The 61,365-nt window shown below is 42.2% G+C and overlaps 3 protein-coding genes across 5 annotated transcripts in view; 1 reads left to right on the top strand and 2 right to left on the bottom strand.

Annotated features, from left to right (window-relative positions):
• Nucleotides 1-2,689: 2,689 nt before the first annotated feature.
• Nucleotides 2,690-8,167, top strand: LOC121541770 (S-adenosylmethionine synthase). Its single transcript, XM_041851058.2, has 9 exons — nucleotides 2,690-2,989; nucleotides 5,733-5,810; nucleotides 6,024-6,146; nucleotides 6,279-6,391; nucleotides 6,509-6,652; nucleotides 6,863-7,081; nucleotides 7,276-7,458; nucleotides 7,679-7,812; nucleotides 7,993-8,167. Exons 1-9 carry the CDS (start codon nucleotides 2,899-2,901, stop codon nucleotides 8,093-8,095), a joined length of 1,188 nt encoding a protein of 395 aa, XP_041706992.1. The 5' UTR covers nucleotides 2,690-2,898; the 3' UTR covers nucleotides 8,096-8,167.
• Nucleotides 8,168-9,685: 1,518 nt separating this feature from the next.
• On the bottom strand, nucleotides 9,686-29,962 carry sftpba (surfactant protein Ba). 2 transcript variants are annotated; one of them, XM_041851059.1, is made up of 12 exons: nucleotides 29,852-29,962; nucleotides 29,570-29,625; nucleotides 20,084-20,158; nucleotides 19,334-19,459; nucleotides 19,116-19,235; nucleotides 18,908-18,988; nucleotides 17,506-17,689; nucleotides 17,226-17,368; nucleotides 17,065-17,145; nucleotides 16,820-16,930; nucleotides 16,548-16,618; nucleotides 9,686-10,150 (listed from the first exon to the last, which is right to left on the bottom strand). In XM_041851059.1, exons 1-11 carry the CDS (start codon nucleotides 29,904-29,906, stop codon nucleotides 16,583-16,585), a joined length of 1,068 nt encoding a protein of 355 aa, XP_041706993.1. In that variant the 5' UTR covers nucleotides 29,907-29,962; the 3' UTR covers nucleotides 9,686-10,150; nucleotides 16,548-16,582. The 2 variants fall into 2 exon arrangements, with proteins under 2 accessions (XP_041706993.1, XP_041706994.1); XM_041851060.1 differs by lacking the exon at nucleotides 20,084-20,158.
• A 30,102-nt stretch (nucleotides 29,963-60,064) lies between these two features.
• LOC121541769 overlaps nucleotides 60,065-61,365 on the bottom strand; it is a 3,206-nt gene continuing 1,905 nt past the window's right edge. Inside the window, exons 1-2 of one of the 2 annotated variants that reach the window (XM_045207966.1) lie at nucleotides 60,245-61,365; nucleotides 60,065-60,138 (exon numbers count right to left, since the gene is read on the bottom strand). The exon at nucleotides 60,245-61,365 is cut by the window's right edge and continues 1,905 nt beyond it. In XM_045207966.1, the coding sequence (XP_045063901.1) occupies nucleotides 60,619-61,365 (747 nt within the window). In that variant the 3' untranslated portion in view covers nucleotides 60,065-60,138; nucleotides 60,245-60,618. The remainder of the gene's footprint in view (nucleotides 60,139-60,244) is intronic. The other variant, XM_045207967.1, reaches the window with a different exon arrangement.

Raw genomic sequence — 61,365 nt, 5'->3', positions numbered from 1 at the left:
CAATTCAATAAGACTTCTTTAGACTTCATCATCTTAAGGGACAATTATACATTGTCACACACACTATTTTGGTTTTAATAGAAGACTTCACTCACTGGCAAAGAAGTAAGCTCAGTTTCAGGATCAACCAATGATTTATATATACACTAGATGACATATGCAATAATATATATCTGTGGACTGCAGTAACTACACGCCGCGCCCACTACATGCTGTGCCCACTTCACACCATGCCTACTGCCATTGAGGGTACTTGTAACAGTAAGGCCATTAGCATTACGTCACTACATGCTGCGCCCACTAGCATTATGTCACAACAAGCATTACGTCACTACATGCACGCTAGCTAGTACAACATAAGCTACAACACTAGTAACTAGCTAGCTAGTACACACTAGCAAGCTAGCTTGTACAACACTAGCTACAACACTAACTAGTTAGCTAGTACACACTAGCTAGCTAGTACACGCCAGAGCCACATATATAGAGAGTTAGACCAGGTTTTAGAACGGCCGCCATGTTGGCACCCACATAGAACTTTATTCTTGAAATGTTGGTGATGTAAAAATACGTGAGCGCCTCCGACAGTTCCCTATGAAATGACCTGCTGTAAACGAGCAAATCCGAGCAATGAATTTAACAGACATTATTTTTGGTTAGCATTCTAGATAATGGGTTTTCAAGTCTTTGCTGTGTTGTAGTGTCAACAAATTGCATATCTGTTTTCGCTGGACATCTTCATATGTTTTGAAAACTATCAGAAACAAACAGCACAATGCGGAATTGTTAATTATCACTTAGCAACGGCTATGGAGGAGAAAGTGGCGCTCTAAGATCGTTCAACCACAGATAGAAGGACGAGCCAGATATTTCACCGGATGTAGAAATGTGAAGCATCCTTTTGGCTTATTCACTCACCACCAAATATGGTGATGAGAGAAAGCCCAGTGGCCAGAAGTGGGAGAAGATGGATTTTAATAATAATAATAATAATAATATGCCATTTAGCAGACGCTTTTATCCAAAGCGACTTACAGTCATGCGTGCATACATTTTTGTGTATGGGTGGTCCCGGGGATCGAACCCACTACCTTGGCGTTACAAGCGCCGTGCTCTACCAGCTGAGCTACAGAGGACCACATTTTGGTTGAGATTCTGCTAATTTTCTCATCGATGAAACATTATTGTATATTTTTTTAGTCTACCCCCTTTTTCTCCCCAATTTCGATCTTGTCTCATCGCTGCAACTCCCCAACAGGCTCGGGAGAGGCGAAGATCAAGTCATGTGACGGCAGGTAGCGGCAGGTAGCTTAGTGGTTAAGAGCGTTGTGCCAGTAACCGAAAGGTCGCTGGTTCTAATCCCTGAGCCGACTAGGTGAAAAATCTGTCGATGTGCCCTTGAGCAAGGCACTTAACCCTAATTGCTCCTGTAAGTCGCTCTGGATAACAGTGTCTGCTAAATGACCAATTTATTTATTATGTGTCCTCCGAAACATGACCCTCCAAATCGCACTTCTGCCTGCTGCACCAATGTGTCGGACGAAACACTGTTTAACTGACGACCGAAGTCAGCCTGCAGGCGCCCAGCCCACCACAAGGAGTCGCTAGAGCGAGTGCAAGGGCGAATTGAGTTATTGCACATGCGCACTTCACAGAGTAGGCGTTCCCTAACGGAAATATGCAAATAAATGCTAGAACACACCAATAGGATCTCACTAGCTCGTGCTTAGCTCTGCCCACCTCTCCCATTGGAAACGACAGGCTCTGGTCTATCTTGGGTTACTTATGAAAATTGTTGGTTCAACCGCATTGGCCTAACTCTCTATATTTATGGTACACACTAGCTAGCGAGTACACAGTAGCTAGCGAGTACACACTACATATCTGCTTGTGCCAGACCAGAGCCAGATCATAATGAACCCTACTACTACTCCTACATTTACGTCATTTAGCAGACGTTGTTATCCAGAGCGACTTACAGTTATTGAGTGCCTACATTTTTTTAAAATATATACTGGCCCCCTGTGGGAATCGAACCCCCAACCCTGGCGTTGCAAACACCATGCTCTACCAACTGAGCTACATCACTACTACTACTACTACTACTACTACTACTACTACTACTACTACTACTACTACTACTACTCACTACTACTACTACTACTACTACTACTACTACTACTACTACTACTACTACTACTACTACTACTACTACTACTACTACTACTACTACTACTACTACTACTACTACTACTACTACTACTACTACTACTACTACTTCCTCTTCTTCTTCTTCTATAATATAATGTTGGTCCGCAAAACAAAAGTTATAGGTGCACGACGCCACCTACTGTTCTGGAGTGTGTATTCAATCACAGTTTACAGACTAAATGAATTTAGAACAAAACATGAAGAGAAACTAACCCTCTCTAATCCTGTACTACTAAGAAAATTAAAAAAAGAGATATACTAACTTCTATCAAACCCTCCCCCATCCCCTAAATCCCCCCCATTCCCTTCCAACCTCAATAACTATCAATCTTTCCCTCTCTTCCACATACCGGTACTTACAACAATACATCAACTCAATGTACGCTGCACTAAAGCAAAAAAAGACTACCTGGAACGTGTCCTTAGTCAATGGCCCCTCCTAGACCTGGTAATTGGCTAAACAGACAGGACACGGGGGCGCGCCTCACTGACGCAAATGAAGGATAAATATCAACGCCACCAGATTGTTTCAAGAACACCGGCGAAATAGCTAAGTCTACAGAGGATCTCATTTTCAAATTGGGCAATAGAGTTAGTGTCAGATACATCATATTTTGTAAACTACAGTTGAATGAGTTTAGCTAGGTAGCCAGCTAGATATACTCTACAAATAACAATTCCTTTAAAATGAACGGGCAATTGAAAGGTTTCCATAACTCAATCATTGATGAAGACTGCTTTTTGTTCACCTCTGAATCTGTTGGAGAAGGACACCCAGGTGAGTTTGCGTCTGTGTTATTTTAGCTAGCTAGTTCCATTATTTTTGTGTTTCTATATTTTCTAACATAAGGACAGGTTATGTGGTAACGTTAGATTCAGCGAACTAGCAGCAAAGTGCTACCAAATGCTTGCCAGTCATTTTTACGAACAATCATACACGTTAGCTAATATATTGTTTGTATGGCTCAGCTAGCTATTTGTCTATTTTTCACATTTGCTGATCTTTGAGCCGGCGGATATTATGAATGGGGTGGGGAACACGAGCCAGAGTCAGGCCACGCGGGGTGTCTTCGCCATAGGATCGGGTGCTAGCTAGCTAGAAGCTAATACTAATCGAGAAAAGTGTGACACTAAAATACTTGTCTGGATGGTCAAGTCGATACCTGTGGTACGTTTATTGAAAAACTGAACATATGACATATTATTTTACGTCATTTTCGTTAAGTCAATTTATTTGTACATTTTAGGCGAGTCGATCAACGGTGTTACATCAGTAGACTGAGCTCGTGCACGTGACATGCGCCCCAGACATAGTGCAACTTCGAGCGCGGGCGAAGTAGGTTTTGTTGTTATCTGGACACTCGGTTAGCGGCGTTCTCCGGCCGTGGTGTATTTTAGTTAATTGCAATGCGTTTATAGCTACAATTGTGTAGGTGATTTATTTTGATTGATGGAAGCATGGGGCCACGGTGTACTCCTTTCACCTCAAATCACGTGGGATGTATATATATCTCTATAGCTAGCTAACTCTAGTTAGATGCACGAGTACTCTCAAACAAACTGCCCTGCTCTGCTCTTCCGGTGTCTACATTCTCAGTTTATCTTTGCTAATGTTAACTACACTGAACGAAAATATAAATGCAACATCTAAAGTGTTGGTTTCATGAGCTGAAATAAAATATCCCAGAAATTGTCCATATGCACGAAAAGCTTATCTTAAATGTGCACACATTTGTTTACAACACAGTTAGTGAGCATTTATCCTTTGCCAAGATAATCCATCCAACTGACAGGTGTGGCATATCAAGACGCTGATTAAACAGCATGATCATTACAGGGGACAATAAAAGGCCACTCAAAAATGTGCAGTTTTGTCACTCAACACAATGCCACAGATGTCTCAAGTTTTGAGGGAGCGTGCAATTGGCATGCTGACTGCATGAATATCTACCAGAGTTGTTGCCAGAGAATTTAATGGTCATTTCTCTACCATATGCCACCTCCAACATCTTTTTAGAGAATTTGGCAGTATGTCCAACCGGCCTCACAACCGCAGACCACTTGTATGGCGTTGTGTGTGCGAGTGGTTTGCTGATGTCAATGTTGGTGACCCATGGTGGGGTTATGGTATGGGCAGGCATAAGCTACGGACAACAAACACAATTGCATTTTAGCAATGGCAATTTGAATGCACAGAGATAACGTGACGAGATCCTGAGGCCCATTGTCGTGCCATTCATCCACCGCCATCACCTCATGTTTCAGCATGATAATGCACAGCCCAATGTCGCAAGGATGTGTACACGATTCCTGGAAGCTGAAAATGGCCCGCATACTCCCCAGACATGTCACGCATTGAGCATGTTTGGGATGCTCTGGATCAACGTGTGTTCTAGTTCCCGCCAATATGCAGCTTCTTCGCACAGCCATTGAAGAGGAGTGGGACAACATTCCACAGGTCACGATCAACAGCACTGCATGAGGCAGATGGTGGTCACACCAGATACTGACTGGTTTTCTGATCCACGCCCCTACCTTTTTAAAAAGGTATCTGTGACCAACAGATGCATGTCTGTATTCCCAGTCATGTGAACCATAGATTAGGGCCTAATTAATTAATTTCCTTATGAAATAAAATCTTTGAAATAGTTTGTGTTTTTATATTTGTTTGCATTACAGTAGCTAGCCAGGTTTTCTGGCTACAACCCTCAAGTACAGGTTTAAGTGCAATGCTCACTCGACATATGGGTGAGGGAGACAGCTCCATTGCAGCTGATTATCTAGGCTTACCTCATCCTAAATATAGGCCTAGGCCTCTTCACCAGGGACTGCAGTGCAACTGTGGGCAGCCTTTCGCATGATGTACCTTTTGGCACAAGAAACTGCTTTGAGCAAGCAGTCACTGTTGTAACAATTCAGTGCATATGATAATCCATTGAATTAAAAGCCAACATGGTGCTAGTGGTGAGACAGTCTTGTAAAGGCTGGTTCCTAAGACCGCCCACCTCTCCTTGCAGGGCTGATGGGTGCAAGCCAGGGTGTGAATGGATTGCTGTTAGGAATGTGGCTACTGTACTACAGTCGCTCTGGATAAGAGCGTCTGCTAAATGACTAATTATAATTATTATAAAAGCTGCAAAGCACTACAGTAACTGTAGTGCTTTGCAGCTTTTATAATAATTATAATTAGTCATTTAGCAGACGCTCTTATCCAGAGCGACTTACAGGAGCAATTAGGGTTAAGTGCCTTGCTCAAGGGCACATCGACAGATTTTTCACCTAGTCGGCTCGGGGATTAGAACCAGCGACCTTTCGGTTACTGGCACAACGCTCTTAACCACTAAGCTACCTGCCGCCCTGATGTACATGGCAATGGCTGCTGAGTGGTTTGTTGCAAGTTTGGTCCATTTAAAGGTTATTGGTTTTGCATTTGCAGGGATAACCTGCCTGGGGGAAGTGTTCAGCGGGGTCTTTTTTTGTAGCAGGATACACCCCCAAAACCCCCATTTCTTGTTTGACAGATAAGATTTGTGACCAGATCAGCGATGCTGTGCTCGATGCCCATCTCAAGCAGGACCCTGACGCCAAAGTGGCATGTGGTAATGATCAATCACCTATTACGTTTCTATAGATTTGCCCATGTTGCACTGTCTGATACTGTAACATGCCCTTGCTTCTGTCCTGCCTTCGTCATCCTGAATAGCTAATGCTCATGTTTACCTCACTCCCACTCACTTTCCTTCACTTGATTTTCTTCCATTTGTCCTGTTCTTTCCCTCACGTGCTTTCTCTTTCTGTCTGTGTCTCTTCAGAGACTGTAGCTAAGACTGGGATGATCCTGCTGGCAGGGGAGGTCACCTCCAGGGCCAACGTCGATTACCAGAAGGTCGTCAGGGACACCATCAAGTACATTGGCTATGACGACTCCTCCAAGGGTATAATGGCGTATTTGCTCTGATTAAATTCAATTGCTCACTTCCATTGAAAACATGGTTTTAAGAGATCAGAGGGTTAGCTTTAGTAGGTACAGAAAGTAACACCAAGGTTTGACTATTCCCTTCCCACAGGCTTTGACTATAAGACCTGCAACGTCCTGGTGGCTCTAGAGCAGCAGTCCCCTGACATCGCTCAGGGTGTTCACCTGGACCGCAAAGAGGAGGATGTGGGGGCTGGAGACCAGGTTAGAAGGCTCCTGTCTTTTGAGTGTTTGTGTGTGAGTAAGTGACTGGGCCTTGACCGTATTATAGTGTTTGTTTTTGTCCCCGCTCAAAGTGTTTGACTGTGTTTTGTGTTACAGGGTCTGATGTTTGGTTATGCCACCGATGAGACTGAGGAGTGTATGCCCCTCACCATCGTCCTCGCCCACAAGCTCAATGCCAAGATGGCTGAACTGCGCCGCAACGGAACCCTGCCCTGGCTGAGGCCAGACTCCAAAACTCAGGTTAGATTCAGCACTGCAGCCTATGATCACCCATGCTCCAAATATGGCTATCGAGTCATGTAAATCCCTTGTTCAGATCTTTGTAATGAAGCTGGCTTTTCAGACACACTCGCACAGCGATCTCCAATCACGTGCAGGTATCCTAGTACCTTGCCTTGTCAGACGTGTGTACTCTTTGAATGACATTTCATACCTCGTCTCCCTCTCTAGGTGACTGTTCAGTACAGGCAGGACCGTGGGGCCATGCTCCCAGTGCGTGTGCACACTGTCGTGGTGTCTGTGCAGCATGATGAAGTCATTTGCCTGGATGAGATGCGTGATGCGCTGAAGGAGCAGGTTGTGAAGGCTGTGGTGCCCACTGTGTACCTGGACGATGACACCATCTACCACCTGCAGCCTAGCGGCCGCTTCGTCATCGGAGGTCCTCAGGTGAGACAGATGTATTGTACACCACTGTCCTGAATAGACTCTATAAACCGTAGAAAACAATCATCCAGAGAGATGTGATTTAAGTAGCTACATAGTCCGTCAGATATTTAGAAAGCAGGCTCTTGTCAACACGAGAGACACATTTCCAAGGCTGTCCTGGGCTCCTTGGCTGACTCTTCCTCTCCCCTTCACAGGGTGATGCTGGCCTGACAGGGCGTAAGATCATTGTGGACACCTACGGAGGCTGGGGGGCCCACGGTGGAGGGGCCTTCTCAGGGAAAGACTACACTAAGGTGGACCGCTCTGCTGCCTACGCTGCCCGCTGGGTGGCCAAGTCCCTGGTGAAGGCTGAGCTCTGCAAGCGTGTACTGGTCCAGGTGAGGAATGAGCTAATGGCTGCAACCTAACAATTTTATGTATGTCTTGTTTTGTGGTCATTTTCAGCTTGTGTATTCAGGTTTTGATTTGCTGTAAGAGTCATTCACATAGAACTGTTTTGCATCACCATGAGATGAAAAGTAAAGATAGCATATTTTACAATAACCTGTCACGTGAATCTTGATCATGTTTGTTAAAAAGAAGTCGCTGTGTTGTCAGGTAGCCTATGCCATTGGAGTGGCCCATCCCCTATCAATCTCCATCTTCCACTATGGGACTTCTCAGAAGAGCGAGAGGGAGCTGCTGGACATTGTCAAGAGGAACTTTGACCTCCGCCCTGGTGTCATTGTCAGGTAGTGTGGAACAATGGTGGCTGCCGGTAACCTATTTTGTCATCAGGGGTCCCATAGGGTCGGAGCTGGTCCTCATTGGTCTAGGGGTTCTACATTTGAATGGTGATTGCTTGGTTTGCCCTCTGGTAATCTGTGCATTTATTTACCCAGTTCAGCACTATTGTGTTTTCTGTGTTCCAGGGAGCTCGACTTGAAAAAGCCTATCTACCAGCGGACCGCTGCCTATGGCCACTTTGGGCGGGAGGCCTTCCCCTGGGAGGTCCCCAAAAAGCTCAAATACTGAACCCCTCACCCTGAGCTATGGGTGTACTACAGAAAAACCTACAAGCTCTGGGAGGGAAGAATGTCCATAATCCCCCCAAACTCTCATCCCTAAAGGAAACATTTTACACTCCTGTCCCCTCTACCCATCTGCAATTGTTTGCGCACTCCCTGAAGTCCATTTCCTGTCTTTCCCTCTGACAGTTCTGTAGTTGTGTTTTGTCTTCACATAAATCTATTTTCTCTCTTCTCCCCCCTGTTTCTCTACCTAACCCCCACCCAATGTTTCTCTGGTTGGAGAAATAAGTGATGGCACATTTTAGGGCTGAAGAGTGCTAGGAGTTGCAATTGGTAATTAGGATGTAAATCTTGTCCCCTTAACTATTTTTGAAATGTTTGCCATTTGTCAGACGTAACCAAAAAGCCATTTGGTAAAGTGGAACTGCAGAACTTGAGTTCTTAAACTATAGTACCTTGTTTGGAACAGTCATCCCTTCAGACCATGTTTTCTGATGTGTTACAGAGAAGTCAGAAGCTGCTAATGACCTCTGGTTCTGTTGGGATGTACTTTCTATATCTCTATTCCTTCGTCAAATGAAGATTACATGTGAAAGTTCTAGAATGTTGTTCGGTTTGTCCTGTTCTGATAGACTGAGGTAAAGGCAAGGCACTTCCCCTCTTTAGACAGTGACCACTGGGTGTTGCGAGAGAAACCGCTTCAGTCTGCTCCTGAGGGGCTGTCTTTACCATTTTGATAACTCAATACTTGAAAACAAATGGAAGTGCTTAATTTTTGGGCTGCCTTTAGGGACCTTTAACATAGATGCTGACAAGTGAGGAAGGGTAACAAAAAATATTTAAAATAATAGGACAAAATAAAAACATCGTTAGCATTGTTTTACCCTGTGGTTCCTAAAGCGACCTACATAAAAACATTGGGTTGCAGCCACAGGGTGGTGTTGTAAGCATTTGCCAGTGTTATTTATATTTTAGCGACTAGGGTTTGTGAGATGACTGACTTCCCAGACGTATTTAAAAAAAAGTTTTTCTTCCCACTTGCCCACTGATAGAAGCAAAAGTCTGGCGGGTGTTGTACAGAGAAGCCGGCCTCATTTACAATGCTCTCTGTTGGGTCTGTGCAGACTGCATCATTTGCTTTCTCTACATTTTTTTGGGGTTTTGTTTTAATCGGTGGTGAGGCTGTCAATCTGGTTACTGAAGGTGTAAAAGTGCCTTTTAAAATGTTTTTACCTCCCTCCCCACCCACACCCTGCCTACACCTGCTACAATCTCCAACCCCTCACCTGTGATGCTCTCTTGATGCTTACATACCCCTCCCCTTGGCTCAAATGTTCAATTTCCGAAAGACTTGAAATGCTCCATGTGAAATCTTTGAATAAAAGTCTACCCTGATGTTCTGTACGCAATTTATTTTATTATCCTCTATGCAACTCTTGCAGCACTAACCTCCAATGGTACTGAAACAGAAATGCATTAATTGGGAGGGGTAGACTATCATGTCCCTAATGAGGACACAATGTAATGTACAATGTTTGGAATTTCACTACACCATTGCTCCCCTATGTAGAAATGATTTACATTAAAGGGTCAGTCACTGGAAAATAACTTATTTTATTTTGATAATGGCAGTGTCAGTAACCAAATGAGCGTGAAGAACACAACTAATATTCATATGAGAAGGAATATGAGACCACATGTAAAGCTACAATCGCAAGCAAGCTAATCTGATCATTTCCCCAGTACATTTAGCCACCTTTACAGCTAATATAATGAATGTCTATAAATGGTGTCAATGTCTTTATCATGTTGTCTTAATCCCACGCACCCAGGAATGCATTGATTTGTTCTGTAGAGTTCATACTGACTCTTGTGTGCTGCCCGCAAGTAAAAGTACAGAACAGTTTTATAAAATCATATCCATTGGCAAAATATTCAGCGCAATGTTCATGTGTGAAGGAAGTATTATCATATAGAAAAATATTGACACAGTAAATGGTATATTTGCAATTTGATGTAGCAAAGGCCGCAGGCTCTCTCAAAGTCTTGGATTATCAATCTGAAAAGAGTGGGCACAATTATTTACAACCTGAGTCGTGTGTGTGACAACCAGTTCTCTGAAACCTAAATAGCTTGCCTATCATAAGTATTACCCTCCCTTGGATTTATTCACATTTGTGTTAACAGGGTTGGATTAATAAATCGTAGGCTCTGTGACTTTGTTTTTTATAACCCCCTTCCTGACACACCCTAATTTTCTGTAAACAAATCTGTGCACAAAGATGCAATTCGATAAATGTACTGTTGAAGAAAAAGCCCCTTTATAATAAAGCATAGGCTACAGTTGAGTAGATTGCCATAAATGGGGATTTTTGTTGTTGTTGCAGGGTTTGGAAAATGTGCCTTTTCATTTACATGACATAAGACATTAGCATAATATTTTTTTAATGCCAAACAAATGACCGAAATGAGTGGCTACTCTGACACTGACAAACAGATCAATAAAAACGATCTGGCCTTGAATTCAAACAGCCCAGGCCAATGAAGCACCACACAGATTCATTGTAGCCTACAATATTAGGAGGAAATACACTGAGTATACAAAACATTAACAACACCTGCTCTTTCCATGACATAGACTGACCAGCTGAATCCAGGTGAAATCTACAGTATATTATAGGCTACAGTTGGCTACGAAATAAACTTTCCAGTGGCACACTGACTCACCCAATGATGAAGATGAAGCCTAGGCTAGTACTCACCGGTGATGGCTAATGGCTGGTCGTGGCAATAGCATATCTCAAGATAAGCTACTTTGAAAAACAGTGATGCTGTTCGCTCAATATTTATTTTTATTGGTTCTACAGACAGGTTAGGCTTCTCTTTTCAGTAGTAGACTAGGCATTTGCTTTCCAAACTGTTTTTCCTGCGATTGTATTTTGAAATTTGCAAAAGGCAAACTGACAGCCAACCATAGAAATATAATCCATAGATGGCAGTTCCCATTCAAGTCAGGGCTGGCAGCCATTTCTAGTGTAGCCATGAGTTTAACAGTCAAATTTCTAGGGTAAGAGGTTTCAAAACCCTTCAATGGATTATATGTCTATGGCTACAATGCAACAAACTGTTCTACAGTGGGGAAAAAAAGTATTTAGTCAGCCACCAATTGTGCAAGTTCTCCCACTTAAAAAGATGAGAGAGGCCTGTAATTTTCATCATAGGTACACGTCAACTATGACAGACAAATTAAGAAAAAAAAATCCAGAAAATCACACTAGGATTTTTTATGAATTTATTTGCAAATTATGGTGGAAAATAAGTATTTGGTCACCTACAAACAAGCAAGATTTCTGGCTCTCACAGACCTGTAACTTCTTCTTTAAGAGGCTCCTCTGTCCTCCACTCGTTACCTGTATTAATAGCACCTGTTTGAACTTGTTATCAGTATAAAAGACACCTGTCCACAACCTCAAACAGTCACACTCCAAACTCCACTATGGCCAAGACCAAAGAGCTGTCAAAGGACACCAGAAACAAAATTGTAGACCTGCACCAGGCTGGGAAGACTGAATCTGCAATAGGTGAGCAGCTTGGTTTGAAGAAATCAACTGTGGGAGCAATTATTAGGAAATGGAAGACATACAAGTCCACTGATAATCTCCCTCGATCTGGGGCTCCACGCAAGATCTCACCCCGTGGGGTCAAAATGATCACAAGAACGGTGAGCAAAAATCCCAGAACCACACAGGGGGACCTAGTGAATGACCTGCAGAGAGCTGGGACCAAAGTAACAAAGCCTACCATCAGTAACACACTACGCCGCCAGGGACTCAAATCCTGCAGTTCCAGACGTGTCCACCTGCTTAAGCCAGTACATGTCCAGGCCCGTCTGAAGTTTGCTAGAGTGCATTTGGATGATCCAGAAGAGGATTGGGAGCATGTCATATGGTCAGATGAAACCAAAATATAACTTTTTTGGTAAAAACTCAACTCGTCGTGTTTGGAGGACAAAGAATGCTGAGTTGCATCCAAAGAACACCATACCTACTGTGAAGCATGGGGGTGTAAACATCATGCTTTGGGGCTGTTTTTCTGCAAAGGGACCAGGACGACTGATCCGTGTAAAGGAAAGAATGAATGGGGCCATGTATCGTGAGATTTTGAGTGAAAACCTCCTTCCATCAGCAAGGGCATTGAAGATGAATAGTGGCTGGGTCTTTCAGCATGACAATGATCCCAAACACACCGACCAGGCAACGAAGGAGTGGCTTCGTAAGAAGCATTTCAAGGTCCTGGAGTGGCCTAGCCAGTCTCCAGATCTCAACCCCATAGAAAATCTTTGGAGGGAGTTGAAAATCTGTGTTGCCCAGCGACAGCCCCAAAACATCACTGCTCTAGAGGAGATCTGCATGGAGGAATGGGCCAAAATAGTGTGTGAAAACCTTGTGAAGACTTACAGAAAACGTTTGACCTGTGTCATTGCCAACAAAGGGTATATAACAAAGTATTGAGAAACTTTTGTTATTGACCAAATACTTATTTTCCACCATAATTTGCAAATAAATTCATAAAAAATCCTACAATGTGATTTTCTGGATTTTTTTTCTCATTTTGTCTGTCATAGTTGACGTGTACCTATGATGAAAATTACAGGCCTCTCTCATCTTTTTAAGTGGGAGAACTTGCACAATTGGTGGCTGACTAAATACTTTTTTTCCCCACTGTATATTTGGGGAGCATTCTGCCCAAATTGTAGGCATACTGCCAAAAGAAAGAAAACAGTTGAGTAAATTAGGGATACAAAGTATATGGTGTGGGGTGCATTTTCCTGGCATGGTTTAGGTCCACTTGTAGAATCTATGCCAAGGCACATTGAAGCTGTTCTGGCAGCTCGTGGTGGCCCAACACCCTATTAAGACACTTTATGTTGATGTTTCCTTTATTTTGGCAGTTACCTGTATGTGCTTGTGATACAATTTAATCCACAGCTGGAAACGACTGATTTTTTATGGAATATCTACATAGGTGTACAGAGGCCCATTATCAGCAACCATCAGTCCTGTGTTCCAATGGCACGTTGTGTTTGCTAATCCAAGTTTATCATTTTAAAAGGCTCATTGATCATTAGAAAACACTTTTGCAATTATGTTAGCACAGCTGAAAACTGTTGTGCTGATTAAAGAAGCAATAAAACTGGCCTTCTTGAGACTAATTGAGTATCTGGAGCATCAGCAATTGTGGGTTCGATTACAGGATCAAAATGGCCAGAAACAAAGAACTTTCTTCTGAAACTCGTCAGTCTATTCTTGTTCTGAGAAATGAAGGCTATTCCATGTGAGAAATTGCCAAGAAACTGAAGATCTCGTACAACGCTGTGTACTACTCCCTTCACAGAACAGCGCAAACTGGCTCTAACCAGAATAGAAAGAGGAGTGGGAGGCCCCGGTGCACAACTGAGCAAGAGGACAAATACATTAGTGTCTAGTTTGAGAAACAGACGCCTCAAAGGTCGTCAACTGGCAGCTTCATTAAATAGTACCCGCAAAACACCGGTCTCAATGTCAGTTTTATTGATTCTTTAATCAGCACAACAGTTTTCGGCTGTGCTAACATAATTGTAAAAGGGTTTTCTAATGATCAATTAGCCTTTTAAAATGATAAACTTGGATTAGCAAACACAACATGCCATTGGAACACAGGACTGATGGTTGCTGATAATGGGCCTCTGTACGCCTATGTAGATATTCCATAAAAAATCAGCCATTTCCAGCTACAATAGCCATTTACAACATTAACAATGTCTACACAGTATTTCTGATCAATTTGATGTTATTTTAATGGACAACAAAAATTGCTTTTCTTTCGAAAACAAGGACATTTCTAAGTGACCCCAAACCTTTGAACGGTAGTGTGTGTGTGTATATATACACTGCTCAAAAAAATAAAGGGAACACTAAAATAACACATCCTAGATCTGAATGAATTAAATAATCTTATTAAATACTTTTTTCTTTACATAGTTGAATGTGCTGACAACAAAATCACACAAAAATTATCAATGGAAATAAAATGTATCAACCCATGGAGGTCTGGATTTGGAGTCACCCTCAAAATTAAAGTGGAAAACCACACTACAGGCTGATCCAACTTTGATGTAATGTCCTTAAAACAAGTCAAAATGAGGCTCAGTAGTGTGTGTGGCCTCCACGTGCCTGTATGACCTCCCTACAACGCCTGGGCATGCTCCTGATGAGGTGGCGGATGGTCTCCTGAGGGATCTCCTCCCAGACCTGGACTAAAGCATCCGCCAACTCCTGGACAGTCTGTGGTGCAACGTAGCGTTGGTGGATGGAGCGAGACATGATGTCCCAGATGTGCTCAATTGGATTCAGGTCTGGGGAACGGGCGGGCCAGTCCATAGCATCAATGCCTTCCTCTTGCAGGAACTGCTGACACACTCCAGCCACATGAGGTCTAGCATTGTCTTGCATTAGGAGGAACCCAGGGCCAACCGCACCAGCATATTGTCTCACAAGGGGTCTGAGGATCTCATCTCGGTACCTAATGGCAGTCAGGCTACCTCTGGCGAGCACATGGAGGGCTGTGCGGCCCCCCAAAGAAATGCCACCCCACACCATGACTGACCCACCGCCAAACCGGTCATGCTGGAGGATGTTGCAGGCAGCAGAACGTTCTCCACGGCGTCTCCAGACTCTGTCACGTCTGTCACATGTGCTCAGTGTGAACCTGCTTTCATCTGTGAAGAGCACAGGGCACCAGTGGCGAATTTGCCAATCTTGGTGTTCTCTGGCAAATGCCAAACGTCCTGCACGGTGTTGGGCTGTAAGCACAACCCCCACCTGTGGACGTCGGGCCCTCATACCACCCTCATGGAGTCTGTTTCTGACCGTTTTACCGTTTGAGCAGACACATGCACATTTGTGGCCTGCTGGAGGTCATTTTGCAGGGCTCTGGCAGTGCTCCTCCTGCTCCTCCTTGCACAAAGGCGGAGGTAGCAGTCCTGCTGCTGGGTTGTTGCCCTCCTACGGCCTCCTCCACGTCTCCTGATGTACTGGCCTGTCTCCTGGTAGCGCCTCCATGCTCTGGACACTACGCTGACAGACACAGCAAACCTTCTTGCCACAGCTCGCATTGATGTGCCATCCTGGATGAGCTGCACTACCTGAGCCACTTGTGTGGGTTGTAGACTCCGTCTCATGCTACCACTAGAGTGAAAGCACCGCCAGCATTCAAAAGTGACCAAAACATCAGCCAGGAAGCATAGGAACTGAGAAGTGGTCTGTGGTCACCACCTGCAAAACCAGTCCTTTATTGGGGGTGTCTTGCTAATTGCCTATAATTTCCACCTGTTGTCTATTCCATTTGCACAACAGAATGTGAAATGTATTGTCAATCAGTGTTGCTTCCTAAGTGGACAGTTTGATTTCACAGAAGTGTGATTGACTTGGAGTTACATTGTGTTGTTTAAGTGTTCCCTTTATTTTTTTGAGCAGAGTATATATATATATATATATATATATATATATACACTATTCAAGCAGAAGATACATCTCCTCAAATGTTGATATTCGGTTGTGTTCACAATTCAATATCCAGTTTGTCTACAAATTAATGATTGATATGTTGGATTTACGTCTCCATCTCAACCAAAAATCTCAGTTAATGAATAGCACTAAATCAAATCCAACTTAAATGCACTTCAAATAAAGTTTTATTTGATTTAGTCCTATTCTTCAACTTAGAGTTTTGGTTGTGATGGAGATGTGAATCCAACATATTAATAACTTGTAGATCAACACACCATCCTTCATAAAAAATAAAATATCCTTAATATCACTAACTACTTCTAAACTTCCAAATATCCAATCAACAGTGGATGAATGATAATCTCTTCCTAAATATTTGGTCAAATTACACATTTTGTATATGGTTTCCTAGAAACAAGGGGTGGCTTAACTAACCCTTTCCCTCAATTTACCCCACTCTCGCCCTACTGGTTGATGACTCTTTTCAAATCCAATGTATTTCCATGTTGATTCTACGTCACAATAAGTTGACAAATTACGTTGAAACAACAACAATTCAATCAGTGTGTGTGCCCAGTGGGTCATAATTCAAAAATCATGTCAACCCCTATTAATTCATGTGATTTGTTAGGCCAATTTGTACTCTTGAACTAATTTAGGCTTGCCAAAACAAAGGGGGTGAATACTTACGCAACAACTGTATTTTAGTTATTTAATTTGTATACATTTGTAAAAATGGGCAGAATTTTTTTATCACCTTGACATTATGGAGTATTTTGTGTAGATCAATGACAAAATGTCATAGTTAAATCCATTTCAATCCCACATTGTAATGCAACAAATGTGAAAAAATCCAAGGGGGGTGAATACTTATGATAGGCGCTGTATGTACATCAAGAGTCAACTTACCGTCCACTTTGAGAGTAGATGCTGGGCAAAGGTTCTTACTTCCACGCAAACATCTGGCAGAAGGACACCATCTATATAAGACAAATTACATGCCAAGATTTAAACACCTTTGTTCTGTTATGAAATGTGTACTATACTTTTTTTGTATTTTCTTGATGTATTGTGTGATGCAGGGCTCCCTTTGTCTCAAGAGACATTAGTCTCAATGGGACTCCCTGCTAAAATAAAGGTAAAATAAAATAAAACTTTGTTGGTGTGTTCGGTGGCCATACCCCGCATTCCAGGGCAGTCATGCGGTCTCTGCAACTGTAGCTGGTGCCTAGAGTGCATGGGTCCCCTCCCTGTTCTCCTGCCTCTCTCACTCCCCCACACAAGCCCACTCTCTGATAAACAAATTATTCAAGTTACTCTCACAGCCACTTAAAGTACATCCCCACCCAGCCCATAGAAACTTGGATTTAAGTGACTTTCATGTTATGTTACAGTGTGTAGTCGAGTGAATCTAAACATGACATACCTCACACACATCAAGGGCAGACTCTGGTTTACCCAGAACCCCCTTCAGCTGGTGCCCGTGGCGCTGGGTAAAGCCATCACACTGAAAAGAGAAATAAGACATGAGCCCAGAGGCATCTATAAGGCTCTGAGGTTAAATGTAGACCAGGTAGCAGGGCTGACCTTGGGCAGGGCGTTGGGGTGGAGCTGGCAGACAGAGGCCAGGAAGGAGGAGGTCTGGGGCTCTGAAGCATTGGAGCCCAGCTGTAGACGAGTCAGAACCGCCAGGGTCAGACAGGAGTCACAGTCAGACAGAGGAGCATTCTCTGAGAGGGAGAGAAAGAGGGAGACATTTCAAAACAGGATAAAATAGAAGAGGAAATGGATAGAGAGAAAAGTGATTATATGGTGGTGGTGCAAGGCAGGGCAGGAGGGATGAACGATGAAGTGGTCATGAACTCACCCAGAACAGGCGTCTCCATGCCATGACAGGCTTCGATGAGGGTGCAGATGACCTCAGGGGTGGCGTAGGTCAGGAGCATGTCCATCAGCATCTTACCATACTTCTCTATCAGGTTCTCACACTGCTTCCTGTAGGACGTGGGTAGAATGCCACACACCTTCCCCAGCAGATCAATCACAGCCATCTGGGAGGGGAAACACATACAGGGCATTGGGAAAATGATTTTGTGTGTGTGTGTGTGTGTGTGTGTGTGAGTGCTTGTAGGGCGGCAGGTAGCCTAGCGGTTAAGAGCGTTCAAATCCCTGCGCCGACTAGGTGAAAAATGTGTCAATGTGCCCTTGAGCAAGGCACTTAACCCTAATTGCTCCAGTATGTTGCTCTGGATAAGAGCGTCTGCTAAAATGTGAATGTGTGCGTTAGTGCACAGCAAACTCTGATTGGTAAACTGAATACTGTGGGTATACAATATAATGCTTTTGAAGTGTTTATATGAGAGCCACCAGAATTTGTTTTTATAAAGACTTTTCAAAGTGTTTCCCTTTTAACATTGTCACAATGTCTATTTTCTAACACCAGCGGTGTAGATATTGAACGCTATATTGGGTGATGACAACACTTTTGAGTGTGTTCCAACTGATAGTTTTTAACACCAGTGGCATTAAAATGTTACATTATCTCAGTGTGAAAGGTACACTGCTATGGTGTTCACTGATACCGTGTATTTTGGAATTTGAATGTTACTCTAGCAGTTTACTAGCTTATTAGTTGGCTACATCACATTATTCTGGCTTGCAAAGTGATGTGTAAATCCTATTGAATTCCAGCCAGATTGAGGATATCCAACAATTTGAACTGCCAAGGTAGGGCTCGAAAAAATGTAGACTACCTTAACTGTCTAAACTGGAACAACCATCTCAGCAACAGGTACAATAAGTCCAACTACTAACAGATTGGATTAGTTTAGAAAAATGTTATGTTATTTATATTTGTGTAGCATAAAATCAATTTACATGCAAAAAATAAACCTGCCATTTTCACAACTCTTAGTAAAAAACTAATAAAAAAGGCAGTTGTTTCAAAACTCTAAGCACATTTTCAAATGACTAAGTACAACACACAAAATCATACAGTCACTTTTTCACCAAACTTAATCATCTAGAAATACGTTTCACATTTTGATGAGTTTTTTACTAAGAGTTGTGAAAATGGCAGGTTATTATTATATATTTTTTTTGCATGTACATGTTCATAAAAGTAATTTATGAATGCTCTTAACCAACTGGTGGCCCACGGGTGGTTTTATTTGCCCCCCGACCATTCGCTCAAGAAAAAATCGGCCCGTGGCTGAATCTAGTTGATGATCCCTGCACTACGGTAATTATATTTCTATGGCATGCCTTACCTCAGTCCTTATTTTCGGCAGCATACTCTCCAGTGACTTGATAAGATAAATGCAGAAGGTACATTCTGGCGAGAACTGCACCTGGTAGACGAAACAGAAACAGAAAAAAAACAGAGGGAGAAAGAGAACAAGATAAAGACAGACAAACAGTCAGTGGGCCGCAGAGTAGAGGTCAGAGACTGCATTAGTCCTGTTCTTTCTGGCTCACCTTTGTCATTGTCATGGCTGACTTCAGACCCTCTTGAATGTGATTGGTCAGCAGGCTCTGCTGCTGGCTGTCTGACTGGGAGCCACAAAGTCCCAACACGGAGCACACCTCAGCGGGTTTCTGTGGGAGACGAGAGAGGCTCAATTCAGGCTCATTCGGTCAGAATTATATCAAAAATTACAAACCAGGATCTTTCTCAACCTCCCACCAGCACTTACGAAGAAGCTAGTCAAGAAGGTGATGGCCAGGGGGAGGTTCTGATCCACCTGTTCCCGGCACAGTTTGGGGGCCGCAGGACCTGGCATGAGGTCACATAGTTTCTCCAGTTCGCTCCTGATCTTGGTCTGGGGATGGAGGAGTGGAGGCATCAGTTGAAATCATTTTGAGACACGAGGTAAATTATGTGTTTTACAATCATTAAGACGAATTAAAGAATGTATTAAAAGCTACAGTAAAGTACATTTCTTTTTGCCTACCACTGGTTTGTTGGGCCACTGATTATGTTTAAGATGAACTATTCAAAGGTGAGATTACACAGACCGAAGTGCCTGGCCAGCTTCAGAGAAAAGGGGAACTTGGTAGTCAGAAATATACCGTGAACTGCTTTTATAGTTACTTTTGTATAGAAAACAGGACGTGGCTTTCTAATTCTCCAAAATAGCAATGCAGAACAGAAACACAAACTGTACAACTTGTGTTGAGTGAGGGTTTGTGGGAAAGAAACAGGTGAAAACCATTTCAGGAACTGAAAGTGTTTGTTGTTTTTCCTGGTTTGCGGAAAATAAAGCTGTATGCTCTATCTGCAGCCTTACCACTAAAAGGAACAAAAACTGACCCAGGTGAACGAGCATCATATGCACATACAAGTAGTACTTATGTGATGGTTATATGTTTCTGGGTGTTTTTATTAATGATTCAAATGTATGGTATGTATGGTTCAGGGGTGCATGTTCTGTCGATGCATTCACCTGCATGTCCGGGTTGGAGAGAATGTCTATAAGGAGTTCAATTATTTGGGTACAGTCCTGGCAGCTGTCCCCTTTCTGAGAAGAGGAGAGGGAAAGAGAAGAATGCTAACTCCAAGCTGTGGCGAGATACTGAGGCAAAGACATCCATTTATTCTACCTAGTATATACAGTGAGGGAAAAAAGTATTTGATCCCCTGCTGATTTTGTACGTTTGCCCACTGACAAAGACATGATCAGTCTATAATTTTAATGGTAGGTTTATTTGAACAGTGAGAGACAGAATAACAACAAAAAAATCCAGAAAAACACGTGAAAAATGTTATAAATTGATTTGCATTTTAATGAGGGAAATAAGTATTTGACCCCTCTGCAAAACATGACTTAGTACTTGGTGGCAAAACCCTTGTTGGCAATCACAGAGGTCAGACGTTTCTTGTAGTTGGCCACCAGGTTTGCACACATCTCAGGAGGGATTTTGTTCCACTCCTCTTTGCAGATCTTCTCCAAGTCATTAAGGTTTCGAGGCTGACGTTTGGCAACTCGAACCTTCAGCTCCCTCCACAGATTTTCTATGGGATTAAGGTCTGGAGACTGGCTAGGCCACTCCAGGACCTTAATGTGCTTCTTCTTGAGCCACTCCTTTGTTGCCTTGGCCGTGTGTTTTGGGTCATTGTCATGCTGGAATACCCATCCACAACCCATTTTCAATGCCCTGGCTGAGGGCATTGTTTGACACCCATGTTTGATGGTGGGGATGGTGTTCTTGGGGTCATAGGCAGCATTCCTCTTCCTCCAAACACGGCGAGTTGAGTTGATGCCAAAGAGCTCGATTTTGGTCTCATCTGACCACAACACTTTCACCCAGTTCTCCTCTGAATCATTCAGATGTTCATTGGCAAACTTCAGACGGCCCTGTATATGTGCTTTCTTGAGCAGGGGGACCTTGCGGCCGCTGCAGGATTTCAGTCCTTCACGGCGTAGTGTGTTACCAATTGTTTTCTTGGTGACTATGGTCCCAGCTGCCATGAGATCATTGACAAGATCCTCCCGTGTAGTTCTGGGATGATTCCTCACCGTTCTCATGATCATTGCAACTCCACGAGGTCTTTTGTGTTTCTTCCATTTGCGAATAATCGCACCAACTGTTGTCACCTTCTCACCAAGCTGCTTGGCGATGGTCTTGTAGCCCATTCGAGCCTTGTGTAGGTCTACAATCCTGTCTCTGACATCCTTGGAGAGCTCTTTGGTCTTGGCCATGGTGGAGAGTTTGGAATCTGATTGATTGATTGCTTCTGTGGACAGGTGTCTTTCATACAGGTAACAAGCTGAGATTAGGAGCACTCCCTTTAAGAGTGTGCTCCTAATCTCAGCTCGTTACCTGTATAAAAGACACCTGGGAGCCAGAAATCTTTCTGATTGAGAGGGGGTCAAATACATTTTTGACATGCGTTTTTCTGGATTTCTTTGTTGTTATTTTGTCTCTCACTGTTCAAATAAACCTACCATTAAAATTATAGACTGATCATGTCTTTGTCAGTGGGCAAACGTACAAAATCAGCAGGGGATCAAATACTTTTTTCCCTCACTGTACTGTAAGTGGAAGTTGACATTATTCCTGAAGGTACTCCCTGAAAAGCAGTGCTGGATTTCTATGAACTGTTCTTTCGTGTTGCAAAACCTGTCTTTTATACCTTTCTTCTATAGTCTATAGACTGAAAAACTGTTTTACAAGAAAACAGAAGTGAAATTGACTTGGCTCTTAACTCCTGGTTTGGGGGTGTGGGGGTATTTAGGTTAAGTGTATGTTGGGTAGGAGGGGGTTGAAGCTATGGAGCTTCCTCTTTCTTGGGGCATAGTAGGCTGATCTTGAAACTGATGCTTTTAGATGTAACATTTACATGAGCATTTATTATACATTTGTAATAACAATTTTATAGGGAATTCCATAATGAATGCATAGGACAGCGTTTCCCAAACTGGGGGCCACGACCTTATGTGGGGTTGGTCGCCTGATTTGAAAATGGGTTCACGAGAAACTCTGAATTAAAATAACAAAGATTGCATGATTGCATGGTTTTTGAACGGTTTAAGACACAAAATAGTATGACCCCATCACTGAAAAATAACATTCTCAAGAATATGTATGTGTCTTCTGTTTCCCTATACAATGCCCACAAGCTTCATTAGAACAGAGTCAGTGGAGGCTCCTAAGAGGAGGAAGGGGAGGACCATCCTCCTCAGTGAATTTCATAAAAATAAAAATAGTGAAACATTTAAAAAGTTTTCCTTTTTAGATACATATATTCACGTCACCAAATAATTTATTAAAACACACAGGTCTACAGTAGCCTCAGCAGCACCATGGTGTAGCCAGAGGACAGCTAGCTTCTGTCCTCCTCTGTGTACGTTGACTTTAATACAAAACCTAGGAGGCTCTTGGTTCTCACCCCCTTCCATAGACGTACACAGTAATTATGACATCTTCCGGAGGACGTCCTCCAAACTATCAGAGCTCTTGCAGCATGAACTGACATGTTGTCCGCCCAATCAAAGGATCAGAGAATGAATCTAGTGCTGAAAGCATAAGCTACAGCTAGATAGCACTGCAGTGTATAAAATGTGGTGAGTAGTTGACTCAGAGAGAGAGAAAGACAATAGTTGAACAGTTTTGAACAAATTAATTTATTTCAACATTCAGGAGAAGCAAGAGGGAGAGAGAGAGCTGAAAGGTGTATAAAATCGAGCACAACGCCATGCAATCTCCATAGACAAACACTAGCAGTGACTGAAGAGCTCAGTGACTTTCAATGTGGCATCGTCATAGGATGTAACCTTTCCAACAAGTCAGTTCGTCAAATTTCTGCCCTGCTAGAGCTGCCCCGGTCAACTGTAAGTGCTGTTATTGTGAAGTGGAAACGTCTAGGGACAACAACGGCTCAGCCACCAAGTGGGAGTTTCATGAAATGGGTTTCAATGGCCGAGAAACCGCACACAAGCCTAAGATCACCATGCGCAATGCCAAGAGTCGGCTGGAGTGGTGTAAAGCTCGCCGCCATTGGACTCTGGAGCAGTGGAAACGCATTCTCTGGAATGATGAATCACGCTTCACCATCTGGCAGTCCAACTGACAAATCTGGGTTTGGCGGATGCCAGGAGAATGCTATCTGCCCCAATGCAGAGTGCCAACTGTAACATTTGGTGGAGGAGGAATAATGGTGTGGGGCTGTTTTTCATGGTTTGGGCTAGGCCCCTTAGTTCCAGTGAAGGGAAATATTAACGCTACAGCATACAATGACATTCTATACGATTCTGTGCTTCCAACTTTGTGGCAACAGTTTGGGGAAGGCTCTTTCCTGTTTCAGCATGACAATGTCCCCGTGCACAAAGTGAGGTCCATACAGAAATAGTTTGTTGACATTGGTGTGGAAGAACTAATTTTCATTTTTTAATATTTTTAAAAAAAAATTTAGGGGGTAGATCAGCTTTAATATTGCAGATAGATTGTAACGACAAAGAAATGATCAGTCTATAATTTTAATGGTAGGTTTATTTGAACAGTGAGAGACAGAATAACAACAACAAAATCCAGAAAAACGCATGTCAAAAATGTTATAAATTGATTTGCAATCAGAAAGATTTCTGGCTCTTAAAGGGAGTGCTCCTAATCTCAGCTTGTTACCTGTATAAAAGACACCTGTCCACAGAAGCAATCAATCAATCAGATTCCAAACTCTCCACCATGGCCAAGACCAAAGAGCTCTCCAAGGATGTCAGGGACAGGAATGTAGACCTACACAAGGCTGGAATGGGCTACAAGACCATCACCAAGCAGCTTGGTGAGAAGGTGACAACAGTTGATGCGATTATTCGCAAATGGAAGAAACACAAAATAACTGTCAATCTCCCTCGGCCTGGGGCTCCATGCAAGATCTCATCTCATGGAGTTGCAATGATCATGAGAACGGTGAGGAATCAGCCCAGAACTACACGGGAGGATCTTGTCAATGATCTCATGGCAGAGGGGACCATAGTCACCAAGAAAACAATTGGTAACACACTACGCCGTGAAGGACTGAAATCCTGCAGCGTCCGCAAGGTCCCCCTGCTCAAGAAAGCACATATACAGGGCCGTCTGAAGTTTGCCAATGAACATCTGAATGATTCAGAGGAGAACTGGGTGAAAGTGTTGTGGTCAGATGAGACCAAAATCGAGCTCTTTGGCATCAACTCAACTCGCCGTGTTTGGAGGAGGAGGAATGCTGCCTATGACCCCAAGAACACCATCCCCACCGTCAAACATGGAGGTGGAAACATTATGCTTTGGGGGTGTTTTTCTGCTAAGGGGACAGAACAACTTCACCGCATCAAATGGACGATGGACGGGGCCATGTACCGTCAAATCTTGGGTGAGACCCTCCTTCCCTCAGCCAGGGCATTGAAAATGGGTCGTGGATGGGTATTCCAGCATGACAATGACCCAAAACACACGGCCAAGACAACAAAGGAGTGGCTCAAGAAGAAGCACATTAAGGTCCTGGAGTGGACTAGCCAGTCTCCAGACCTTAATCCCATAGAAAATCTGTGGAGGGAGCTGAAGGTTCGAGTTGCCAAATGTCAGGCTCGAAACCTTAATGACTTAGAAAAGATCTGCAAAGAGGGGTGGGACAATATCCCTCCTGAGATGTGCGCAAACCTGGTGGCCAACTACAAGAAACGTCTGACCTCTGTGATTGCCAACAAGGGTTTTGCCACCATGTACTAAGTCATGTTTTGCAGAGGGGTCAAATGCTTATTTCCCTCATTAAAATGCAAATCAATTTATATTTTTATAGATTTATATATAGATTTTTTTTTTGTTATTCTGTCTCTCACTGTTCAAATAAACCTACCATTAAAATTTTAGACTGATAATTTCTTTGTCAGTGGGCAAAAGTACAAAATCAGCAGGGGATCAAATACTTTTTTCCCTCACTGTATATATACACATACATATACACACACATACATATAAATACATACATATATATACATATCCTTTAAAAAAATATATTTCCCTTTATTTCCCTTATTTACTTTCCAACCCCACCACCCCTCCCCTAATTGGAGTAAACTAGTGAACAACAACGCTTAGGCCTCTACTTCCAGCTTATACATACTATATACATTTTATGGACACAGTCAATTTTACAATAATTCTATTTTGTTTGTTTTTACTTAATTTTCATGATGTCCATCCGGTTTGCTTCTATATGCCATATCTTTCTATACCAGGCGGTGTCAGAGGAAGGCCCTCAAAATTGTCAAAGACTCCAGCCACCCTAGTCATAGACTGTTCTCTCAGCTACCGCACGGCAAGCGGTACCGGAGTGCCAAGTCTAGGTCCAAAAGACTTCTCAACAGCTTCTACCCCCAAGCCATAAGACTCCTGAACAGCTAATCATGGCTACCCGGACTATTTGCACTGCCCCCCCACCCCATCCTTTTTACGTTGCTGCTACTCTGTTAATTATTTATGCATAGTCACTTTAACTCTACCCACATGTACATATTACTTCAACTACCTCAACTAGCCGGTGCCCCCGCACATTGACTCTGCACCGGTACCCCCCTGTATATATAGCCTCCCTACTGTTATTTTATTTTACTTCTGCTCTATTTTTCTCAACACTTTTTTTATTGTTGTTTTATTTTTACTTTTTTTGTTAAAAAGAAATGCACTGTTGGTTAAGGGCTGTAAGTAAGCATTTCACTGTAATGTCTGCACCTGTTGTATTCGGCGCATGTGGCCAATAAAATGTTATTTTATTTTATTTGATACTTCATGCTTATACATACTATATACATTTTATGGACACAGTCAATAATTATATTTTGTTTGTTTTTACTCCTGAACATCCTCCGATCATTTTCATGATGTCCATCCGGTATGCTTCTATATGCCATATCTTTCTAACTGTGCTCTTTCACAAAAGCTCATAATATATAACCTATATACTTATTATGGACACATGATCTAATGATTCTTTCTCTTCGCAGCAAAATCTGCAGAGCTGGGAAGATTGTATCCCCCATAAAAAAATTACATTCTATTGGTAGCAAGAATTTTGTATAATAATTTAAATTGAACAATTCTAAGTTTTGAATCCGGCGTCGTTTTGCGTATCAGTTCATAAACTCTATGCCATGGAATCCGTACGTCAGAAATCTCTTCCCAACTATTTTGCAATCTATATGGGACGGCTGTCAATCCTTTGGTCCTTAAATGAAACTGGTATACTTTTTTATTTGTCACAATTTTCTTTAACCAATTATGGTCTTTAATGCAGGGCCGACAGACAAGTTCCTTACTTTTCTCCCCTTCCACTTTCCTCTTCCATTTTTGCGGTATTGCTGCAATTATTTGGTTGTAATTTTGGGTAGAGCAGACATTTCCATATGTTTTTGTTAGCTGCATGTGCAACATAACTCCACCAGTCCTACCTATTATATCATTTATGAAGATTATACCTTTTTTTGTTTATTAAAAAAATAATGGTTTGTTATCAATTAGTATATTTGAGTTTAACCACAATATTTGTTGCATTATTTGTTCTGTCGTTTCTGGAGGATTAAATTGAAATGGCAACCAACTTTCTATGGCTTGTTTTAGAAATAGTGATATTTGGGAGATTATTTCCTTTTCAAATAACTGAAAGTGAGAGGTTGTAATCTGAATAAAGGGAAAAAGGCCATTCTTGAACATGGGGTGAGACAATCTTACTAATTTGCTAGAGAACAAGTTTGGATTTAAGTATAACTTTTGTATGACTGAAGCTTTTAGTGATAGGTTTAATGCTTTAATATTGAATAATTTATGTCCTCCGAATTCATATTCATTATATAAATAGGCCTGTTTAATTTTGTCTGGCTTGCCATTCCAAATAAAATGGAATATTTTTTTCTCATATAATTTCAAAAACTGTTCGCTAGGCGTAGGCAGGACCATAAGCAAATAGGTAAACTGGGATATTACTAAAAAGTTAATCAGGGTGATTTTTCCACAAATAGACAGGTATTTACCTTTCCAAGATCATATCTATTTTTGCTAACTGTCTATTAACATTTATTGGAGTGAGATCATTTATTTCATTTGGGATATGTATTCCGAGTATATCCACATCACCATCAGACCATTGTATTGGTAAACTACATGGTAATGTAAAAATTGTATTTTTTAGTGATCCAATACATAATATAGTATGTTTATCATAATTTGGTTGTAATCCAGAGAGGTTAGAACATTTATCTAGAGGCTGTGGAGGGATTCAAGTTGTGTATTTAAAAGAAATCATGAATCATCAGCGTACAATGACACCTTTGTTTTTAAGCCCTGGATTTCTAATCCCTTGATATTATTGTTGGATCTGATTTTAATAGCTAACATTTCGATGGCCATAATAAATAGATATGCCGATAGTGGACAACCTTGTTTTACTCCTCTTGACAGTTTAAAACTATCAGAGAAATAGCCAATTACTATTTTACACCTAGGGTTACTATACATGATTTTAACCCATTTTATAAGAATCTCCTAAATCGAAATGCTCCAGGCATTTATAGTTGAAGTCGGAAGTTTACATACACCTTAGCCAAATACATTTAAACTCAGTTTTTCACAATTCCTGACATTTAATCCTAGTAAAAATTCCCTTTCTTAGGTCAGTTAGGATCACCACTTTATTTTAAGAATGTGAAATGTCAGAATAATAGTAGAGAGAATGATTTATTTCAGCTTTTATTTCTTTCATCACATTCCCAGTGGGTCAGAAGTTTACATACACTCAATTAGTATTTGGTAGCATTGCATTTAAATTGTTTAACTTGGGTCAAACGTTTGGGTAGCCTTCCACAAGCTTCCCACAATAAATTGGGTGAATTTTGGCCCATTCCTCCTGACAGAGCTGGTGTAACTGAGTCAGGTTTGTAGGCCTCCTTGCTCGCACACGCTTTTTCAGTTCTGCACACAAATCTTCTATAGGACTTAGGTCAGGGCTTTGTGATGGCCACTCCAATACCTTGACTTTGTTGTCCTTAAGCCATTTTGCCACAACTTTGGAAGTATGCTTGGGGTCATTGTTCATTTGGAAGACCCATTTGTGACCAAGCTTTAACTTCCTGACTGATGTGTTGAGATGTTGCTTCAATATATCCACATAATTTTCCTTCCTCATGATGCCATCTATTTTATGAAGTGCACCAGTCCCTTCTGCAGCAAAGCACCCCCACAGCATGATGCTGCCACCCCCGTTCTTCACAGTTGGGATGGTGTTCTTCGGCTTGCAAGTGTCCCCCTTTTTCCTCCAAACATAACGATGGTCATTATGGCCAAACAGTTCTATTTTTGTTTCATCAGACCAGAGGACATTTCTCCAAAAAGTATGATCTTTGTCCCCATGTGCAGTTGCAAACCGTAGTCTGGCTTTTTTATGGCGGTTTTGGAGCAGTGGCTTCTTCTTTGCTGATCGGCCTTTCAGGTTATGTCGATATAGGACTCGTTTTACTGTGGATATAGATACTTTTGTACCTGTTTCCTCCAGCATCTTCACAAGGTCCTTTGCTGTTGTTCTGGGATTGATTTGCACTTTTTGCACCAAAGTACATTAATCTCTAGGAGACAGAACGTGTCTCCTTCCTGAGCGGTATGACAGCTGCGTGGTCCCATGGTGTTTATACTTGTGTACAGATGAACGTGGTACCTTCAGGCGTTTGGAAATTGCTCCCAAGGATGAACCAGACTTGTGGAGGTCTACAATTTCTTTTCTGAGGTCTTGGCTGATTTGTTTTTATTTTCCCATGATGTCAAGCAAAGAGGCACTGAGTTTGAAGGTAGGCCTTGAAATACATCCACAGGTACACCTCCAATTGACTCAAATGATGTCAATTAGCCTATCAGAAGCTTCTAAAGCCATTACATCATTTTCTGGAATTTTCCAAGCTGTTTAAAGGCACAGTCAACTTAGTGTATGTTAACTTCTGACCCACTGGAAATGTGATACAGTGAATTATAAGTGAAATATTGTCAAAAGAACTGTCAGACTGATTTGTAATAGACTGTCATAGCCCCAATTAAAATAGTAAATAAACATTGGCCGTTGATTACATCACCTTTTGTTTACATGGTGAGATCACGAAAAGAATATTAATCAAAATGGGGTCATGAGACAAAAAAGTTTGTGAACCCCTGGGAACTAATCTGATTAATAATCCTATTGATAAGTATACTTTATTTGATTCATATACTGTAGTAATGATATTGATTATGGAGCACATTATCTGGTCATTTTCTCTTAGTAAAACACATTTATATTTCTATATTTTCTCTCTATATATTTTTTGCTTTTTAAATCCTGCCAGTTGGTTGTTATTATGCAGCACAGGGTCGCATATACTGGTATTTTGTGGGTTAAAGGGATGAATCATTGTTTTCAAAAGAACAATAGTTCTTACTTTCAGCTTGTCCCAGGCGTTTTGTGTTCCCTCCTCACCGACAACCCTCGCCAGAGCTGTGGAAAGATAAAAAGATGAACAATTGTATATTTTTTCTGTTATAAAAATGTGTCTCCATTGAACACGTGTTTCCATTTGTGGTTCTAAATGTCTCATGAACAAGATTATATATTTTAATTACATGTTTAGTAAAAAAATTATGTACATTTAATTAAAAATACTATAACATCATATTCATATGTTATAGCATTAACCTAAACAGTGTGCAATTGTATAGCATACCTGTGGTCTGGTAAGCAATTAAGACAAGGAGTGCAAGCTTGAAAGAGGCCATCATCAATCAGTCTCTTTCAAAGACTACTTGGAAAATGAACAACCACTCAATGTAGGACTGGGGTATAGACAGGGGCCAGCTGCCACAGAAAGCCCTCGCCAATCAGAGCTTGACAGAAAACCACAGGTTGAAGTGTGATAAGCTATTTGTATTCTCTTTGGTATTGCGGAACTGAGTTGTACTGAGGGTCCCAATTCAATATAAGCTGTAACTTTTGTTTCAGTATCTGGATGCTATAACAAAACCACTTTACTGCACATCCCTGACTGAATGCTTGAAAGGGATAGGTTTAAGTTTAGATTTAGGTTAGAAGATTACATTTTTGGAAGTTTGTGAATTTTTAATGTTTTACTTTGTATCATTTGTTGGGAATGACTGACCCTTGAAGTGCATATTATTAATGCACAATGTAAATGTAGTTTTGTTTGAACTTTGATGCTCTAGTTGCCACGACAAATGCAAAATACCTTCAAATTCACTTCAAATGTACACTGAGTGTACAAACCATTAGGAACACCTTCCTAATGAGTTGCACCCCCTTTGTCCTCAGAACAGACTCGATTTGTCGGCGCATTGGCTTTACAAAGTGTCGAAAGCGTTCCACTGGGATGCTGGCCCATGTTGATTCCAAAACTTCCCACAGTTGTGTCAAGTTGGCTGGGTGTCCTTTGAGTGGTGGACCATTCTTTATACACAGGAAACTGTTGAGTGTGAAAAACCCAGCAGTGTTGCAGTTCTTGACACACTCAAACCAGCGCCTGGCACCTACTACCATACCCCGTTTAAAGGCACTTAAATATTTTGTCTTGCTCATTCACCCTTTGAATGGCACACGTACACAATCCATGTCTCAATTGTCTCAAGGCATAAAAATCCTTCTTTAACCAGTCTCTTCCTCTTCATCTATTCTACACTGATTTAAGTCGATTTAACAGGTGACATCAATAAAGGATCATAGCTTTCACCTGGATTCACCTGGTCAGTCTGTAGCTAGGTTTCCATCCAATTGGCGACAGATTTTCATTCGAATATTCTAAAAGCCGCATTAAACAATATGTGCATTTTCCCACCAAAGATGTGTTTATATCAAATTGACTTGTTGCAGATAAAAGCCTGTGGATGATGACGTGGTGCACATAGAAATAGCTTTTGCGGTTCAATTACCATGTACCGAATAAAAAATACAAGTTAAATAGGTTTCCATCGCATTTTCTTCACAAAAACAAATGCGTTATATAGCGAGTGTGCCCACTCTGGTATTGGCACGTGCACTCTAGCCAACAGCACAGAGGGCGCGTGCTGTTTGCTTGAGCACACATATAGCCTACATCAGTGGTTCCCAACCAGGGGTACTTAGCCTATCCACAGGGGGTACTTGAGAAGACTCATGAGACAGTAGGCTTACTGGTAAAATGCACATGAGGGATACTTCAGTGGTACTCCGGGCAGTCAAAATACTGTTGGTGGTACAGTAACCAAAAAAAAGGTTGGGAACCACGGGTCTACATTATGAGATTATTATGGACACAATAAGCAAGATTATTTTTATTTGTCAAAAGGCAGCCAAGCATCGATGATCATGTCACCAGAATAAGACCTCGATATTTATTGGAAAGGAGCATCAAGCTCATCACCTTGCACTTTCACCACCCTATGACAGTGGGTAAAATCACTGGGGAAGCCAGAAAAAAAGCCATATTACAACCTATGTGTTGTGATAATTGCGTTGTTTGCTCTACAGTGCATTCCGAAAGTATTCAGACCCCTTACATTTTTGCACATTTTGTTACGTTACAGCCATATTCTAAAATGGTTTAAATTGTCCCAAGGACATTCAGAGACTTGTCCCGATGCCACTCCTGCATTGTCTTGGCTGTGTGCTTAGGGTCTTGTCCTGTTGGAAAGTGAACGTTCGCCCCCAGTCTGAGGTCCTGCGCGCTCTGGAGCAGGTTTTCATTAAGGATCTCTCTCTACTTTGCTCCGTTCATCTTTCCCTTGATCCTGACTAGTCTCCCAGTCCCTGCCGCTGAAAAACATCCCCACAGCATGATGCTGCCACCACCATGCTTCACCGTAGGGATGGTGCCAGGTTTCCTCCAGATGTGACGCTTGGCATTCAGGCCAAAGAGTTCAATCTTGGTTTCATCAGACCAGAGAATCTTGTTTCTCATGGTCTGAGTCCTTTAGGTGCCTTTTGGCAAACTCCAAGCGGGCTGTCATGTGCCTTTTACTGAGGAGGGCTTCCATCTGGCCACGCTACCATAAAGGCCTGATTGGTGGAGTGCTGCAGAGAGGGTTGTCCTTCTGGAAGGTTCTCCCATCTCCCCGGAGGAATTCTTGAGCTCTGTCAGGGTGACCATCGGGTTCTTGGTCACCTCCCTGACCAAGGCCCTTCTCCCCCGATTGCTCAGTTTGGCCGGGCGGCCAGCTCTAGGAAGAGTCTTGGTCGTTCCAAACTTCTTCCATTTGAGAATGATGGAGGCCACTGTGTTCTTGGGGACCCTCAATGCAGCATAATTTTTTTGGTACCCTTCCCCAGATCTGTGCCTCGATACAATCCTGTCTCTGAGCTCTACGGACAATTCCTTTGACCTCATGGCTTGGTTTTGCTCTGACATGCACTGTTAACTGTGGGACCTTATATAGACAGGTGTGTGCCTTTCCAAATCATGTCCAATCAATTGAATTTAGCACAGGTGGACTCCAATCAAGTTGTAGAAAAATCTCAAGGATGATCAATGGAAACAGGATGGCCTTGAGCTCAATTTCGAGTCTCATAGCAAAGGGTCTGAATACTTACAGTACCAGTCAAAAGTTTAGACACACCTACTGATTCAAGGGTTTTTCTTTATTTTTACTATTTTCTACATTGTAGAATAATAGTGAAGACATCAAAACTATGAAATAACACATATGGAATCATGTAGTAACCAAAAAAGTGTTAAACAAATCAAAATATATTTTATATTTGAGATTCTTCAAAGTAGCCACGATTTCTTTGATGACAGCTTTGCACACTCTTGGCATTCTCTCAGCCAGCTTCATGAGGTAGTCACCTGGAATGCATTTCAATTAACAGGTGTGCCTAGTTAAAAGTTAATTTGTGGAATTTCTTTCCTTTTTAATGCGTTTGAGCCAATCAGTTGTGTTGTGACAAGGTAGGGGTGGTATACAGAAGATAATCCTATTTGGTAAAAGACCAAGTCCATATTATGGCAAGAACAGCTCAAATAAGCAAAGAGAAACGATATTCCATCATTACTTTAAGACATGAAGGTCAGTCAATCTGAAACATTTCAAGAACGTTTAAAGTTTCTTCAAGTGCAGTTGCAAAAACCATCAAGCGCTATGATGAAACTGGCTCTCATGAGGACCGCCACAGGAATGGAAGACCCAGAGTTACCTCTGCTGCAGAGGATAAGTTCATTAGAGTTAACAGCCTCAGAAATTGCAGCCCAAATAAATGCTTCACAGAGTTCAAGTAAGAGACACATCTCAACATCAACTGTTCAGAGGAGACTGCGTGAATCAGGCCTTCATGGTCAAATTGCTGCAAAGAAATGACTACTAAAGGACACCAATAATAAGAAGAGACTTGCTTGGGCCAAGAAACACGAGTTTGAGATTTTTGGTTCCAACCGCCGTGTCTTTGTCAGACGCAGAGTAGGTGAACGGTGTCACAAGTGTAGAGAGGAGTAGGCAGGAAGCAGTCGCAGGTTTAGAGCTACTGAATTTATTAAAGCACCATAGCTTAAAGCGGGACAAAGCCCACAGTGCAAAATATAAAGTACTCAGGAAATAGTAGGAGAGATACGTCTCAGGAAAACAAGCAACAAATACAATGACCGACAAAGACAAATGACAGAGGGAGTATATGTACAGTGATAGAGTGGGGATTGGAACCAGGTGTGTGTAATGATGATGAGATGAGTCCGGGGTTGATGAGTGAAGGGCGTTTGCCAACAGCAGGTTCGGCAGCAGCTAGAAGGCCTGCGACGCCGAACACCTGAGCTGGACAGGAGGGGGAGCCAAAGCGAAGGCTGATGTGACAAACGGATGATCTCTGCATGTGTGGTTCACACCATGAAGCATGGAGGAGGAGGTGTGATGGTGTGGGGGTGCTTTGCTGGTGACACTGTCAGTGATTTATTTAGAATTCAAGGCACACTTAACCAGCATGGCTACCACAGCATTCTGCAGCGATACGCCATCCCATCTGGTTTGCGCTTAGTGGGACTATCATTTGTTTTCCAACAGGACAATGACCCAACACACCTCCAGGCTGTGTAAGGGCTATTTTACCAAGAAGGAGAGTGATGGAGTGCTGCATCAGATGACCTGGCCTCGACAATCACCGACCTCAACCCAATTGAGATGGTTTGGGATGAGTTGGACCGCAGAGTGAAGGAAAAGATGCCAACAAGTGCTCAGCATATGTGGGAACTCCTTCAAGACTGTTGGAAAAGCATTCCAGTTGAAGCTGGTTGAGAGAATGCCAAGAGTGTGCAAAGCTGTCATCAAGGCAAAGGGTGGCTACTTTGAAGAATCTCAATTTGTTTAACACTTTTTTGGTTACTACATGATTCCATATGTGTTATTTCATAGTTCTGATGTCTTCACTATTATTCTACAATGTAAAAAATAGTAAAAAATAAAGGAAAACCCTTGAATGAGTAGGTGTGTCCAAACATTTGACTGGTTCTGAATGTAAATGTGATATTTCTGTTTTTTATTTTAATAAATTAGCAAACATTTCTAAAAACCTGTTTTCGCTTTGTCATTATGGGTTATTGTGTGTAGATTGATGAGGAAAACATTTCATTTAATCAATTTCAGAATAAGGCTGTAACGTAACAAAAAGTACAGGGGTCTGAATACTTTCCAAATGCACTGTATAACCTGTTAGTTCATATGCCTTGCAACCGTGATATATAGGCCTAAGGCTGAAACAATATTCAACCACACCTTTGTTTCATCACAAAACCGGAGAACAACCTCTGTCCAGTGAAGTCCACAAAGCATATTGCATGTAACAAACAGTTACATGACCTACAACATGGTCAAGCAAGTTAATGTTTCCGACATGTTCGGACTACTAAACAACTATTGATTTAGAACCATGGAGAGTTACACCAAGTCACAAAGAAAACAGGAGCTGCCTCCACTATTCCAGCACCATTTCAACTTCAACAATGCAACATCATCAAATCACCTATACTTAGCCTAATACAGTGACAACTAAACGATACCAAAAACAATTTAGTCCAATCAATGTAAGCTAAATATGATGTGGCTGTCCATGGTTCTGATTTGTGTGTGTGTGCGTTCGTGCAAGTAGAGAAAACATGTTGACTCACCCTACTTGTAGAGAAACGCCAATGCCATCCTCCTCTCGTTCATGTTGACAGAATGGTCTATGACTCTGTCATACAGTACACACTTAAATGTTTTGTTGTCCCAGGCTAGCTGGCTAAAATGCTTGCTCACTAGCTGAACTTCCTTTCATGGGCAAAGTTAGCTAGTTAACATTAGCCTTCTACATATAGCTACATATTGAACTTCCATCCTCTCAGGCCAGGGGCACAAGATATGAATTTATGGGTGGATCAGAATCACTGTTATAATCATTGGCCAGTACAGAGAATGAAGTAAAACCACAAGTCAAAATCCCTATATCCATCCATGGCTAATTTAGGAAAGGGACAATTTTAGCTAGCTAGCTAGCCACCAGAGAACAACACAACGAGATGCAACAATTCAAGTTGTTTCTGTCAATGATGTATTTCTCTCGATGTGAATTGATAGGAGTGAAGCCAAATCCGAAATGGCTTCCCTTGACACTTTTTTTTGGTGCGCCAGGACCATTCATAGTTGAGCTCACTCAGTTTAGCTCAACACTGATTGGCTGTTATTTTACACTTTTTTTATCAAGGGAGGCCAAATGCTCGCTGGCTTCCCTTGCGTTCAACGCTATGGGTGGCAACAATGTCATACTCTTTTTAACCAGACAGCATTAGATAAATGGCCTACACATACAGAGTCAGAGGGGCGCTGTTTCGCTCGCTCGGATGCTTTCGCCGGTGAGATACTGTACATTCAGCCTCTTGCAAATTGAAGGAAAATTATGAAAACACAGAGTGACGAAAGATACATTATTTAACGTTTTTTTCTATTTCTTCTTGGTAGATTTTTTGGGGAAGCCTGGCTTCCCTTGGCATCCATGAATACAAGCCACTGCCCTGTGAATTTCATTGTAACTTATTTCATCTGTAGCCTAATAAACTGCATGCTTTCCTGATGAGTTGTAGTGGGAGGACCACACATCACGTGACTCTAAGTTTACTTGATATGATGGTAATATTTGCGCATAAATAGTTTCCACCAACATTTCTCTCATAATTCCTTTTACCAACACAAAACGATCCCACCTTGTCTAGCGTATTTTGTTTTGTGAACATTTGGAAAGTTTACGTTTTTCATCCAACTTGCATAAAAAGATTGGATGGAAACCTGGTTTGAATCATGGAAAGAGCAGGTGTGCCTAATGTTTTGTGCACTCAGTGTATATACTGTGTTATATACCGGGTGGTTCGAGCCCTGAATGCTGATTGGATGAAAGCCGTGGTATATCAGTCTGTATACTATGGGTATGACAAAACATTTATTTTTACTGTTCTTGAGTTTGCAAGAAAGGCATTTCACTGTACTTGTGCATGTGACAATATAACTTGAAACTTCTAATTACAATGTAACCAGTTTATAATAGCAATAAGGAACCTCAGGGGTTTGTGGTATATGGCCAATATACCACGGCTAAGGGATGTTTCCAGGCACTCCTCATTGCGTCATGCATAAGAACATCCCTTAGCCCTGGTATATTGGCTATATACCTCACCTTATCGTGCCTTATTGCTTAATTATAGTCAAGGTTGATCCTATATAACTACTGCTGTATACACCTTTTCTGTTCATATAAAATAAAATACAATTGTATTTGTCACATGCCGAATACAACTGGTGTACACTTTACCGTGAAATGCTTGCTTACGTGCCCTTCCCAACAAAGCAGAATTTAAAAACACTAATACAAATACAAATATACTGAACAAAAATATAAAGGCAACATGCAACAATTTTAAAGATTTTACTGAGTTACAGTTCATATAAGGAAATTTACATAAATTCATTAGGCCCTAATCTAAGAATTTCACATGACTGGGAATAGAGATATGCATCTGTTGGTCACAGATACCTTTAAAAAAAGGTAGGGGCGTGGATCAGAAAACCAGTCAGTATCTGGTGTGACCACCATTTGCTTCATGCAGCGCGACACATTGCCTTCGCATAGAGTTGATCAGGCTGTAGATTGTGGCCTGTGGAATGTTGTCCCACTCCTCTTCAATGGCTGTGTGAAGTTGCTGGATATTGGCGGGAACTGGAAGACGCGGTCTTACACGTCGACCCAGAGCATCCCAAACATGCTCAATGGGTGACATGTCTGGTGAGTATGCAGGCCATAGAAGAACTGGGACATTTTCAGCTTCCAGGAATTTTGTACAGATCCTCGCGACATGGGGCTGTGCTTTATCAAGCTGAAAAATGAGGTGATGGTGGTAGATGAATGGCACGATAATGAACCTCAGGATCTCGTCACGGTATTTCTGTGCATTCAAATTGCCATCGATAAAATGCAATTGTGTTCGTTGTCCGTAGCTTATGCCTGCCCATACCATAAACCCACTGCCACCATCAGCAAACCGCTAGCCCACACGACACCAAACATGTGGTCTGCGGTTGTGAGGCCGGTTGGACGTACTGCCAAATTCTCTAAAATGACGTTGGAGGTGGAGGTGATGGTAGAGAAATGAACATTCAATTCTCTGGCAACAGCTCCCGTGGACATTCCTACAGTCAGCATGCCAATTGCACGTGCTCTCAAAACTTGAGACATCTGTGGCACATTTTCGAGTGGCCTTTTATTGTCCCCAACACAAGGTGCACCTGTGTAATGATCATGCTGTTTAATCAGGTTATTGATATGCCACACCTTTCAGGTGGATGGATTATCTTGGCAAAGGAGAAATGCTCACAAAATTTTAGAGAAATATGCTTTTTGTGCCTATGGAACATATCTGGGATCTTTTATTTCAGCTCATGAAACATGGGACCAACACTTTACATGTTGCGTTTATATGTTTGTTCAGTGTAAATAGTAACACAAGAGGAATAAAATAAAATACACAAGAATGGAGCTATATACAGTGAGTACCAGTACCAGGTATTTGAGGTAGATAAGTACATGAAGGAAGGGTAAAGTGACTAGGCATCAGGATAGATAATGATAAGGGTAAAATAAAGAACAGAGTTGCAGCAGCAAATGGTGAGTGTAAAAGTGTGTGTGTGTGAGTGAGTGTGCGTGTGTGTGTGTGTAATGTGTATGTATGTGTGTTTATGTTGTGTCGGTATGCGTGTGTGTGTTATGTGTGCGTGTGAATGTAGTGTATGTGAATGTGTGGGTTTTGTGTGGGAGTGTCAATGTAGTGTGTTTGAGTGAGTGAGTGTGTATATGTTGTGTATATATAGTCTAGTGAGTGTGCATAGGGTCAGTGCAAGACAGAATCAGTGCAGATAGTACGGGTACCATTAATTGACTATTTAGCAATCTGGCTATTTAGCAGTCTTATGGTTTGGGGGTAGAAGCTGTCTCGGAGCCTGTTGGTCCAAGAGCTGATGCTCTGGTACCGTTTGCCGGATGGTAGCAGAGTGAACAGTCTATGGCTAGGGTGGCTGGCTAGGGTGGCTGGAGTCTTTGCCAATTTTTCGGGCATCCTCTGACACCGCCTGATATAGAGGTCCTGGATGGCAGGGAGCTTGGCCCCAGTGATGTACTGGTCTGTCCGCACCACCCTCTGTAGCGCTTTGCGGTCAAGGGCGGTGCATTTGCGATACCAAGTGGTGATGCAGCCAGTCAAGATGCTCTCTATGGTGCAGCTGTAGAACGTTTTGAGGATCTGAGAGCCCATGCCAAATCTTTTTAGCCTCTTGAGGGGGAAGATGTGCTGCCGTGTCCTCTTCATGACTGTGAGGATGTGTGTGGAATCCATATTAAGTCCTTAGTGATCTGGACGCCAAGGAACTTGAAGCTCTCGACCCGCTCCACAACAGCCCGTCGATATGGATGGGGGTGTGCTCTCCCCTCTTTCTCCTATAGTCCACGATCAGCTCCTTGGTCTTATTGAAGTTGAGGGAGAGGTTGTTGTCCCGGCACCACACTGCTTAGACTCTGACCTCCTCCCTGTAGGCTGTCTCATCACCATCGGTGATCAGGCCTACCACCGTTGTGTCTTCAGCAAACTTGATGATGGTGTTGGAGTCGTGCGTGCCCACTCAGTCGTGGGTGAACAGGGAGTACAGGAAGGGACTAAGCACACACCCCTGAGGGTGTCCATAATGTCTATACACACCATCATATACATACAGTGGGGAGAACAAGTATTTGATACACTGCCGATTTTGCAGGTTTTTCTACTTACAAAGCATGTAGAGGTCTGTAATTTTTATCATAGGTACACTTCAACTGTGAGAGACGGAATCTAAAACAAAAATCCAGAAAATCACATTGTATGAGTTTTAAGTAATTAATTTGCATTTTATTGCATGACATTAGTATTTGATACATCAGAAAAGCAGAACTTAATATTTGGTACAGAAACCTTTGTTTGCAATTACAGAGATCATATGTTTCCTGTAGGTCTTGACCAGGTTTGCACACACTGCAGCAAGGTTTTTGGCCCACTCCTCCATACAGACCTTCTCCAGATCCTTCAGGTTTCGGGGCTGTCGCTGGGCAATACGGACTTTCAGCTCCCTCCAAAGATTTTCTATTGGGTTCAGGTCTGGAGACTGGCTAGGCCACTCCAGGACCTTGAGATGCTTCTTACGGAGCCACTCATTAGTTGCCCTGGCTGTGTGTTTCGGGTCGTTGTCATGCTGGAAGACCCAGCCACGACCCATCTTCAATGCTCTTACTGAGGGAAGGAGGTTGTTGGCCAAGATCTCGCGATACATGGCCCCATCTATCCTCCCCTCAATACGGCGCAGTCGTCCTGTCCCCTTTGCAGAAAAGCATCCCCAAAGAATGATGTTTCCACCTCCATGCTTCATGGTTGGGATGGTGTTCTTGGGGTTGTACTCATCCTTCTTCTTCCTCCAAACACGGCGAGTGGAGTTTAGACAAACACTCTATTTTTGTCTCATCAGACCACATGACCTTCTCCCATTCCTCCTCTGGATCATCCAGATGGTCATTGGCAAACTTCAGATGGGCCTGGACATGCGCTGGCTTGAGCAGGGGGACCTTGCGTGCGCTGCAGGATTTTAAGCCATGACGGTGTAGTGTGTTACTAATGGTTTTCTTTGAGACTGTGGTCCCAGCTCTCTTCAGGTCATTGACCAGGTCCTGCCGTGTAGTTCTGGGCTGATCCCTCACCTTCCTCATGATCATTGATGCCCCACGAGGTGAGATCTTGCATGGAGCCCCAGACCGAGGGTGATTGACCGTCATCTTGAACTTCTTCCATTTTCTAATAATTGCGCCAACAGTTGTTGCCTTCTCACCAAGCTGCTTGCCTATTGTCCTGTAGCCCATCCCAGCCTTGTGCAGGTCTACAATTTTATCCCTGATGTCCTTACACAGCTCTCTGGTCTTGGCCATTGTGGAGAGGTTGGAGTCTGTTTGATTGAGTGTGTGGACAGGTGTCTTTTATACAGGTAACGAGTTCAAACAGGTGCAGTTAATACAGGTAATGAGTGGAGAACAGGAGGGCTTCTTAAAGAAAAACGAACAGGTCTGTGAGAGCCGGAATTCTTACTGGTTGGTAGGTGATCAAATACTTATGTCATGCAATAAAATGCAAATGAATTACTTAAAAATCATACAATGTGATTTTCTGGATTTTTGTTTTAGATTCCGTCTCTCACAGTTGAAGTGTACCTATGATAAAAAATGACAGACCTCTACATGCTTTGTAAGTAGGAAAACCTGCAAAATCGGCACTGTATCAAATACTTGTTCTCCCCACTGTATACACTGAGTGTACACAACATTAAGAATACCTGCTCTTTCCATGACATAGACTGACCAGGTGAATCCAGGTGAAAGCTATGATCCCTTATTGACGTCACTTGTTAAATCCATCAATCTGTGTAGATGAAGGGGAGGAGAAAGGTTAAAGAAGGATTTATCTATCTATCTATCTAACTGGATCCTGTACTTCCTGACGGGCAGACCACAGGCTGTGATGATTGGCAACAACACCTCCTCCACACTGACTCTTAACACAGGTTCCCCAGACTGCTGAACACTTGAACTGGACTGATCACCTGCTCTGATTCTCTGCACCTTAGCACACATGCACACACCCACACAGACACACACACACACACATCTACATTCACGCTACACACACATCACAACTGCTGCTACCAGACTCTTATTATGATTGTGAAATACTGCAAAATGTAAACACTTGGCCCCTAATCCCCCCTTCCCCAAAACACGTGTAAATATTGGACTATAAATTGTTCCATCCTGTATTATACTTATATTAAAATGTTTATTCTATTCTACTGAGACATTTACTTTATGTTCATATTCTTATCTTTTTTTTATTTCTTATTGTTATTGCATTGTCGAGAAGGAACCTTCCATGTAAGCATTTTGTTGGATGGTGTATAACATGTGTATCCCGTACATACGACTAATAAAATGTGAAAGAGTATAGCGGACGTTTTATGGGCTCCTGACCAATTACGCTATTTTGTGTGATTTATTTGCGCTGATCGCAACATGTTTTGTACATAATGTTTGCACCATCGTTTCCTATTACGGAAAACAGCTTCTGGACATCAGAACAGCGATCACTAACCTCGATTTGGATTTCAATGACTCAGCCGTGCAGGACATACTGCTCACCTCGGACCAGGCCCTAATCCCCGACACTCGGAAGAGAAAGAGACGGTGATATAGAGGCAGACGTGGGGGCACACTGATGAAACTACAGCGATGAGTAAATAAACTGCCTCTGCCCTCTATTCTATTGGCGAATGTACAATCACTGGAGAACAAACTGGACGAGCACCGTTCGAAACTATCCTATCAATGGGACCTGAAGAACTGTAATAGCCTATGCTTCATGGAGTCGTGGCTGAACGAGAACATGGTTAATATAAATCTAGCTGGATTTTCTATGCATCGGCAGGACAGAACGGCAGTGTCTTGTTAACTCAAGGGTGGGGGCGTGTGTGTCTTTGGTGACAACAGCTGGTGCGCAATCCCTAATATTAAGGAAGTCTCAAGGTTCTGCTCGCCTGGTTAGAATTCCTCCTGATAAGCTGTAGACCATACTATTTACCATAAGAGTTTTCATCTACATTTTTCGTAGCTGTCTATTTAGCACCAGAAACCGATGCTGGCAGTAAGACCGCACTCAAAGAGCAAAATAAGGCCATAAGCCAACAAGAAAATGCTCATCCAGAGGCAGTGTTCCTAGTGGCCCGTGATTTAATGTAGGAAAATTGAAATCCATTTTACCAAATTTCTACCAGCATGTCATCTGTGCAACTAGATGGAAATAAACTCTAGATCACCTTTACTCCACACAGAGACGCATACAAAGCTCTCCCTCACCATCCATTTGGCAAATCTGACGATAACTCTATCCTCCTGATTCCTGCTTACAAGCAAAAACTCAAACAGGAAGTATCAATCAATCAATCAATCACATTTTATTTATCAGCAGATGTCACAAAGTGCTATACAGAAACCCAGCCTAAAACCCCAAACAGCAAGCAATGCAGATGTAGAAGCACGGTGGCTAGGAAAACATTCCCTAGAAAGGCAGAAACCTAGGAAGAAACCTAGAGAGGAACCAGGCTCTGAGGGGTGGCCCCTTCTGGAGATTATAACAGTACATAGCCATTAAGGCCAGATTTTTCTTCAAGATGTTCAAACGTTCATAGATGACCAGCAGGGTCAAATAATAATCACAGTGGTTGTAGAGTTTGCAACAGGTCAGTACATCAGGAGTAAATGTCACTTGGCTTTTCATAGCCAGGCATTTAGAGGTTGAAATAGCAGGTGCGGTAGAGAGAGAGAGTTTAAAACAGCAGGTCTGGGACAAGGTAGCACGTCCGGTGAACAGGTCAGGGTTCCATAGCCGCAGACAGAAGAGTGGAAACTGGAGCAGCAGCACGACCAGGTGGATTGGGGACAGCAAGGAGTCATCAGGCCAGGTAGTCCTGAGGCATGGTCCTAGGGCTCAGGTCCTCCGGCATGGGAGGGAGAGAGGGAGAGAGAGAGAATTAGAGGGAGCATACTTAAATTCACACAGGACACCGGATAAGACAGGAGAATAACACCAGATATAACAGACTGACCCTAGCCCCCCGGCACATAGACTATTGCAGCATAGATACCAGTGAGTGACACGCTCAATTCGGAAGTGGTCCGATGAAGTGGATGCTAAATGCCTTCTATGCTCGCTTCGAGGCAAGCAACACTAAACCATGTGTGAGAGCACCAGCTGTTCCGGATGACTGTGTGATCACGCTCGCTATAGCCGATGTGAGGAAGACCTTTAAACAGGATAACATTCACAAGGCCATAGGACCAGACGGATTAACAGGACGCGTACTCAGAGCATGCGCTGATCAGCTGGCAAGTGTCTTCACTGAAATGTTTTACCTCTCCCTGACCCAATCTGTAATACCTACATGTTTCAAGAAGACCAGCATAGTCCCTGTGCCCAAGAACGCAGAGGTAACTTCTCAAAATGACTATCGCTCCGTAGCACTCAAATCTGTAGCCATGAAATTCTTTGAAAGGCTGGTCATGGCTCACATCAACACCATCATCCCAGACGCCCTGGACCCTCTCTAATTCGCATACCACCCCAACAGATCCACTGCATTTTCCCACTTGGACAAAAGGAATACCTACGTGAGAATGCTGTTAATTGACTACAGCTCAGCGTTCAACACCATAGTGCCCTCGAAGCTCATCACTAAGCTAAGGTCCCTGGGACTGAACACCTCCCTCTGCAACTGGATCCTGGACTTCCTGGCGGGCCGCCCCCAGATGGTGAGGGTAGGCAAAAACACATCCGCCACGCTGACCTTCAACACGGGGGCCCTTCAGGGGTGCATGCTTAGTTCCCTCCTGTATTCCCTGTTCACCCACGACTGCGTGACCGCGCACGACTCCAACACCATCATTAGGTTTGCACCATCACCAAGATGCTCTCTCCCCGTCAGAGAGAGCATCTTGACTGGCTGCATCACCGCTTGGTATGGCAACTGCTTGGCATCTGACCGCAAGGCGCTACAGAGGGTAGTACATACGGGCCAGTACATCACTGGGGCCGAGCTCCCTGCTATCCAGAAATTCTATACCAGGCAGTGTCAGAGGAAGGCCCAAAAATTGTCAAACACTCCAGCTACCCAAGCCACAGACTGTTCTCTCTGCTACTGCACACCAAGTCTGGAACCAACAGGACCCTGAACAGCTTCTACCCCCAAGTCATACGATTTCGAAACAAGACTGCTAAAGAGTTAATCAAATGGCTACCCGGACTACCTCCATTGACCCTTTTTTCCCACTAACTCACACACACTGGACTCTACCCACACAAGCACATATACTTACACTGACACACTACATATGCCGACACACACATAACATGCACACACATGCATACCGACGCCACACACACACTCACATACACTCACACACTTTCACACTCACCACATACACTGCTTCTAAATATAATATATAATAATACTGTCTATTGTCTATCATGTTGCTTAGTCACTTTACCCCTACCTATATGTACATACAGTAACTAATTCAATTACCTCGAACCCCTGCACATCGACTCGGTACTGGTACTCCCTGTATATAGCCATGTTATGTTTGACTTGTTATTACTATTCACTGTGTATGTATTCCTTGTGTCACATTTCTATATATTTATTTTTTATTTATCTTTAACTCTGCATTGTTGGAAAAGGACCCATAAGTAAGCATTTCACTGTTAGTCTACACCTGTTGTTTATGAAGCATGTGACAAATACAATTGTATTTTATTTGATCAACTGTTTCTGACCTTACTGGAACTGACCATGGCTTTACTGTCTACATTCCATCCTCTCCTAGCTGTGTTAATCACATCATATGGCACTGCGGTGCTGTTGAACTAAACTGACCCTAATTCAACCACCAGCTTTAGTCAATGATGCTCCCATGGATCTGTTGTAAAACTTTGTATAACATAATTTCTAATAAAATGTTATTGGTCGCTTACACATATTTTGCACATGTTATCACAGGTGCAGCGAAATGCTTGTGTTTCTAGCTCCAGCAGTGCAGTAATATCTAACAATACAAAACAACAGGGACGGCTTGTTCAATAGGGCGATATGGGCGACGCACTGCCAAACGGGAAAAGGAAGGGATTTTTTTTCTAATCAATTATAAAAAAAAAAAAAAAAAAAATATATATATAATTTTTTAAAATAAATTTATAAAAAATTATATCACGGCAACAGCAGTTATCAGTGTTCACGTCTGATCTGACAGCCACTAAATGTCAAATCAGGCTAAAGTCGTGCTTCAAATGGCCCCGCCCGTTTTTTGGGCGATTTCAGTCAGGTTGAAAATCGCCCAGAAGTCTCTCATAGCCTGTCATGTAAAATCTATTTTTTCACATTTCAAAGCTTTCAATAAATTCTCTATGGGTGTCTGTGGGCTTGCACTTACGCTTTCGTCATACATAACGTAACCACGAATGAACGTAACTAAGAAAAGACCAGGTAGCAGCCTCAATCAATTCACTACTACTATCAAAATGGCTAGGCTTCAGTCCAACTCGATTGTGTCTTTGAAAGAAGTTCCTTTTTGTCGGCGAACAAATTAAGATAAATTGGCAACCGAAACAATTAGGACCTCCCAGACCAAATTTAATAATTCAACAGGTTTCTACTAAAGGCGGAAAGTCCTACACCCGAGGATTTTCCAAAAATTGGTACGAAACGAAAAAAGACATTGCCACTCACTCAACTGGATGACGAGGGATACAGGCTAGCTGTCCGCCGCCACAACGATGAGGTTAGTGTTGATAATCACAAGTTTACTGGATGTGGATATGGTGTAATAAAGGCAGTTTATTCAGAGGTAAATATATCTGGAATCGCGTTCACGGACCCGTTCGATCAAACTCTTAGGGAGCTATAAATTAAGCCCCATTACTTACCATATCAGATAAGAGAAATTGCTGCAGCTACATATATTTTACATCCTGGCTCTACATAGTTCACTATTTGCATCACTTACCAAAATATTACATGTGGTCAATATGCTTGGAAAGTGGAGATGCCATAGAACGTCAAAAAAGTAAACATTGCTGGAGACACATTGTCGTTTTGGAGAAGACATCGCGTTTGCTAGCGAAGAGATTTGTTGTGGCAAATGAACTTGGCCTGGGAATTGCCAGGAACCTCACGATAAGATATATGCATCAGCATTGCGAGTCTCATGATTCTATACGTATTGCGATTCGATACTGTGATTTTATTGCGCACCATATGTCTGTTGCAGAGGGATCAGAAAGCCATGAGAACGAGTTTTGATCAGTCATGGAAATAAAAGTGCTGAAAACTAATTGGCTCCCAATGTGAAAAGATTGAGAACAAGCTATGAAGGAACAATAATGGTGTTTTGGTGCAGGTACAGCCAACTAGCGCTAAAATATTGCGATATTGTCAATACAGTATATCGTAAAGTATCACTATGTAACTCGATTTCTTTCACCCCAATCACTCAAATTAACGGTAAATAACTGAATTGTTTGCCCCACATTTAGCTAAGATGATTAGCTAGCCAGCTAAAATGTTTTATTTAGTTAGCAGTCGCATCTACAATAGTTTACTGTCAATAACATGTCTCCAAAAATGACGTGGTGTCTCCAATTGTGTTGACATTTTACAATTGCAATGCGCATCCATGAGTATCCACTTTCTGTAGCTCAGCTGGTAGAGCATGGTGCTTGTAACGCCAAGGTAGTGGGTTCGATCCCCGGGACCACCCATACACAAAAATGTATGCACGCATGACTGTAAGTCGCTTTGGATAAAAGCGTCTGCTAAATGGCATATATTATTATTATTATTATTATCTGAAGAGAGCCCCGAAACATTGTGTGCAGACATTTTATGCAATAAATGAAGTAGGTTCAATCTAGTAGTTCTGATCTTCTGATTGGTCCTGATGAGTTGGGCGAGGTCACCTCCAGGCTACTGTCACTGTTGCATTGGCTCTGAGTCGGGTTCTCTGTCTTCAAATGTTCAGCCTAAGAGAGGGGATTTTTGTGTGTGTGTGTGTGTGTGTGTTTAACAGTGATGATGTGTGTGTGTGTGTGTGTGTTTAACAGTGATGATGTGTGTGTGTGTGTGTGTGTGTGTTTGTGTGTGTGTGTGTCCTCAGAGCAAGAACTTCGTGAGTTGGAAGAACTGAGAGGCCTATGGCGTGGGTGTTGTCCTTGGCCACCTGCTGACAAGGCTGACAAGATAGGACCCTTTGTCCATTGTTATTGGATAGGAACAGAACTTATAACCAGCTCCTGACCTAAATAGATCTTAGCACAACATTTTACTCAACATATCATATTCCATATTCACTATAACAAATATATTTACTACGACATTAGCAAGAACCGCCACATCCTCAGCCGGCTAATCCAGTGTGTGAAGTTTTGCGGAGTGTTTGAGTTAGCTTTGCGAGGCAAAGATGAAACTGAGGGCTCCACCAACCCTGGTAAGCCAACACTTTTGAGATCAGTCAATAAATGCTTCTGGTATTGACTTATATGCTGCCCCTGTCTTCATGTTGTTGCTGGACATATCTTTTTTTTAAATGTGTGTAGGTCACCTAAATCATCAGAAAAATTGCCCCTCCTGAGAATTTTTTCAGGAGCCGCCACTGCAAAACAATACACACAAATCTCCCCCCAAAAAAGAAAGGAATAAAGAAATATCAGGTCGAGCAATGTCAGAGTCCAGAATATACACTGAGTGTACAAAACATTATGAACACTTGCTCTTTCCATGACATAGGATAACCTGCTGAATCCAGGTGAAAGCTATGATCCCTTATTGATGTCACTTGTTGAATCCACTTCAATCAGTGTAGATGAAGGGAAGGAGACAGGTTAAAGAAGGATTTTTAAGCCTTGAGACAATTGAGACATGGATTGTGTACTGTATGTGTGCCATTCAGAGGGTGAATGGGCAAGACAAAATATTTAAGTGCCTTTGAACAGGGTATGGTAGTATGTGCCAGGAGCACCGATATGTGTCAAGAAATGCAAAGGTGCTGGGTTTTTCATGCTCAACAGTTTCCTGTGTGTATCAAGAATGGTAAACCACCCAAAGGACATCCAGCCAACTTGACAACTGTGGGAAGCATTGGAGTCAACATGGGCCAGAATCCCTGTGGAACGCTTTCGTCACCTTGTAGAGTCTATGCCCCAATGAATTGAGGCTGTTCTGAGGGCAAAAGGGGGGAGGGGGATGCAAGCAGTGGAGGCTACTGAAGGGAGGACGGCTCATAATAATGTCTGGAAAGGCGTAAATGGAATGGTATCAAACACCTGGAAACCATGAGTTTGATGTATTTGATACCATTCCGCTCCAGCCATTACCACGAGCCCGTCCTCCCCAATTAAGGTGCCACCAACCTCCTGTGGGTGCAACTCAATATTAGGAAGGTGTTCCTAATGTTTTGTACACTCAGTGTATTAGTACAGTACATAGCTACCTCAATGACCTCATACCCCTGTATATGGACTCAGTACTGGTACACCTTGTATATAGGAATGTTATTTTCTACTCCCTATACATAGTCATGTTATTTTTACTTGTTATTTTATTTTCTTATTGACTGTGTATTTATTCCTCATGTCACTATTTCTATTTATTTATTTTATCTTTAACTCTGCATTGTTGGAAAAGGACCCATAAGTAAGCATTTACAATTTGATTTGAAACTATCAGAAAGTATTCACACACCTTGACTTTTTCCTCATTTTGTTGTGTTACAGCCTGAATTTAAAATGGGTTTAAATTGAGAGTTTTTTGTCACTGGCCTACACAAACTACCCCATAATGTCAAAGTGGAATTATGTTTTTCGAAATGTTTACAAATGATTTAAAAATGAGAAACGGAAATGTCTTGAGTCAATAAGTATTCAACCCCTTTGTTATGGCAAGCCTAAATGGGTTCAGGAGTAAAACATTGCTTAACAAGTCACATAATAAGTTGCATGGACTGTGTGCAGTAATAGTGTTTTGGAAGAGATGGAGGCCTGCACACTGTCGAAAAAAATAATGAATCCAAAACTGAGGCTTGAATGCAAAATAAAGATGTTAAGAACATCACGGTGACCAAAAAAACATAGTTCAAGAAAGTGCATAAATGAAAGGTGAAAACAAAACACAAACCTTTCGGCGTCGGCACACACACCTGGCTTCTCCTTCAAGGATAATTGCATATGTCACATGTAAATCTTGGTGGGGCAAACAAACAAATACATTTTTAGATGCAAAGCCACTACACTCACAACACTAAACAATACATTAATTGCACTATAAAAGTGACAAACGGTGCCCAAAAACTGTTAGGGCCTATGTAAAGCTGTCCCAACAGCAGAGCTTTCTTTTCAACACCATGGAGTGAATCCTTACTACTATCAGCGGAGCCTGGTCTGGCAGCAGAACAGTTCATTCAGCCTCATTTACTGCCTTTAAGAAAAACATAGCTGATATGGCTGACTTGCTTAAATAAATGTGGTTTCTACTGACAATTGAGATGTACAAATTATGGCATCAGGGGACGACGAGCGGATAAGAGGCAATCCGTAATTTCGATTAAAACATTAATGAGCGAGCTAGGACGGACATAGTCAATATAAATATTTGTTCAGCACTTTTGAAATGTACAGCGACATAATTCAGTACACATTCAGTATTCTCCCTGTACACCAAGTCAGAACCATAGGATAAATAAAGGGGGCAGACAATGAAAGCTCTTACAATATTAGATATTACATTTCTCTAAAACAGGCTATAGGCTACATGTGCACCACCAAATCAGAAAAGTAGACTAAGTTATGAGGAGGAAAGGGACCAAATTATTAGGGTGAGGCACATGGGTTACTAACAGCTTACTACACAACATACACTTAGTATTACTTTCTTAGCTACAGTATACATATCTCCCTGGGATATTACATCATTTATGCAGCAGCATACAATACATTTTTGGACTCACCTTGTTGTGCTGTGCTCACTTGAACAGGAAGGTGGCGTGGCGGTCCTTCTTGAGGGCACATTTTGTCATCAAACTTTGTAATCAAAGTCTGTCATTCTCTGGATTTATGGTGCTTTCAAGACAACTGGGAACTTAGAAAAAAAACAAGGTTGAATCATAATATGCCATTTAGCAGACGCTTTTAGCCAAAGCGACTTACAGTCATGTGTGCATACATTTTTACGTATGGGTGGTCCCGGGGATCGAACCCACTACCCTGGCGTTACAAGCACCATGCTCTACCAATTGAGCTACAGAGGACCACAACATTAGTAATCTTCAGGTCTAAGCTCTAGAAAGAGGCCTGAGTTCCCGACTTGGAATTCCGAGTTGGATGACCGTTCAAAACGTATTTTCCAAATCGGAGCTCATTTTTATCCGAGTTCCCAGTTGTCTTGAACTCACAGAAGTCTGAGATTTCCCAGTTCTGAGTATCCAGTTATTTTGAACGCTGCAGAAGTCATGCTGGATTGACAGCATGGCCAATGTATTCAACCTTTTCTGGCCCATGGTGTTGAATGTTTATCCTTTTAAGCTTGGGAAAGAGACCCTTAAACCCAGACTTGGACCACACACCCACTCAACTGATTAGCAGGCTAGTGATTGCTTTGCAACACTTGCAGTTAGCCACTGATTCCTTCCAAACCACTCATTGTTGAATTTGTGATTTCCAACTTGTTGTGTAATGTTTATGTCTAATGGCCGATGAGCACCGATACGTTTTATCTACTGTATAATTTCTCTTCATATGACAAGGATTGAAAAGGATTTGCCAGTAGATTGTTGACGTGATTCATGGAGATGACTGCTTGTCTAGCTTGCTAGCTAAGATTTTGAAAGTATGATGTTGACATGATCAGTCCATTCAAAGCTACGGTAGATATAACGTGATTTGATGTCATTTTAACTGTGGCCAATGATCTTCAGCCTTCTTGGATGGGCACTTCTAATGTAACTCTATGGCAGCACCCAAGGGGCTTGAATTTTCGAGCTCTCCCTGTAGATTTTGCGGCGACATAGTGTCCCAATGAGTGACAGAACACTGAGCCAATCACGGCGCAACTAGAGAACATTACCTGTGGTGGTGGCTGCCCCACCACCACAGAAAGCACTGAGCTAGGCTGAAACACCTGCATTTTGGAGCTGCCTTACTCAAAAAAGCAAAAAAGAGACCATGTTTGTGTGTGCCTTTATTACAGTTTTTCTCCATTGGTTTGGCTCATTTCTTGAAACAGAAATTACATTCTCAAAACTCTAAGATCATTTGGCAAAACAGTCTTACAGTTCAGCACAACACTATAGCTCACTTGCAAAAGCTCATATCTCTCCTAAAACTGTTCACTCATGCTTCAAAACTAAATTCCTTTCCCATATAAGGAGTCAGTGCCACGAAAATGGCAAAGATCCTTCTCAATTGCTTTGGCTCATTTCTTGAAACAGACCGGACGTTCTCAACACTCTTGGTGCTTTAGCCAAAATAACGTGGATGGTTCGGCACAACACCATGGTTCACCTGCAAAAGCTCATACCTCTCCCAAAACAGTTCACGCATGTGTCAAAACTAAATTTCCTTCTCATTTAAACAGTCAGTGCCCCCAAAATGCTTCGTCCCTTTGGCATTGTGTAAGCACTGCAAGTCAAAATGTTTAGATGTTTTGTCACTATGGCAGAGGACCATTGAAATATCCCTCATGTCCACCTTTCAGTCTTAGCCCAGTCCTTCATTGACAATGGTTACTGTACTGTTTTTTGTCTAGCTAACAGAATACAATTGTGTATAAAACTGAAAAAAATAAATAGGATTTTAGGGTAAGAGTAGCCTCCAAGGTTTGACATCACACATTGCACTCATACTGCCAAGGAAATTGTAACCATTATCATTCACACACATAAAGTAACTTCCATACATCAGAGTAAAAGAAAATGTATACAGCATAATATACTGTAATATAAACACACAAACAAAAAACAATGAAAATTATATGCAGCCTACAGTGCTGTAAATAAAGCTGGAGTTTCACAACTAACAGTTCTTCACTGGTCGCTGTCCTCACCCTCCTGGCCATCCACACGCTGCTGTCTGTCTGGCCACAGATTCTCGTCCACATCACAGCGTATATTCTCCCTTGCGATGCAACGAGGGGAAGAAACGGCGTGCATGTCGCAACCATCCCCTACACTGATCTCCTGTAATATCCTCACACGCAGCGTCCATTGCATGGAGCAGGGACCTCTGATCTTGAGCCCGATGCTCATACACTCTCCACCTCCAAGCGGAGAAATACTCCTCAATTGGATTGAGGAAAGGAGAGTAAGGTGGTAGGAACACCATGACCATCCTTGGATGAGTAGTGAACCAGGCCCTGATGAGCGGGCCACGGTGGAAATTCACATTGTCCCATACAATGACATATTGTGGTAGGTGAGGCCCCTACGAGACCGCTCTCATTTTCAGGGATCAAATCAACATGAAGGCGGTCCAAGAAGATGAGGAGCTTCTGTGTATTGTATGGGCCAAGACTGGGGATGTGAGTGGCCACACCATTCTCCGATATGGCAGCACACATAGTTATATTGCCCCCTCGCTGGCCTGGGACATCCACCATGGCCCGGTGGCCAATAATACGGCCACGTCTTCGGCCCTTGGCCAGGTTGAAGCCAGCTTCATCCACAAACACGAGGATGTGATGGGTCTCGTTTCCTTCCAATGCCATTATTCTCTACAATAGCGTAAAAAAAGAAAACATCAAATCAGTCATACAGAAGAGTCATACACTACAGTTACAGACAATTACATAGGAATGTTCTATGTTCTCCACAAGTTCAATATACTACTGGCCACTACTCCAGTGGTTCCAAACCTGGGGTACATGTACCCCTATGCAGAGGTACTACAGGGGGTATTTGACAGAAAGGGGAGGGGGAAATCATCAATGACTAGACTTACTGAAATGTTACAGTAAAACCCACAGTATTAGATAGATTTACATGGGAGGCACTAATTGCAGCTCTTTGACCCCTTTTCTTATTGTATGTTATATTCTTCAAAATAAGGATTATAATGATAATTGCATCATACAGTAAGCTGCAGTTTTTAGGCGAAATGTTGAAGTCAGATAAATCAAATACTTCCATACCTGGATTACCTGGATACACAAATCAGGTAAAGTGGGTACTGAAGCCAAAAAAGTTTGGGAACCACTGCTTAATTGTAAAAATGTTATAATGATGGACAACCAGTAACTGACTTACATGTACATACTGGTACCGCAGCTCTTTCACTCTATCAGAGTTCCTCTCAAATGGTACCCTGTAAATTTGCTTCATTGTCATCTGATGCTTCTTCAATATCCGGTCTATTGTGGAGATGCTTATAGAGTTGACATTTTGGAATATGGCATTGTCTTGTAGGATTGCAGCGCGGATCTGTCTCAATGTGATGGCATTATTTGCCATCACCATGTTACAGATCTCTTGTTCTTGTTGTTCATTGAGAAGTTTTCCTCTGCCACCTGTGCAAGGTTGTCGTCCAATCCTAGATATAGAAGTCAAAGGACAACACTCCATTCGTAATGTATACCTTATGTATTCCTTACAGAATGAGTTACCTATGTAATTGTATTGTTGTTTTACTTACAGTAACTTTACCACAATTCTAATGCATCACTGCACAGTGACTGGAATACTACTGTAAACTGTATCATCAATACTGTAGAAAATAAACTATTCCATAGTTTATTTTCTCCAATGTTTTTCTTGTCATTTTTAGTATCATAACATCCCATTGAGGTAAGATATTACTGTAGGCCTATCACACACACACACTAAATGAATAGGTAAATATGTAAATAAATATATTTCTTGCTCTATGCACAGTGTCCTGTCCTATACAACATATAATTCCATCATTGACTGACTACATACCTGTTTTCCCTGCGAAAGGTTTGGATGATGGAGGAGACTGTTGAGCGAGGCATATTAGGCTGCACTCGGCGACCTGCCTCCGCCATTGTGAGGCCATGGTTGATGACATGGTCTATAATTGTGGCCCGAATTTCATCCGGGACAGCATGGTGTCTTCGTGCTCCTCGGCCTCTTCCCCCTATTCCACCACCACGCACCCTTACTCCTCCTCCTCCTCTTCTTCTTCTTCCTCTTCCTCGAGCAGGCAGTTGCCCTTGTTCATTTACTTGGCCAGGTGCCTCCATGTTCAGAAATTGTACTGGTCCTGCATGGTCAAGCTCTTTACATACATGTTTGGCAGCATTCACAGTCATGGACAGCACCTGTCAGGTAACTAAACATACTGTTTGATTGGTCATCTGAGATGTGTGAAACTCCTCCTTCGTTAGTCAAGTTCTAGTTTCACCTGACTGTCAATTGCTGTAATAAATTTATCAAATGTTCCAAGGGATTCATATATGGTATTCATGGTATTATGTTCTTGACTAATTTTGACAATTGAACAGACTATTGTGCATGTGATGACTTATACAATGAAATGACGCTGACACGTTTTGGAGCGAACAACCATTAGACTGAGAATCAACAATCAGTTTAGATCAACAAGATCTATTCACTTGGAAATTGTTCTAAATGTAGGCTACCTGTACTTAATCATTTGCAAAGATGTACTGAGACATTGAGACATGTACTTAGACATTTGCAATTTGATGAAATGAATGAGAAATTCAATTCTGTTGTGAACAATTGCCAAGTGGTTTGGAGGTTTGTCCATGTAGTTTTGAGAATGTAATTTCTGTTTCAAGAAATGAGCCAAACCAATGGAGAAAAACTGTAACTCAAAGATTTTTTTTTAATTGTTTGCAAACTGATATGTGACACGTATTAATGCCAAAATAACATGCAAAACAGGCAACAAAATTTTTTATATATTTGTTTTTATATAAAAAAAATAAAAAATTGCTAAACAGGTGGGGCCCACCTGCCCTGAACAATGAGTCGCCACTGCACATGATCAAGCAAGAAAATACATCAGAAAATCTATAAATCAGTACCTAGTACAATAGAATGTATGATCAAGATTCTATACAAAATGTACAAATGGAACAGAGAAATATCATCAATTATTGCTTTTACACATACTGTACCATGTGAACATTTCCTCAGAATAAATAACACAGGATTGTAATAGTGTAGGGAGCTAGAGAGACCACTAGGTGGGGGTATCGAACACCAATATGAGGCAATATACCAGTTACAGAAAACGCTTCAACAACAATTGTTCAATCATGCCTGATGGGTGGAGAGTTTTTAAACATAACATCCACCAACATTCTGTCTGGAGAAGACTAAGTTCAAGATGACCACCCCTACGTGAACATTTTATCTGCTGTATAGTACAGATGGACATGGAGGAGACAGGGTGACCGGCCACAGAGAAATGACGTGCAATAGGGGATTTAGGGTAATTTCTCCTTACAACACCCTAGTGTTCTATAACACGTGTTTTTATCTGTCAACTAGAGATAAGGTATATGACGATATAAGAGCTGCATGTGAGGAACTGTTTGATAGTGTATTGTTTGCCAGTGGCAGAGCTGCTGAATCCGCTCACTTTTCTTTTACAGGAATCCTACATGCCGCACAACTACAGCAGGGGTTGAAGCCAGTCACCTCGTCCAGTCTTCTATCATTTGTTTTTGGAGGGACATGAGTGTCAGCCCGAACAAAAAAGGCCCTGACATTCCTGGCCCTGCAGTGTGAAAAGAGAGGAGGGTCAGAGAAAATCTTTTGGCAAGCAGGATCAGCCATGAGCACGTTCCAATGTCTCTTAATCGCTCCCTTGATTTCATCACTTAAAGGACAATATGTAGTGGTACAGAGACATTTTTTTTTTTTTTTACTTTTATCCTTTCTGGATGAGGTCTCATACATTTTCTGGACACCATGATGTTTTATTAAACATCTTTATTTAGCCTCCGTTTTGGATTTATTCATTTTTTCGACAGTGTGCGAGTCTCCATCTCTTCCAGTATTGTTATTTTGACTCCTCTGCACCTGGAACCGACACTATTCAGTAGTAAGGACCTTAAAAGAGCACAGACGGCCTCTTATCGTTTATGTATTTTTCCTTGTCTGCAGCCACCACATTTCAATTTTAGTGGCTATGTTGTCCTTTGCAGAAATCCGAGGCTTAACTGATGCCCAAGCACACACATGGACTTACACCGATGTGGACATTGAAAACATAATTTTTCGTGATACGGGCCCCCTCCATATGCCAGCTCCCTCAGCTAACGACCTCTACTGCAAACTCAAATATCTCTACCTCAAGGAAACCAGGCTACAACTACATGGAATGGCACAGAGTGAGTATGTAAGGTCAAAGAGGATCCCAAGAGGCCTCTGTATTTAGAAAGTACAGACTCTGTGTCGCAAAGATGAGGAATTCTGCACCAAGTTGTGTAATGTCCTCAACAAAGCCTCCTTGGACCTTATGGTTCTTATCATTGAACACACGCATCAGGCACTGACCAAAACTAAGACAGAGATCAACAAAGTTATAGAGAGCGTGAGAACTACAATGCAACCAGAAACATTTAAAGCTCTTGAAGAAGATCTCAAAATATCTACCACCCAATTCCATGATAACCTACAAAAGACGAAGATGAGCAAACTGAGGAGAGATACTATGGAACTACCGTGATGACAGGAAGTACCCATGGAGGTTGAATGCACCATCGCAGGGCTATGCAAAACCTAAGAAGCAAGTCCGTTTCAAGGAGAAGCCAGCCTACACCTCTGGCTCCAGCGCCTCCGATTTCCAATCCGACTCTGACCAGGGTTTTCAACGGAAAGGAGAGCGACACAGCCCCAGAGCGCGATCAAGACCCCAACAGTACCACTACAACACCAGACAGAGGACGCAGAGGGGTCGACGCGGAGTGGGAGAAAGACATCAGCACCGCCCGAGCAGCAGGACCAGAACCTAATCTTCAACCTGTCTGACAACAACCTGACACCGGCTGAGCAACACCTTCTTAACAAAGGTTTGTCCTATGTCCCTCCTTCTACCTCTAATCCATTTAAGCTAAAAGTTGAGATGTTTAAATTCTATAGATCCATCAAGCTTTCTACAACAAAGACAATGTGCAGGTGTACATTCCCCCTACTGAATCCTCACAGCAAACCACTCTTAGAGTCAAAAGTAACTTTTGTCCACCAGTCAACAATGCCGCTATTGACACTTTTTGTAACCTGGTGGATAGAGATATTGACTTAATCCTGCAGTCGTCTAAACACGGAGACATTGGTAAAGTGGAATGTGATACATTATCGTCCCTGAGCAGCAACAGAAATGTTGTTTGGAAACCCGCTGACAAAGGAGGCGGCTTAGTATTGTTAAATATAGACAATTATGACTCTGAGATCATGTCCCAACTCTTTAATGAGACTTGTTACACCAAGTTGGAAAGCAACCCTACCACCATGTTTAAGGATGAAATTGACTATTTTCTCCAAAACACATTGGGGCCACATCTCCCAATCTGAATTTAAGTATCTTACAAAAGACTTCCCTTCAGTCCCTCTTATATACTGCCTTCCTAAGGTTCACAAATCATTAGAGAAGCCCCCTGGTCTGCCTATTTTAGCGTGTAATTACAGTTTAACTGAACCTATTTCCCTTTATGTTGACCGGATCCTACAGTATGTCCTACCGTGGTGCAATTGCCTTCATATTTGAGAGACACTAGCGATCTCATAAAACAACTATCTGAATTTGAAATTGGTAATGACTATTCGGATATCTCTCTCAACACCTTACAGTGAGGGAAAAAAGTATTTGATCCCCTGCTGATTTTGTACGTTTGCCCACTGACAAAGACATGATCAGTCTATAATTTTAATGGTAGGTTTATTTGAACAATGAGAGACAGAATAACAACAACAAAATCCAGAAAAACGCATGTAAATTTTTTTATAAATTGATTTGCATTTTAATGAGGGAAATAAGTATTTGACCCCTCTGCAAAACATTACTTAGTACTTGGTGGCAAAACCCTTGTTGGCAATCACAGAGGTCAGGTGTTTCTTGTAGTTGGCCACCAGGTTTGCACACATCTCAGGAGGGATATTGTTCCACCCTCTTTGCAGATTTTCTCCAAGTCATTAAGGTTTCGAGCCTGACGTTTGGCAACTCGAACCTTCAGCTCCCTCCACAGATTTTCTATGGGATTAAGGTCTGGAGACTGGCTAGGCCACTCCAGGACCTTAATGTGCTTCTTCTTGAGCCACTCCTTTGTTGCCTTGGCCGTGTGTTTTGGGTCATTGTCATGCTGGAATACCCATCCACGATCCATTTTCAATGCCCTGGCTGAGGGAAGGAGGTTCTCACCCAAGATTTGACGGTACATGGCCCTGTCCATCGTCCCTTTGATGCGGTGAAGTTGTCCTGTCCCCTTAGCAGAAAAACACCCCCAAAGCATAATGTTTCCACCTCCATGTTTGACGGTAGGGATGGTGTTCTTGGGGTCATAGGCAGCATTCCTCCTCCTCCAAACACAGCGAGATGAGTTGATGCCAAAGAGCTCCATTTTGTTCTCATCTGACCACAACACTTTCACCAAGTTCTCCTCTGAATCATTCAGATGTTCATTGGCAAATTTCAGACGGGCATGTATATGTGCTTTCTTGAGCAGGGGGACCTTGCGGGTGCTGCAGGATTTCAGTCCTTCACGGCGTAGTGTGTTACCAATTGTTTTCTTGGTGACTATGGTCCCAGCTGCCTTGAAATCATTGACAAGATCCTCCCGTGTAGTTCTGGGCTGATTCCTCACCGTTCTCATGATCGTTGCAACTCCACGAGGTGAGATCTTGCAAGGAGCCCCAGGCCGAGGGAGATTGACAGTTCTTTTGTGTTTCTTCCTTTCGCGAATAATCGCACCAACTGTTGTCACCTTGTCACCAAGCTGCTTGCCGATGGTCTTGTAGCCCATTCCAGCCTTGTGTAGGTCTACAATCTTGTCCCTGACATCCTTGGAGAGCTTTTTGGTCTTGGCCATGGTGGAGAGTTTGGAATCTGATTGATTGATTGCTTCTGTGGACAGGTGTCTTTTATACAGGTAACAAACTGAGATTAGGAGCACTCCCTTTAAGAGTGTGCTCCTAATCTCAGCTCGTTACCTGTATAAAAGACACCTGGGAGCCAGAAATCTTTCTGATTGAGAGGGGGTCAAATACTTATTTCCCTCATTAAAATGCAAATCAATTTATAACATTTTTGACATGCGTTTTTCTGGATTTTTGTTTTGTTATTCTGTCTCTCACTGTTCAAATAAACCTACCATTAAAATTATAGACTGATCATTTCTTTGTCAGTGGGCAAACTTACAAAATCAGCAGGGGATCAAATAATTTTTTCCCTCACTGTATCTGTACTCCACACATATAATTATCTGTAAGGTCCTTCAGTCGAGCAGTGAATTTCAAACACAGATTCAATCACAAAGACCAGGGAGGTTTTCCAATACCTCACAAAGAAGGGCACCTATTGGTAGATGGGTAAAAAAAAAAAGCAGACATTAAATATCCATTTGAGCATGGTAAAGTTATTCATTACACTTTGGATGGTGTATCAATTCACCCAGTCACTACAAAGATACAGGCGTCCTTCCTAACTCAGTTACCAGAGAGGAAGGAAACCACTCAGGGATTTCACCATGAGGGCAATGGTGACTTTAAAACAGTTACAGTATCACTCCCTCCAGGAAATACACGACGCCGTTGTTCTGGTTACTGATGGATTTATTCTTCTACTAAATTCTCCACCGTCATCAATCCACCGTCGAACTGTTTAAATACATTTCAACACATGCACAAAAAAGAAGTTGGCGTTCACGTTACAGAAACCTTGCACGTAAATATGCGAGACAAATAATTAACATAATGAACATACCTCGCTGGCTGCACACAACTGAGAGGGAAATGGGTCCACTTAGAAACAAGAATAATTGTAAATAAACACGTCGTTAATTTAACTTATCTTTCAGAGTACTAAACTTTACCGCCGCTACTTTACCGCGATGTCTGGAACTTGTCACCACTAAAAGCGTCCCAACACAACATAGAATGTACAGATAGTTCCTATCAAATAAATACAAGCAAAATCAATATTCAAAATACAAGTTGTACAAATAATAATGATATTATGTAAAACCTATTAATAATGACATGAATAACATTAATAATGACATGAATAACATTTATGGCAGTTAAACTCCCACCAAATCACATCCTTTGGGATTTCACCTCACAAAATAACCATAACATTCATTCTGCTTCAAGCAGTAAAACTGTCTTGTATACAGGCCTGTCAAGATAGACTGGCTTTGTAGTGCGTTTTCCCTGGTTATCTAAGGTTGAGTCACTAATTAACAGTTTTACCTTTCTGACTCTTCCATCAGTGCTAGGGTACACCTGTGCTACTCTTGCTAATCTCCATTGATTTCGTGGAGAGCAGTCCTCTTGTAGGATGACAATGTCATTAACCTTCGTATTTCTCTTATCCTTTTGCCATATTTGTCTTTGCTGAAGATTAAGGAGGTACTCCTTCTTCCACCGTGTCCAGAATTCGTTTGCCAAGAACTGTACCTGTCGCCATCTCTTGCGGAGGTAGAGATCCTGACTCACAAACTGACCAGGAGGGGGAGTTGTTATCTTTGACTTCATCATGAGGATATGGTTGGGAGTGAGAGGTTCAAGACTTGTTGGATCATTTAAGTGCTCCGTTGTCAGAGGTCTGCTATTTACGATAGCCATCACTTCATACAGGAAGGTTCTAAGTGATGCACTGTCAAGTCTTTTAGCAGATTGGTCAAGGATCGCTGTTAGAACGCTTCTGATGGTCCTAATTTGTCTCTCCCATACACCTCCCATGTGACTTGATGCTGGGAAGTTCATAACAAACTCACATCCATGTTCCTTTACCTGTTCATGATCCAGGTCCTTCATTGCATTCATGAACTCTCCTTTAGCGCCAACAAAGTTGGTGCCTTGATCACATCTCAACTGTCTTAC

Source organism: Coregonus clupeaformis, chromosome 27, assembly GCF_020615455.1.
Source record: "Coregonus clupeaformis isolate EN_2021a chromosome 27, ASM2061545v1, whole genome shotgun sequence".
Lineage (NCBI taxonomy): Eukaryota > Metazoa > Chordata > Actinopteri > Salmoniformes > Salmonidae > Coregonus > Coregonus clupeaformis.
This window is presented reverse-complemented; position numbering and strand designations above follow the sequence as displayed.

What these genes read in the sequence shown, in the direction of transcription:
- LOC121541770 (XM_041851058.2), top strand. Translation starts at nt 2,899, where the DNA reads ATGAACGGGCAATTGAAAGGTTTCCATAACTCAATCATTGATGAAGAC. An exon ending in ATGTGGGGGCTGGAGACCAG is followed by an intron (nt 6,392 to 6,508) that starts GTTAGAAGGCTC and finishes TTTGTGTTACAG; the next exon opens with GGTCTGATGTTTGGTTATGC. An exon ending in TCGTCATCGGAGGTCCTCAG is followed by an intron (nt 7,082 to 7,275) that starts GTGAGACAGATG and finishes TCCCCTTCACAG; the next exon opens with GGTGATGCTGGCCTGACAGG.
- sftpba (XM_041851059.1), bottom strand. Translation starts at nt 29,906, where the DNA reads ATGATGGCCTCTTTCAAGCTTGCACTCCTTGTCTTAATTGCTTACCAG. An exon ending in AATTGCTTACCAGACCACAG is followed by an intron (nt 29,626 to 29,851) that starts GTATGCTATACA and finishes ATCTTTCCACAG; the next exon opens with CTCTGGCGAGGGTTGTCGGT. An exon ending in ACCCCAACGCCCTGCCCAAG is followed by an intron (nt 17,146 to 17,225) that starts GTCAGCCCTGCT and finishes TTCTCTTTTCAG; the next exon opens with TGTGATGGCTTTACCCAGCG.